The sequence below is a fragment of the Lonchura striata genome, chromosome 18 (assembly GCF_046129695.1).
Source record: "Lonchura striata isolate bLonStr1 chromosome 18, bLonStr1.mat, whole genome shotgun sequence".
Lineage (NCBI taxonomy): Eukaryota > Metazoa > Chordata > Aves > Passeriformes > Estrildidae > Lonchura > Lonchura striata.
The window spans coordinates 1311595-1379796 of NC_134620.1; the positions used below are offsets into that span (position 1 = coordinate 1311595).

Consider the following 68202-nt stretch of genomic DNA (forward strand, 5'->3'; position numbering starts at 1 on the left):
CAAACAGTCCCATTCGAAAACACTGGGCCACCCAGACACTAGAGGAGGGCCCACAGGTCATGATCAAAAACGAGCTAGGCGAATGGGAAAGGGGCTGGAGACTGGTACTTACGGGATGAGGGTACGCGGCAGTTAAAAAAGAGGGCAAAACCAAATGGTGTCCACTCAGGTCAATCAAACCTGACCTTCAGAATGAAACTAACGAAAAACTGTGAGTTTCTGTTTGCAGGACATGCTCGTGGACCGTCCCTGTGACGCGTACACCCCTGTTCCAGAGAGAGATGACGGACCACCAAGCCGCCAGACAAAACCCAAGAGTCCCGCACCGGTGAAACCCAGACATGCACAGTGTCTTTGTGCAATTTTGCTGTTGGGGCTCGTGGCCGGGGGGCAAGCCAACCCAGGCCACTACCCTCATCAGCCATTTAGGTGGGTCATGCAACATCTCTCAAGTGACAAGGTGTTCAAAGAGGTCACCACAGCGAACACAGTCAGTCGCAAAAGCCTTCGAAACTCACCTTGCGAGAATTACTCAGGTTTACCAAACCCCTTTTTTCCTCACCAAGTTACAAGTTTGTACCTCACTCCAGTGCCTATATCTACGACTACCTCATTTTATTTATGAAAAGGAGGGGGGAGATGTAGTAGATAGGGACAGGCGAATGGAAGATTTCGGGATGTGACAGAAAGAAAGATCCCCTTCCCCCTCTCCTCCTGCAGCACTCCAAAGAATGTAACCACACCTAACCCAGTAGTTTTCCACTCCTGACTAACCCTAGAGACCCTACCAACCCCCCCTGACGTAGCAAAGTCCCCTGAGACTATTTAAACCCATGAGATAAGATAATAAAGGCTTTTCAACCATCCACCACACTGGTGTCAGCGTGTGTTGTTAGCCCGAGTAGCCCGGGCGAGACCGGGCTGCCGTGCTGTTCCTTGCAACCAGGTCACCTTGCCTTCCCTGAAGGCAACACCTCTCCTATGCCGCATGGCTTCCCCTTCCCTGCCCAGCCTGAGAGGCCTGAACTATTCACTGAGTGGAACTAAAGAGACAGTTACCCTGGGTGTTCTCTGCTTTTAACCCCCTGTGTTCTCAGAGGCATGTCCATGTCTTCAGTGGTTACACCAGGTGTCAGTATTCAAATCTGACCACTGATTGGTTTGGCTATAACTTCATGAGAAAACTCACTTCCTTGTCAACCTATGACACTCCACCCCTAGAGAGTTCCCCTGGGAGTGCACTCACAGCCAAGTGAGGTTTCTCAGTGAAGTTAAAAGATGTATTTTCATGGGTGAACTGGCACTGCGCCAGAGCCAACTCATGACACCTTCTCTTCCCCTAGTATGGAGGCTGTACCAGGAATCCTCTCGGTGATTTCTTTTTCTGTGAACTGTTTTGGCTTTTGGAGTGTTCTTGATTTGCAGGGACAGAATTTGGCCTGCTATCCCTGCAAAAGTCAAGGGCAGTCCATGCAGCATTGGGGAACTCTCATTGATAATACCTGATTTTAAAACTTTAAAGGAACACACACATAGTGAAAAAAGATCCCTTGATCAATATAGTCCAAATTGTGATAATGATGTTTATACCTGGGATGTTGTGGGAATAACACGCTCCAGCACGGTGTGGGTGGAGGGAGGCAGAGATCTCTGAAGTTTGTTCTTGGGGAAAGAGGTTGATTGGGGGTGCAGGAGGGCCGTGCCTCGTGCTCCCAGGTGTAGCACGTGGCGGGCCCTGAGATGGTGGGGGAGTGGAGAGACAAAAGGAGGGTTTAGGTGAGGGGAGGAAGTTCCAGGAGGGGGGGAGAGGTTCCAAGAGGTTTATTGGGGGTGCAGGAGGGCCGTGCCTCGTGCTCCCAGGTATAGCACGTGGCGGGCCCTGAGAGGGTGGGGGAGGGGAGAGACAAAAGGAGGGTTTAGGAGAGGGGAAGCCCCAGGAGGGGAGGAAGTTTTAGGAGGGGGGGAGAGGTTCCAAGAGGGCGCGTGGCCCCTCGGAGCCCCCTTATCAGGGGCTCCTAGGTGGGTTGGGATACGGCATGGGCCAATGGGGTTACAGACACTAATGTTTTAGGGGAAGGTACAGAGGTGTGGGATGAGCCATACATCTTTTGAGGGGTGGGATGGAACAGTCCATTTCACCCCAGGACTCATCCGAGGGCAGTGGTGTCATCCGGCCAGCTGGGAGAGCTGTTCTCATCCTAGCTGTATTATTTATGAACAATCATATCTATCTATCATCTGCAACAGGACAAGGCTCGGAGAATTGCAGTAGCAATTTTCTCACCCCAAACAGCATCGGGGGTGGCCTTGACGCAACTGGACCACATAGCTTGCTGGTTGAGCAAACACAGTCGTGCCATTTCATCTGCACTGAGTGACATGTTAACAGGTATCAGCAGTGCAAGACAAGCAGTGCTTCAAAATAGGGTGGCAATTGATTATTTGCTGCTGTCACATGGGCACAGATGTGAAGAATTTGAGGGGATGTGCTGCATGAACCTGTCTGATCATTCAAAATCTATTCATGAAAACATAAAACAGACAGAAAGTAGTATCACCAAATTGAAAAAGGTAACAGGATCCTGGTGGGATGATTTCTTTAACCTTTTTGATCTCTCACCAGTGTGGAAAGAAATTTTTAAAAAAGCATTTTATATTCTTATAGGGCTTGTAGTTCTTCTGCTTGTTATGCCATGCATTTTCATGTGCATTCAAAGGGCCTTGAACAAAGTGGCAAAGCAAGTGTTTTTGGTTCAAACAGGGAGGGGAGATGTGGGAACTCAAAATGTCTCTCAAACATTTTTAGAGGTTCCAGGCCTTGGTCAGAAGCATTCTAGACCCCGGCAGGCAGCTGGAAACAGCTGTGATTTTGAGTTTGAGCCATGGAATGAGTTACCAACCTTGAAGGTGGAACAAGCAGTCACAAAGGGTTAGATAGCATAGTAAAAGTAGTTACAAAACAGAGGGGGAAAATTTTTAGTATTGTACAGGGGGGGTTTAGCACATGTACAGGAGGGTTTTTACTTTGTACATGGGGGTCAGAAGTTCTAAGATGGAGGAAAGTGGGCTGATCCTGTTCTTCCTCCTTCTTCTTCCTTACCTCCACGTTCTTGGTGATGCTAGCATTCACAGATTGGTTTAAAGTAGGAAAGCACTTGGTAATATAGGTAGTAGGTATTGCGGAATAACTGCAAACATGTTATATGTAATATATAATATAAAAGATAGCAGCAGCCCTGGGCGGGGAGAGAGAAGAAGACGACACCAGACAGTGAGGGTGTCAGGAGTGTGTGCATCTCTGCCTGGGCCGCTGATCAAACAGCCGCAGCCTGAGAACACAATCTGTTAGATAACTAGCAATAAACTGCCTTGAGACCGAACATCAAAAGACTGCGGAGTTTTTCTTTGAGAGCACGGGTTGGAGGAGAGACTTCACCACCACGTGAGACCCCAGACCAAGCCCAGGGTTCTCACACAATGGGTTCCCAGCTGCTGTGAACTCTTTTCTCCTCCCGTCCCCATAGACAAAGAAGGGTGGTTGCCATCTTTGCCTTGGCCATGTTTTGAGGTGGGGGTGTGGTGTAAGGTTTAAACTTTTGTTTTTCCTTTTCCTTTTTTTTGTTTTTCCTTGTTCTTTGTGGGCACCCTTATTGGGTTTTTTTTTCCTACTATTAATAATTTTCTTTTAAATTTTCACCCCCATGTATTGTGAAAAATGTTTTTGTGATTCGTGTCAACTGGCAATGGAATCAGTTGAAAGTGGATACGTTCCCTGGATAACGACAAACAACGGTTTTGAAACTTTCTGACCAAATAGCCAAATAAAGCATCAAACAAGAAAATAGAAGTAGTATAGTAAAGAGATGAGGTAGCAAAACCAACTAATGCTTAGAATAAAATAGAGGAAGTTGTAGTAAAGCTAAGGGATATTGCAACAAAGCAACTAAATGCTTATGTATAATAAAAAGCTTGAGGCACTAGTACCAGACAAAAATTATGTAGCAGACACGGGTGAAAGGCCTCCTTCCAGACAACCACAAGCAGGACAGGAAGCCAATGATCACCTGGAAAGATTATGAAATTGCTGATCCCAGCTTATTGATACTTTCTGATTCGGACTAACACAAGCACACTGGAAAATGCTTTGTAGGCTTAAAAGCAGTATATATACTCTGGTGAACTTGTAGTGGCGTGTGCCATTAGTGGAGCGGAGACTCCCTGGCCACCCAGCGCTGTTTGCTTGCTTTCTTTAAAATAAAATATATAAAAATACCATTCGGTTTGGCTGTCAAAATTTTATACCAGTATTCATTTCTCTCATTGGCAGAAGAAAGAGGAGTTATTGAAGCCCTCTCTCTTTGGAGAAAAACACTAATTTTAGAGTGTTTTTCTCCCAGAATTTGTCTCCAAACTGAGACTGGTACTCACAGGAGCTGCTCTGTGTGATGGCAATTGCTTGCATCTCTAATGGGGGAGTGTTTGGGTTTGGTGTTTTTTCTTTCTTTCTCTTATGGGATTTTGTCCCATTTGTCTCTAAGAAAATATAATGATTGGTACTTAAGAGAGACAAAAGAAGTTGCCAAGCTCAGGGGAGGAGGGCACCTGGCTGCACTTCTCTTACCCTCTACTCCAAGAGGGTTTCTCGGAGTAGAACCCACTCTCTAGTTTCTCAGAAACCACTCTGCTGCCTCCTACCTTTGAGTGGAGCTCTGCTCATAAGAGTGGCTGTTGCACTGAGGCCTTATTAGCACCCTTCCTCAGCAAACACAGAACCCTTCACCATCTGCTGAGGTGCCTCAGGGGAAACCCTGGGATCCCTGAGCCCCTTCCCTCAAGGGAGCCTCTCCCACCCCAGTTTGTGAGCCAGTCTGCTGCTCTCAGCCCCTGCTGTGCCTTGGCTACTGCTGCAGGGTGTTTTTGCAAGACAGTAACCTCACACCCCCTGCCTGCCAGGACACTCTGCAACTCCTGCTACAGCTGTTGAGTTTCTACTGCCTTGCTTGCTATCCTGAGTGAGCTCATTCCTGCTGTTTCAGCTTGCCAGTTCCAAGGTTCCTGCTGGGGCACTGGGATCGAATGCCCCTGGAGGTTTTTGGAACAAGCCCTTTCCCATCCCTTCCAGCAGTGTCTGCACCGTTACAATGGGAGTGAGACGGCTGAGCCCGCGCCACAGCGCCCCCCGCAGCCGCGGTAGCACCAGTGCATCCGCCCTGCCCGCCCGCAGCCACCAGCGCCCCTGCTGGCCATGCCCGGAACTGCACCCAGGGGAAATGGCTGGGACTGGGTCTCTGCATCTGTTTGTGGTTCATACCAGAGGTGTTGTTCGCTTGCCTTGGCATCCATGCTAGTAAAGAACTGCTGCTCCTTTGCCCATATCTTTGCCTGAAAGAACCTTAATTTCAAAATTAAAATAATTCAGAGGGAAGGGGGTAATAATCTCCATTCCAAGGGATGCTCCTGCCTTCCTTGGCAGACACCTGTCTTTCAAACCAAGTCAAGGTGAAAGCTCTGGTTGAGACATAAAAAGTGTTTCAATAAGTGCTCCAAAAAGACAGGAACCACACAGTCCTCCTCATTCCATTGATAAGAAGCAACTCTGGCCAATGAGGAACTCTCAGGGACAATGAACACCTCCAAAACTACATGCACACACCCCTCAGCGTTCTCCATCCAAACCAGATCAGTGTTACTTTACACCTCTGCAGAGCTGTGCACACAGGACATCCTCTCCATTTCCACAGCATTTTAGTCCACAGCAACTATCAAGAATTGGCAAATTTCCCAGACTCACTTGGTTTCTCCCAGAGTGACCCTCGCTGCCACACTGTCTTTACTTTCCCGCAGGCAAGAACGTCCATCATCTGCTGTTCCTGCTGCTCTTGGAAGCAGATGCAAAGGGAATGTGGCAGAGAGCTTGAAGGAAAAATGGAGCCTCACCAGAAGAAGTGTGCTGGCATGAATTACCCAGCTGAAAGCTCTGGGAGAAATTTCAAATATGCAATGCATAAAACAGGGATTAAGCTGGCCATAGAGAGGGGAAGAGTAATGTGCAAAATGAAACTTTCTGCTCGAAGAAACAGTTGAAAGTAAAGAGGAAGACTTAGGGGAACATCTGAGACATCAAGAGGCTTAAATGCAGGACGGAGGTGTCATGACAGGCTTACAGGCAGGGGACAGGTTCTTGATGGCAGCTAGAACGACCTTCAAGATTTGACAGAGACATCCCTTTGTGGTACAGAGGAAGAACACCCATGGGAGTGGTGTGTGGTGCAGAGCTGTGGGGTAGTCTCCACCCCTGACTTTAAGAGCTCAACAGGAAAATGCCCTGAACCACTTGATAAAGCTTTGGAGTATACCCCACTTGGAGCCAGGAGTTTGGATCCCCTCTGGAGGCATTCTGAGCCTGTGGGTTTTAGAGGTATTACTAAAACCTGATGTTACACACAGACTTGCTTAACAAATTTACAGAAACAAATTCAAGAAAAAAGCAGCTGCAGAGCATTGCCCGAAAAGAGTTTGAGAAGGAAAAACTTGTTTTACTGGTACTTAAAAGTTCTTGGCTTGCTGTTCCTAGCAAAAAACCTTGGTACAAGATAAAAAAAAAAATTAAATGCATTAAAAACAAGAGCTACAATTGGAAATGAGAAGTTGCACAGAACAGAGGAGAAAAAACCAAACCTCAAAACAATTGCACTTTCCTAACATGAGAGAAGTAGGGAATCAAACTGTGCCACGAAGCTGAGGAAGTATTTAAGAACAGTTAGCTCCATACCGGTGCCCTCAGGGTGTCAGAAATTAAAGTCTGTATGCAGCAGCAGCTCTGAACTGCAGTATAACAAAATCTCCTTCTTTAGAATATCTGCTGTCTTCTGGGAAGGACAAAGACTTCTTTCACCTCAATAAAAAATGCATCTTCTCCAGACAGATTATTTTCATCAGAAACTGCAGTGTATTATCACAACAAAAAAACCTCCAGTACGTATGAGGAAATGGAGACTGGTGGAGCCTGTTCCTTTGCTTAAGGAATGCTGCCCCTCTGTGCAGGAAGGTGTATGAGGATAGGGGAATACTCCTTACCTTTATTTATTGTGGAATGTCAGGCCCAGATTCTGGATGGAAGCAGTCAGTCTCACTGTGTGCTCTGCCAAGCGCCTGGAATCAGGTAATAAGCAAAAGCCTTTCCTCTCTTCTGTGGTGTGTAGAAACTTGGGAGTTCTTCAGGACTATGAACAATTAGTACCAAAGATTTTTGGTGCAACAGATATTTAATTTGGAAGGGTTTGCTGCAAAACATCTATTACACATCCAGGTATCAACCCCAAGGGTCCATTCCACCTGACCTCCCTGATAGTGGGTACCTCTTCCTTTACACCATATTTACAACCATCTGGTTTGCACGGGACTCCAGTTTCTGAACATGAGTCCACAGACACATTGTCCTCAATCAGGTCTGAGAAGCTGCTGACCAGCTGACAAACTCTGACTGAGTCCCCTTGGCCACAAGTGGCTTACCAGGAGCTGGCTGCAGCTGGAGGATAAGGGGCAGGTGTCTTCCTTGCTGCAGGCAGAGGGCAGATGCCAATCAGTGGTGTAGGGCCCCAAAGGCTCCAAATAGCCTCTTTTTAATAATTAGGAGTCTCTAATAATAAAATTACCTGGTAGAACAAATTGATCAAAGCAACACTGAGGGAGTGACAAAAGAACAGGGGTCACTTTATTGTCAGGCAGAGGAGGAGTCCTTCTGATGCTGTAATTATGTCTCAAAGAAACAGCAGCAAAAGTGAGTGATAAAGTGACTGCAAGCAGAGAACCCAAGTACCAACATTCTTCCTCTGATGCTCACAGCCCACTGTGAGCAGTTCAGAAGGTGATCCTATTCTAGAAGGACCCTCAGCCTCTTAGCTATTACCATGGAGGCAGTTTCACCCACTTGCAACAACCTCCTGTTCAGGAAGCTCACTGCAGGTGCCAGTCCCAAATTTCTGAGTTTCACTGAGGTTCCATCCCTCTACTCACACTCATACAAGGACATCTTCCATAGCTCCAATTCATGGCTTGGCTTTCTCGACCTCAAGTTCAGTATCTTCCACAAAAAATCCTGACCCCCCTCTGCCACAACTCAAGGCTTATTTTTTTAATTGCTACCAGGTTCTTGCTGGAGAACCAGTAAGCTAAGCTGGGTGGTCCAAGCTCCCGGGTTTAGCATATGAACATACTTGAGTTGCAAAAGGGTACTCACACTTCTACATCACTAAAAACACCCATTGTATCAGGCATGGTTCCCATTTCTTTTAAAAATAAATATTTATAAACAAAAGGAAGAGATTCAGAGAATTACAAAGTTAAAAATTTTCCTGCCAACAGCACAAATGCTTCTCATGTAAGTCAAAGGAACAAGTTGTACAACAACATGAGCACTGTCTAAGAAACTCTCTCCTCATCAGCTGCCCCATTCCACCTGCACAGAGATCCACATCTCCCTTTGCAGCAGCCAGCTCTTCTGCACTTCTCTAGGACTTGTATTGGAGCTGCTCAGTCTCCTTTCATGATCAAGTCTTCAATATATGCATCCAGTTCATCATCTGTATTAATATCAATGTCCTGAAACCAAAGAAACAAGGAATACCAGTGAGAAGTGAATAATGAGGAACATGGCAAGAAAAGAGGAGCCAGAGCAGCTTAGCACCTTCTGTTACATCTGGCCTGCACAACCTCTGTGCTCCAACATCCAGCACCCTCCAGCTGCTAACAGCTGTAGTGGCAGCACCCCTAACTTTCCCTGTCAGCATCCAAAAGACAACACAGGAAACCCATCAGCACCTCATGCTCAAACAATTCACTGAAGTGATGGATTTACTGTACTGATTCTGGTCAAGGCAGGTTTGGTTGGGGTTCTTTTAGATTTAGCACGTTTTCCTAACAGGGAAAAACTGCTTCCAGATGCTTTCAGTAACTTTTCCAGGTTGATCCTGATTTTATTTAAGTAGTTTTTTAGTTTAAAGTTAGTTTATTTATTTAAATGCTTTAATTATATATTTTCTATTTTAATTTCATAGTATAACTAATACATCAATTTTACCACAATACTTTTTTATATTGTTTGTTTAAAAGTTTGCATTTCTGTATGTGGAGTTCAGAATCTGCCCAAGAATGAGGCAAAAATTCCCTGATGTGCACTGCCTATGCCTGGGGAAATTCTCAAGCAGCCTCACAGCAGAGAACAAACAGAACCTGTGCATTACATCCACACAGTGAGAAATCATTATGTGAGAATTAACATACATCAGACTTCCAGGGCCTGGATCCCAAGTGTGGGCAGTGACAGCCCAAGCTGCTCCCAACTGAGGAAGCTGGAGCCCAGTGAGATGCTGGACTGAAACACTTGTAATGCCTGGAGGGAATGAGCCAGGTGGCTACTCTGATATAGCTCATGGTTTGCTGCTACTCCTCACCCACCTCCTGCACTTTCTGCAGAAGGGCCATGATATTAGTCCTCAGCTTCTGCAGTTTCTCTTCTGTTTCCCTCAGCTTCCTTTCTAAGTTCTGGAGGTTTTCCTCACAGGCTTTGGCCCGGGCATCGGCACGTGTCTGATATGAATTGCACAGATTCTGCAGACCCACCTCATACTGCTTAAAATATTCTTTCTGTAGTAGACAAAACACAACAGATGTCACATTAAGAGAAAGCATCAAGCATCACAAAAACATGAGCACTCACAGGCTATAGAAGATCCAAACTCCTGAACCCCATGATCAAATCCTTCCTGCAGTGTGTCCCTGCACACCCTGCCCATGCTCATATTTACATCTGATTTGCCTACACCAGCCAGCACAGAATTCACACAGCTTTTCACATTCTTCCAATACCAGAACTGCCCCCAAAGCTGACTGAATTTAGATTAAGGGTGCAGTGTACTTTAAAAAGCAAGAACCCACAGGTACGCTGCAGGCCTGATATCCCCTGTAAACTGTGAGTATCCTTGGTAGAGATCACCCAGACAACACAGCCTCCCAGGGCAAGGTAGGGACAGCTACACTCACCAAAAACCCCAGACACAACAAAGGTGTCCTATGGAAGAATCAGGAATGGTAACTCCAGCAAATGCCAGCAGATGCCTGAGTTAACAGAAGTGGAGGAGACAAGAGAGAGACTGCCAATACACACACTGCGAGTCTGGGAGTGCAAAACAGAACTGGCTTTGGTCATGTGCTCATCTGCAGGTGGCTTTTTAGATGTGCCTCCTTGGAAAGGTCTCTCTTGGTGGTATGTTGGAGAATAAAAAGTAAGAGAGGCCAGTTCCCTTGCCCTTCATTCCAGCCAGCACTGGTCCTCCCAGTACCAGGCTGCTGGTGGAAGCTCAGTCCCACCTGTCCTGTGCTCAAATAAACAGACATCGAAAGTCTTAAGGTGTGCAGCTGACTTGCTGGAAGTCAACCTGCTCTCCAGGGTAAGTGGGAAGGGGCTGGCTTCCATGTCCTCTCACACTAAAGTAAATGGCCAATAAAGGGATGGAATCCACACTAACGTTGTGGGTTCAAACCCTGTATGGGCCATTTACCTAAGAGTTGGACTCAATGACCCTTGTGGCTTCCTTCCAACTCAGAATATTGCATGAATCTGGGGATAATTATTTGTTGTTATTTATAATTTTTAAGATTGTCTCTAGTTAAATTATAAGGCTGGGAGCTCCTCCTACAAACCTGTAACCTGGTCTCTCTTTTTTAGAAGTTTAACAGCAATGGTTAAGAATTTAAGATAGTAGCAGCCAACAGCATTCCCACACACATGCATGTTAATTAGAAAAATCCTCAGACAACTCTTACAAGAATCAAGGCATCTCTCAGAGCTCTCATTCTTTTCCTCAGCTATGTTAGTCTGCCAAGGATTCAATGTATCTTTTCAAGAGTGCACTCCTGCACTAGCAAGATGCACATTTGCCATAAGAATGGAATATGTGTGGGGAAAACAGTTAAACTTACTTTTCTAGAAGTACTGAACTCACCAAGGGAAATGCCAACAACCCTTCTGAGCTCATGGAACTCAGCTCATTCTTGGAGATCGGAAAACTTGGAGGCAAGAAGTATCGCAAACAATTCCTGTGCAGGAAAAAAAAATGCAAAGCCAGAGTTGAGAGTTTAACAGACTGGAGCAATCAGACTGCAGAGCTCACAAGATCTGCAGTGAACCCACCGAAGGATCTGGACTAGCAAGTCAACTGTTTCTTGGCTGCTGCTGGGACCAGTGGTGTCAGGCTCGATTCTGACGCAATCTGAGGTAGAAGGTTCAGCCATGACCGCCTCCTCTTCCTGCTGTGTGTCTGGAGCCTGGTATTCAGGAGAGGGAGGCTTCATAAGCCTTACATCCTCACTGCCCTTCTCTACCCTGAAAAAAAGTATTAAGGGAATGTCAGGAATCTTTTTTCATATTGGACATACCTGAAACATGGTTAATAGTTTCATCAGAACCTGTACCCAAGTGTCACACAGACCTCTAGACACACATCAGCTGCCTCCAGGGCAGACATCAGTGACAGACTGATGGGAGTCTGTCATGTCCATTCCTTATGAAGCCATGGACAGTCCTGACCTCATATGTTTCCTGACATGACAACAGCATATTTGTCTTCAGCATCTATGGCAAAAAAACAGGCCCTTCCTCCCAAAAAAAACCCAAGCCTCCAAAATCCAAGATAGTTACCAGCGATCCCTTGGTGTGGTGTCTGTAGGGACATAATCAAACTTCACCTTCCACCGGATTGCATGCCTGACCCTTTCCACAGCCGTAACACGGCCTGTGAACCATTCCTTGTTCACACGCACTTCCACGTGCAGCCCCTTATCTGTGAGGGGGAAGCAAAGGTATTTGCAAACATTCAGCTGCTGGAAAGCACATTCTACAGGAGCTCTAGAGATTCAGGCACCTCAGCAGGGAGCATGCCTGAACCTGTGACAATGCCCTCAAACAGTACAGACACTATCAATACACAATGGGTACACAGGTCAGCTCCTGCTGAGAAACATGAAGATGCCTGGAAATGAGCTGGCAATTCCAGATAGAAGGTTTCTCTTGTACTCTAAGCTGTTTGACATTGGCTTTACAGTCTCAGTATGGACTCTAGGACAATTTGCTACATGTTCCTAGTGAGCCAGTTTCCAGACAGCTCTCTGGAAGCATGCTGAAAAGATGCCCTGCTCTGGCAGATTGTACACTACCACCCCAGCTATCACCTTTCCTGGGGTCTCCCAGTCTCTCTTCTCTCACAGCAGTGCAGCAGATACTGGATACAGTCCTGAGCATTTTGCAGCTGGCATGGCTGCATGATCCACTCATGATGGATGAACATGCCATCAGCTACACCCTGCAGCCCAGCCCCATCCCCATCCCTGACAACATGATACAATCATACATCACAGACCTTTCCACGCCACAATTGCCATTGGTCTAATCAAACGGTTCTCAGCCAAAATGTTTCATGCAAGTTAGAGTAATCTTGGGGTTTGGAATTCAAATTTACATTATTTTTAATTTAAAAATCTCATTCATTAAATCACACGTTTAACTGGTGCAACAGTTCTTTTCTATGTCAGATACTAGTGGCAGCCCAAGGGCCCATTTCTCACCTTTCTGTGCTTTCTTCAGTTCCAACAACTCTTCCTCGCCAGCACTGTCTGTGAGCTGGGAGCAGAGAGAGCTCTCATTAGTTGCCTCCCATCAAGATTATAAACACCTGACAAATACCTCCTGCTGGGGAAACCAGCACACTCTTACCTCCACCACCACCTCATTGGAATCTTTCTCTTCTTTCACTGCCGAAAATTTTCCTCGTTTTGTCCTCTCCTTTTTGGGCTCACCCTCCTCCTCAGACCCATCCTCTAGGATGTTCAAGGCCCTCTTTCGAGTGCTGGAGGCCTGAAGGAAGCAAACAAGCTCTAGCTATTAATTCCAGCCTGATTCCAAACAAAACCTTCTTGCAGTGTCATGATTTGACACTGGCACAATGCCAGCACCCCCATGAAAATGTAACCTATCAATTGAATGTTGTAAAATAAAATCTAGAACAGCAAAGCAGGCCAAACTTAATAACAAGGGGAAAACTTTGTTACACTACTACTACTACTACTACTACTACTACTACTACTACTATAAAGGGAAAAAAAACCACACAAAATTTGAAATGAAAACCTTTCAAAACATTCCTCCTCCCCCAACCCAACACCAATAAATCACAGAAAGACACATTTGGACCCTTAATCCAGTCTTCATCCTTCCACATAATCAATACTGAGTCCATCAGGGGAGAGAGGAGTCTCCCTTGCACCATAGACCCCCCAGGAAACAAGGCTGCCACCTCTTGTGTTTCCATGTCACACATGGCAGCGCCCAGAATCTGCCAGTGTGACACTCTCCTCTCCATGTCACAGTGCTCTCACCACCGTGCATGGACAGAGACTGCTTCAGAGACTGCTTATAGGGCTCCTTTAAGGATGCTTTGCCAAGGACCAACAGGAACAACAGTCCAGTGTCTCATTTTGGGACTACAGTCCCCCCCATTTTCCTGGGGCCGGGGATCCAAGAACAGAGATCGCCTTCTCTTCTTCTCTGAAGACGGAGGGCATCCTCACACCCTCCTCTGCTTTTCTCTGTTCATTCCTGAACTGGTAGTTGCTGAAGGAGTCTCTTGGCTCACCATTGCATCCCCCTAAAATGCAGTCTCTCTTGGAGGAGAAGTTGGTTCAGTCTATGGTTAACAAGAAGAGTCCAGCCAACAGCCACTCGATCATTTCCCCCCAACCTTCTTTCCCTAACAACTAAGGTCCCTGGCTGTCTCTCTTTCCTTCAAATTGAGGAGGAGCAATATTTCACAAAGCCTTCATTTCTCAGGAAAGGGTTAAAATTCCCAGACTCCCCGGACGGCTGAAATCTCTGGCCCAGGATGCTGTGCTGTCTCCCATGCTGGGCATCTCCCCCTGCCCCTCCCCTCCTTCTCCTCTGCCGGCAAACTCCCGGGTGTCTGCAGGCTCTCTCTTTTCCCCCTAGGTTGGGGGGGCAACAAAGACATCTCAGACGTTCTCCACCCTTCCATCTGCAGGAACTGGCCTAGCTCGGTTCCAGACCCTTCATCCCCTGGCCTACCTCTGCAGGCCACATGGCTTCCCCTTCCCCACCCAGCCTGTGGCTGGGCAGGGGAGGTCTGTACCCTCTGATGACCGGAACCAAAGAGAGCGAGTTCTCCTGGGAGTTCTGCTTTTAACCCCTCTGTGCTCTCAGAGATGTGTCCACCTTCAATTGGTCACTCCAAGTGTCAGTATCCAAACCTGACCCCTGATTGGAATGACCTCTTCCTTCCAAGAAAATTCTTTTCCCGCGTCAAACCACGACATGCAGCCAAGTTGAAAAAAAAAAAAAAAAAACAAACCACAAACCAAAAACAAACCCAACATCTAGTATTTAATTTGGTAGTTAATGAGCTTTTCTGGAAGGCTTTAGAGGTACTACATCATCATGCAAACACTCACCCCCCCACCACTCTGCACACTTTTTTCCCCCTGGGGGAACCATCTGGTCTAACAGGAAAGAGACGAGACCAGTCTTCTCAATGGGTGTAAATGGCACCCTAACCAAAGAGTAAAGTAGAAGTTCTCTTGTCCTGAGCAGTGCCCACAGTGCACGTATCACAAGACAGAACAGACAGGCTTACAGGACAGTGGGTGAGGAGCTGAGGGGTTTTATCCCATTGACTCTTACCTGTAAACATCTGCCAGAGGCAGATTTCCTTACTGTTGGCACCTTGACTACTTTTGGATTGGGTGTCTGACGTGAGCTTTTGGGGCTCTGCAGGCCAGAGAGCGACTTCATGCTTGTACTTTGTTTAGCAAGAGTTTTTAAAGTGCTGTTAGACTTTCCAGCTGTCACAGTGCGATGGTGTGTCCTGGAAGTGCTGGCCTCCTCCTTGAAGAGCATGCTGGCTAGCTTGGGGGAGCTGGTATTTGGACGATCTGAAGAGCTCTTTTTCAGCTGAGTGCAGGATTTGTGAGGAGGTGAAGATCCTGGTGGCCTGCTGGGAGCATTCTTGATTACATTAGGCAAAGGAGGAGATCGTGGGCGCTGAGTTCGGGTGTGCTGAAACAAAGGAGGGTAGAGAGAGAGGAAGGGTAGAAGAGAGGGGAACTGCTCTTCAGAACAGCAAAAGAAGTACAAAAAAGTAAAAAGCCTATAGCAGAACCCCATTTACCTCCCTTGAAGGCCGTGTAGTCACTTCCAGAGGCAGTTTCTTTAAGTCAGTCTGAGATAGAATTGGAGTGCTTTTCTACCCAAAAAAAAAAAAATAATAATAAAAAAAAAAAAAAAATATATATATATATATATTCAGAAAGTTCATGTTTACAAGCTGCCAGGGGCTGCCTGAACCCATTCCAGTAGTTTTCCAGGCTAAAACCAACAATTATATGGTGTGTTTTGTGTCCTTCAAGATACCTCCCTTCAGCTGTAATTTCCATTTTCCCAACAGAAAATTAAATACAAGTTGAGATGGTCCATTTCTGTTATTAGAACAGCCCCAGTCCCACGAAGGAGCATAGCTGATTTCAGAGTCAGCACTAGGAAATCCATCACACCTGCTCTGCTTAGCTGGAGACCTCCAGACTCACCTGCAGAGCTTCTAGCTTTTTCTGCTGCTGGAGTATTTTCTCTGTCAGTTGTTTCTGCTTTTCCTCATTTGATTTCAAGTCTTTTTTTAGAGTTCCCAGTGGTACCTTCTGCTTCTGCTCTGCAGCCTCACATCTAGCATGGAGGGAATGCAAGACAGCCTCAGGAAGGACAGCAGAACCTGTATAATGTCATGCACAATTATCCCAACATCCCATTCCAAATGCAGCAGGAAAGCCACTTGCTTTTCTGCAGTAGCCACATCTCAAAAGCAGTGGTTTTCATCTTGGAAAACAGATATGAATTAAGGATGAAAAGCATGGCTGCTAATAAAAAGGCATTTATGCTGGGAATCACCAATTCAGGGCCCAGGAACTGTGACAGTTTTTACAGCTTCTGTACTGCATCTGTATTCCAGATTTTTCAGCAATTTTCCTTCCTATCATCTTATTTCTTCACATCAGTTCTTCTTTCTACAAACTTCTTTCCCTTCATAAAGGAACGCACAGTACCAGAAACCCATGACTAAGATGTTACCACAAGCCTTCCAGTCTCAGATACCTTCTGCCTTGCCATTCAAGGCCAGACAGTGTCCTTTGCAATATCCTGTAGCTATTTGCCTCGTCCTTTGCTTTCCTGTAGCTGTTCAGCCTATGGCATACAACAGTGGTGAGCATCCTACTCTCCCAGGTCCTCTCAAGTGCAGAATCATAGAAGAGTCCTTGAGAAAGAAGGAAAATAGAGATAGGAAGTACTCTCTCAAATGGACTGGCATCACCTCTGAAGTGCTGGACGAGCAGCTAGCCCTCAGGAGCATTGCCAGAGGAGGAAGAGGGGACTGAGCCCAGGCTCATCTCCTATCACCAAACAGAATCATGGAAAGACAGACAAGGATCAGTGCTGCTGAGGTAAAGTCATGGAACAATGATTTGAGCCAGAAAGCAGCAGATAGCCCTTTTACAACACAAGAGATCCAGCAGATCTCACTCTGCACTGGAAACAAGCTGGTAACCTGCAGAATGTGAGTCTTACTAGTAAAGGGAGAACCCTGCTCTCACTGTAGAGCACTCAAAGCTCCAAGAAGCTGGAGAGAAATGATTCTAAAAAGATCTCTATCTAGATACACACTAATCAAGCTTTTTGAGTGAGAAGGAGCACAAGCAGCAGTTTCTCCATCAGCCTCTGCCCTGCTGAAGCACATTCCATAGAGTGGTTACTTCCTTGGCTAAGGAAGTGTGTGTCATCACTGCAAAATGACTGCCTGACACGAAAACTGCAGTTCCCAAAGATAAAGTTGAACAAGTGGCACCATAAACAGGCTTCCCAGCACAGAAATGCATCTTCCAGCTCGCAGCAAGGCTGTAAGCATTGCCAAGCTGTGTCTTACAGCACAGTAAAGAACAAAAGCACCTTGAGTTCTGAAGAAAAATTCATGGCATCCAAACCCAGAGACTGCATCACTGAAGGCAGCAAATCAGAACAAATGTATTATATTGGTAGTCACAATGGACTAAAACCAAGATTCTGATAGTGCTCAAGGAGCTTTGAGACACACAGTCATCTTCAGCTGGTGCTTCAGCCACCCATTCAAACAACATCTGGGATCCAACTGGGTATCAGATAGGAGAATGGAGGCAAGCAAGCCTGATGTTATTTCACAGTGTGAAACAGGGACACTGCCTTCTCTGTAACAAAGTGAGCGATGGTGGCACCTGGTGCTGACCTCAACACAGGCAGTGGCACTGGAGGGAGTGACTGCTTCCCATGATACAAACTGAGAAGGGCATTCAGTTCCCATGGAACACCATGCCATAAGCAGACACTGAAGTGTAGGTGGACAAACCAGAAAGGCGGGGAACAGCTCAGTGTCAATAGTAGACACTGTGCCAAGGCAGCCAAAACTATCATATGATCTCTGATGCCAGGAGAGTCTCAACACCTGATATTGCTCTGACATTGCTTTGTTTCCAATTTGGCTGGATGAGACTCTGCACAAAGCCTCACAGTACACAACCTTGAGGATGCCACCCATGTGCTTCTCAAATCCTGTCATCTTTCAGACACTACAAATACCTGTAAGGGTCACGACACAGATAGGAAGGTGTCCAAACTCTGCACGAGGACCCAGCAGTGAAGCACTTGGAATTTGCCCCAGCCAAAAGCCAGAGGAGTGCTGGAGAAACTTCTGCTTCATATAAATGACACAACTGCACTCGCTGCTGGAAAGCACATATAAGCCTACTTAATCAAAAAATGTCCTGGAGTTATTTATTCTCCCAGAGTAAGACTCCTGAGATCACTTTTGAAGCTAAAATGACCAGAAGTTTGGCTCACCAGTGCCAAGTGCCCCACCTGCCCTTTCCCAGCTTCCTGCATGGGGGATGTAGGATGGCACAGAATGCAGTGTGGAGGTACTCAGACCCACTCCAAACAACGCCTCAACATGTTCTCACATGAAAAGCAGCCACCTACCCCCAGTTATCAAGGTATTGCAAATAAAAAAATCTAAATTGTTTCATCAGGAAATCAAGTTGCTGCTAGGTAATACAATGAAGACTCCATCTGCAGACAGAAGTGCAGGAATATAATGGCAGGTGAAGAGCCCTGAATAATACCCTTCCATGGCTACCCTCAGGCCATCCCAGGAACTGCCATCCCAGAAGCTACCAGCCCATCTAGGGTCCATTTCCACAAGCCCAGAGGCCCAAAGGCAGCTAAGGGGATGTGAACTGGGCTTTTTGGGAATTGTGGAATGCAAATCTGTTCAGAGGAATAGAAACCCCTTTTGGGGTCCTGCCAAGACTGTCCTACAGCTGCCTCAGACCTGGTATCTGATCAATGGGGGCAGCCCTCTGAAACTTCTTTTGGACTAACACGAGGAACCAAAAGCAAAGTAAAGGAAAGGACTGAGATTATTTGGGAAGAATAAATAGGGGAAAAATAGACTATAACAAGGGTCAATTGTTCATAAACCTTTGGCTGGTCAGTACACCTCTGTGTACTAATCTCCACGTCTCCCCCTTTCCTAGGCAAGGGACTCTGTTCCGCATGCACACCTGTGTACTGGGGTGCAAGTGCCAGCAGCTGCAGCAGGACCACTGGTCCCACTGACCCTGTGTGACATTCACATTCTCTGGACAGAGAGACATAATTCCGTCTCTCAGAAAAAGCACAGAGAGAAGAAGAGAAAACAATCTTTATCTCTGCTCCTTTGTTTTTCCCATGTGGAATGTGGTATTGAGATTGTTTACCTGAAGTGATTGCTTGATTGGATTACAGTGAAGGTTGTTTGGGTTCCATGACCAATTGGATCCAGCTGTGTCTCGGACTCTCAGCAGAGAAGTCACGAGTTTTGGTAGTTAGGTAAGTAAGAAGTAAGAATGTAGAATAGTATAGTATCTCTTTAAATAGTATATTAATGTAATATAGTATAGTTTTAATAAAGCTATCCTTCAGCCTTGTGATCTGGAGCCAGACATCATCATTTCTTCCCTTTCCTGGGTCGCTGCATTTTTACAATACCCATGTGGCTCTGAGGTCTACCAGCTACTGTGACTACAGGCAAGTGAATGAACTGGGGTCTGGTTCCACCCTGCTCAGGCAGGGCCAGCCAGCACCAGAAGTCCAGGACCACGTCCTGGAATATCTCCAAGGATGGAGACTGAAAAATGTCCCTGAGAAACCTGGGCCAGGATTTGGTCACCCTCACAGGGAAAAAAGTATTTCTGATGTGCAGAGGGACCCTCTAGCATTCCAGTTTGTGCCCCTGGTGTCTTGTCCTGCCACTGGGCACCACTGGGAAGAGACAGGCTCTGACCTCTTTGCAGCTTGCCTTTATATGTTTGTATACACTGATGAGAACGCCCTGAGGCTGATCAGCTCTGGGATGGACAGCACACACCAGCGCTGGGGCCATCCTCCCCAAGGACAGGACTTCGCATTTTCCTGGTTGAATGTCAGGATAGGTTTCTGGTCGCTCATTTCTCCAGCCTGCAGGTCCCTCTGGAGGGATCTGTGACTGCCTGGTTTGTCAGCTGCTCCTCCCAGTTTGGTGTCACCTGTCACTTGCAGACACAATGTCCTCTGCAATTTGCACATTGCAAATTTGCACACCCACCCAATATTCTGCTCCCTATACAACTGCCATTGCTGCCTTTTCACAGATCGTGAGCACCACTTAAAGGTACAGAATCCCCCCAACTGTTTTCAAAGAACGACCAGAAGAAAGCTCCAAATGCGCAGATAAAGCATCTTGCAGAAAAGTCTTAATATTTACTGATTCTTACCTGTCTTGCTCAGGATCAGGGTTCATGGAGCACACCCAGTTGTCAGGGTAATTTTTCTCCACTGAGCTCAGCTGGAATGGGAGAGTCCGCCACTTCAGACAGACATCTGTCACACAGACACTTTGCAAGTCAGAAATACACAGCCTGAGACAAATAAGTTTTCCCATAGCCCGTGTTTTCCCATAGCCCATTTAAGCACCACACCGAAGTGTATCCAACAACAGTAAGACTAGTGGCCAAAAAAAAAAAAAAGTGAGACAGTAACAGAATATATTGCCAATTATTTCTTCATGCTCACAAAACACTTGAATGAAACCCTCAAAGACAACCCTAACAAGAATGGCTGGCTTTAACCAACACCAGAGCACCTCACACTCCTGCTGCAACTGTGACATATACAAACTGAATTAAACAGCCAGTCCAGACATCACAGCTCAGCCCAGCAGTCAGGCTGTCCTGTAATGATACCAAAGTAACACAAATCACAGACATATCCACTTAAAAAATATTCTATTAAATTTTTGATGAATCAGGAACACAAATTTGTCTTCCTGAGTATTGCTAGCCTACCAGGAAACCATCAGCTTCAAAAAATAAAGTTCTGCCAAGAAAATCCAAACGTCCTTAGATCAGGCTCTGGAAGGATATCAATAAGGGAAGACAAGAAGGAGAGCAAACCCCCTCCTCCTTCAGAAGAACCTTGAAAAGACTGAGACAACCATCAAGGCAGAAGAGCCTAACAAATAATTCCACAAGAATGGCCCTCACATTCCTTCCTACAACCACATCCTCAAGTCCCAGGGAGAAAATAAAGGAGTTTAGTGTCCCTCTACCAGGTGACAAAGTGATGGTGTGGAGCTTCCCATTACTCTAACAAGAGCTTAGCCAGAGCTGTTTAGAGGTGTACGGAAGAGAACTTGCATTAAATTCCAAGGTAATTGTAAAGGTTTCCCTCTGTGCTGTCATAGTGCAGGCCAGTGCATCAGGGTACAAATTACTTGGCCACTTCTCATTGCCTGTGAGGATGTTTCAGATCTTATTCTGGTGCTGGGATGGGTGCCTTTGGTAAGTTCCAGTTTGTATGACATTTTGAAGCCTGCTCTCAACACTGTTACTGTCTGGCACCTGAAGATAGTTTAGTAAACTGAGCATGAAAGGAGCCTTACACCAGGATGTCACAGAATATCACTGAGTGCAGACAAAGGCAAACTGCAGAGGAGACAGGCCCTAGGAAAGGATAATGATAGTCTATCCCAAATCTGTCCCCATCTGCAGCCAGGAGTGTCCCTCCCCTTCCCCAGAGAGAAGCAGCCAGATCAGACGCACCACACTGAATTGTGGTAGGGATCTCCATGGCTCTCCTACGCTTGTAGCGCAGATCACTAGACGGAGGCTGGTTCCAGTTTGCTGATAAATAACCAAATTCATCCCAGAACTTGATGATACCTCTCTGGGCTGGAAAACAAACCACATCCTGCTCAATACAGAGCTTTTATCACAAAATCACCATCTGCACTCTTGGCTGTCATGCAGACACCCAAATTTCTCCTTCCAGACCCTGGTAATTGTGAAGCTTCATTACCTATTGCAATATCCTTCCAATACTGAGCCAAATGCTCTCCCATGGCCTTCAGCAAATGTCGATACTCCTTGGCATCAGCAAAGTCTTGTTTATTATGGGTTGGCTCCAGAACCAAATAGGGCACATCCACCACTCCTACCACTCCTCCACATGCCCTGGAAGAGGGATACAGAGTGACACAGAGGGACACAGATTAAACTGACAGGCTGGAAACCTGAAGTGTCATGCAAAATGTAGGATGGGCTCAAATATTTGTACTTGCTGTCAAGATCTATTTTGCCTGTCTCTAGAATGAGGCACTAGTACTAGCAGCACTTATCAGCACCAAATGCCAAGCACCCCATACTGCTGCAGGGATGACTACAATTTGTGTAAAGAACTCTTTATCAAGAAACCAGTGAAATAGTAGGCAGTACTAAATATAATTTATTTGACAGAATACAAACTGAAGGATGAAAAAATGAGCAGGCCTCAGACTCACAAAGAATGGTTAATGCAAAACATGGTTATTGTACAGCCTAAGTCAGATACAGAAATGTGCCAAGCTTAAGCAAAAAGATTACAGAAAAATCTGCAGAACTCACATGCCGCCCTCCAGCTGTGGGCCCGCCTTCTCATACATCTTGATCAGCCGACTGCAGTTGTAAATGAACATGCCATCCAGGTTGCGTTGCTCAATGTTCACCCCAAAGATAAAATTCAGCTCCTTGGGTTCCTTCAGTGCCCTGCAGGGGACAAAGCAGAGCCTCTAGGGATGCTGAAAATAAAGCATACTATTTTCTACTGTTAAGAGAGAGGATATGGAAATCCAGCACTCTTGAGCATTAAATTAATCTGGTAAACTGCTACTTCTGAAAAATACAAAACATTTGCTGAAAGAGCATTACAACCGAATATGAACAAAATACAAAAACTTTGCAATACAGATACTAATTTAGGCTGGACAGATAATTTTTCATTTGTTCTCCTTCAGAACAGATTCTGGTTTTTACTTCTGATGTTTTTATTCAGTGAATTAGTTTTATGAGAGCACTGCTGCATCCAGACTGGTCCTTTCCCATGCTATTTTGGTTTGTATTTTCCAGCTATATATCCCTTTCTAGATAAAGCATGAAAATTCAGATTTCAATACAAAACTACAGTCTTGATATTCTGATTCTAGAAAGTTTTCCTAATTCCAAATTTCACAATGCTGCTCCTTAAGTTCAAAAGCTGGAGGATACAACATACAGCACAAGCAGAGCATTTTTTATTGGAATGTCAGGATATCAATTTGCATGATTTCTCCCTTATCTATGCATCAGATGACTCCAACAAAAGTTGGACTTGAGTATGTTTGTGAACCCATAGAGATTTCTCAATCTGAATCTCTGGTTACCAGGAATTTTATCTCCATGACAGCCAAAACCCGTGAGATTTTTATCACTTTGTGCTATAAATCAATCAAAATCCCTGTGTCTCACAAACAAGCCCTGCCCTTCAACATACTAAATTCATCAGGTTCCACAGCTTCTCTGATACCTGTGAGAACCCCGGCCTTGCTCTGGGGTCTCATATGGTGGTGAAATTCCTCCTCCAACCTGTGCTTCCAAAGAAAAACTCCACAGGCTTTAGCTGTTCGGTCTCAAGGCAGTTTATTGCTAGTTATCTAACAGATTATGTTCTTGGACTGCGGCTATTTGATCAGCGGCCTGGGTAGAGGCACACACACACCCTGACATCCTCTCTATCTGCTGTCTTCTTCGTCTCTCCCCCCGCCCAGGGCTGCTGCTATCTTTTATATGATATATTACGTATTACATGTTTACAATTATTCCCCAATACCTACTACCTACGTTGCCAAGTGTTTTTCTACTCTAAACCAATCTGTGAGTGCCAACATCACCAAGAACATGGAGGTAAGGAAAAAGAAGGAGGAAGAACAGGATCAGCCCACTTTCCTCCATCTTAGAACTTCTGACCCCCATGTACAAAGTGAAAAGCCCCCTGTACAATACTAAAAAAATTTCCCCTCTACTTTGTAACTACTTTTACTATACTATCTAACCTTTTGTGACTACTTGTTCCACCTCCAAAGTTGGCAATTCATTCCATGGCTCAAACTCAAAATCACAGCTGTTTCCAGCTCTTTGCCAGGGTCTAGAATGCCTCTGACCAAGGCCTGGAACCTCTAAAAATGTTTGAGAGACATTTTGAGTTCCCACAGATACCCTTGCTGAGTATTTTTCATAAGAATGATCCTCAGCCTCAGGATGAAGGTATCCTCAAATGTGAGGTCCAAACCAGTAACTACTGCAAGGCAGAGCCTATACCACGGTCCTGCCCACCCCTCTCAGTTTTGACCTGCTTTATATTCCCCACCTGCCCCCATAAGTCCTTTGCAGTAATGTACTTTATCTTAATGAGAAATCTGACTTCTGCTTAAATGGTTAGCTGAAGATAGTGGAATTCTTTAAAATGTTCTGTTGACTATCTACTAATATCAAATATTAGGAAGACCTGAGCCATGCGTGCATGAACCCTACACAATGATCACCTGCAAATATGAGATCTGAATCTATCTTAATAGTGAAACTTTGCAAAATAAATCCCATAAATAAATAAAATTCATATTAGTTTTTTCTTTAAGGCCATCTTTCCTCACACAGATGCAATGGTACCCTGTGACACAACTTCATTTAAAACAGTTGACTGTAATACATTCGTAGGAAAACATCTGAAATAGCAGCTTTTAGTAATTTTAAATCTAAACCTTTGCCAAGAGGGGTTTTGAACACTGCCAATTGCTGGGCTGAAATGTGACCATTTGGTCTCAGCTCACTGAGGTAGAAAACTGTGATTCAAGAACATGAGCAAGTGTGGCAAAACACCCATGTCAGGGATTAATTTTTTTTTCCTAACTTCTGGAAAAGAATGTAGAGCCTTACACTTCAAGTAACAGCATGTACTCACCTACAAAACAAAAAGGACAAGGACATATCCTCATTTTCATCAGAGAGGACAGGAAGTAAAATTATCATCTAAACCATAGAAAATTATGTGGTGGGTCAAAAGCCAGGGATTTAATTACTAGGAATTTAGTACCTGTCCTATTGTCTGGAATCAGATCCAACCTGATCTTACACAGCTTTTGGAAACCAGAAAGCACTTCTTTCATTGATGCACCCAGCATCAGGGAAACAGCAGAAAAACTGTCCTAGGACATCCTCTGTAACTCAAGAATTTTCCAAAAGACAACAGGGATTGGTTAGTACAGAAGCTATCCTATTATACACATCTTTCAGGATTTTTTTCAGTTTTCTGAATGAAATACAATTCTGTGGAAAAGCATGAACCTCTGAACTGCTGCTGATCACTAGTGATGAATGCAGGGACACACAGCAAGCCATGTACATGCCCAGAGCATTTTTTTGCTGGTCAGCTCAGTAACAGGAAGTATTTTGCCCATGGGCAGGAAGGGGAGAAGACTATTCACAAAATTTTTCATTGCACGCTAATGTCACCAAACCCAAGAATTAAAGAACAAAGGTGTAGATAGAAAAATATGTGGAAGCTGAAGGAAGGAGGTTCTCTCACAAGCTTCTGTATCATTCAGATCCTAGCTCTACCACTTTTAAATTAAAGCTGTATTTATTTATTTCTTTTCAGCATCTTAAGATGCATTAGATCTATCTCTGGCAACAAGTCTGGGATAGCTCTGACCTAGGACGCCATGTAAATGGGCATGCACACACATAGGTGGGAATGGAGATATTCTGTATCCAAATCCCCAGCTTCCTCAAACTCAGCATTTGTTTTAAGAGCATTTGTTCCTGGTTTTCACTTCATTTGAGAAACACAAAACAAACATATATGAAGAGTGAAGTATTCCTGTGAGTACATCAAAAACCAAAGTTAACTGCCACCAGAGCTAAGCTAGAAGAGTGCCTTGGGATTTCACAGCACTGACTACAACAAAACTCAGCCTGTTCTTAGAAAGCATCCCTAAAATTCCTAAAGCTGTTTCATTGTAACTTGCGAACATTTGTTCATCAGCCTGAATCTTATCTGCAGATGAAAAAGCAAGACTGAAAAAAACTGATGTGAAAACCAGGTAAGCATTTAGAGAAAAAAAACCCAGTCCAGAGATCTACGTCTTCCAGCAGGCAACAGGGGAATACCAGAGGTAACCAGAATAGTGTCCCAGCTGCTCAGTTTAAAGCCTGTCGTGGTTTGACATGGAAGAGAATTTTGTCGGAAAGAAGACGGTCAAGTCAGTCAGTGATTGGGGTTGGATATTGGCATTTGGGCTGACCAATTGAAGGTGGACACGCCTCTGAGAACACAGAGGGGTTAAAAGCCAGAGCTCCCAGGGGAACTCTCTCTCTTTGGCTCCGGTCAGGGTGCAGTGCAGACTCTCCCCTGCCCGGACCCTGGCTGGGTGAAGGAGGGGAAGTCCTGTGGCCTGACTGAGGTAAGGCTGAAGGGTGGAGGGAAATCCGGGATGTCTGCATTCCCCCCCAGAGAGGGAGAGAGGGAGAGAGGGAGAGAGAGAGAGAGAGTGAGAGAGAGAGAGAGAGAGAGAGAGAAGGTCTGTCAGCAATACACTTCAGGGAAGGAGAAGGGGGGGGGCGTGTCAAAGGAAGGTGCCCAGCTGTGGGAGCTAGAGTGGACTTTTAACCCCTTCTTGCATAATGAAAGCTTTGTGAAATATTACTCCTCTTTGATTTGAAAAAGAAGAGAGACAGAAGAAGGAGAAATTCTAGGTGGGAGGAGATGATGGAGTAGCTTTTGGCTGGACTTTTTCTTGTTAACCATAGACTGAACCAATTTTCTCCTCCTGTGGGATTCCTTAAAATCAGAGGGTTTTGAACTCATTGCAAAAGGCAGGCCTCAGAGACAGCAGGATGGTGATTAGAGCTAAGCAGTAGCTATTAGAGTTGTCAACAGAAAAATTATACAAGTAGAAAGAAAGGACAAATAGAACAGTGTATTAACGCTTGGATAGAACAACTTCCTAAGTTGCAGAAAAGTATCTCTGGTGAGATATTAGGAAGGTCTAAGCTTAATAATGGAGCTCTGTGCATTATATCCTGAGGCTTACAAGCAAGTACTGTATTTGAAATAAGCAAGTATTGTTTTAACCAAAGGTACATATGCTTATAGTGGTTGGATAGAACTACTGTCAATATGCTTTTGCTTTTTGTGATTGGTCAAAAAGTTTATAAAGTAAGTTGTAACATTAAGTTCTTGGTCTGTTGCCTGGATGTGAGGTGCTGGCATCTTCCCATTGTCATAATCATGTAATGAGACTGATGCTAAAAAATAAACAGCTCGAGATGCATTCCACAGCAGTCCTGTCCCCTTCGTGATTTGTACATAGCCCCCAGCTGGCGATACCTCCAAGAGAGACTGCATTTTAGGGGGATGTCTAGTGAGCCAAAAGACCTGTTTCAGTGACTACCAACACCAGAGTGGAGTGAACAAAGAGTTGAGGAGGGCGTGGTGATGCCTTCTGTCTTCAGAAAGAAGATGATCTCTGTTCTTGAGACCCATGAGAGGAAGAAAATGGGGGGGGTGGGACAGGACTGTGGTCCCAAAAATGAGAAACTGAACTATTGTTTTTCTTTGGTCCTTGGCAAAGCATCCTTGAAAAGAAAACCCCACCCTATGAGCAGTCTGTCCATCCATGCATTGGTGGTGAGAGCACTGTGCATGAAAAAGAGGTAGCCCCATGCCAAAGATTTTCTCTGGGCGGTGCTATGTGTGACATGGAAACACAAGAAGTGGCAGTTGTGTTTCTTGGGGGGTCTATAGCACAGGAGAGATTCCTCTCTCCCTTGATGGACTGTGTATTGATTATCTGAAGCACTCCCTGATTGGGGGTCCAAGTTGTGTCTCACTGCGGTTTTGGAATTGGGGGGAGGGAGGAGGAATGTTTTAGAAGGTTTTCATTTTTTTGGATTTTGTTTTTTTCCTTTCTTTTCCCTTTTATAGTAGTAGTAGTTTAATAAAGTTTCTCCTTTGTTATTAAGCTTGGGTCTGCTCTGCTCTGTTCCTGATCGTATTTCACAGCAAATTATTTGGGGGGTTGTATTTTCATGGGGGTGCTGGCATTGTGCCAGTGTCAAACCATGATAAAGCTCAAGCATATAAGATGCCCATGGATATTTACCCTTTGAGCTGAACTGAAAACATGCAAAACTGGAGAAAACAGCCTAGGTACCCCGGAGTTTGGAAGGCCCTGCACTCACCGCTGCTTTGCATCCTGAATCCTTTTCTTGACGTCAGCCTCCCGCCGCATAGTGATAGCTGAATTCTGGACCTGACGCAATGTCACCTGCAAACAGGCATTGCATAGTCAAGCTGGGAAATTCATAAAATTCACTCAATTTATGATTTTCTGCTCTTTCAGGAAGAACTGAGAAATGTTTTAAATGTAAACAAGTCACAACTGGTAGACAGTGACAGTGTGACTCCACATGTTGGGCAAACTTATGCTAAGTTGTTTAAGGATCTACACAGTTGCTTGGAGGAAAATGTCTACATGTAAAAAAAGGATTACAGAAATTGAAAACAGTGGCAATGGAGCACAAGAAAACATCCAGGGCACTTGGATACTATTGTTTCTGCGACATAACAATAGGAAGCTCAGTGATTTTAAACTGGTGTTACTTGCTGACCTTCCTGGTGTCCCTGCCAGCCCTCCTCTCAACTCCTGGAACCAGGGCTCAGCCTTGCCCCTCTCAAAGCCAAAGTCCTACTGGAAGGAAGCAAAGAGGCTCTCCCCAAAAGCCCCTGCCCAAATGCCACAGAGACAGCTGCATAGCCACTTCCACAGAGGCTGTCAGCAAACAGCACCTGGAATCTGGAGGTCACCGTCCCACGCAGGATATATTGGGGATGTAGGCAGGGGAATGTTAACACACTTCTCACTTGGGCTGCACACCACGTGAAGATGGTGAAATACATCAAGTGGTGATGAAGCCGTGGAGATGCCTAAATGTTGCTGGAAGTTCACTGCTGACTGGAGCCACCACCTGCTTAACTAGCATGCTGCCATGGGGTGCTGCATCACTCCACCACCAGTGCTACGAATATCCCTTGGTGCCCAAAACATGACATGCTGCCAAAAGCACAAGGCTCACCCTGGACTCCCGTGTGAGATCCCCTCCGAGGCGTAGCTCGAGGGCACGGGCTTTGCTCTCCGCTTCACGAGCCTTCTCTTCCGCTGAAACATACAGGGACAAGGATGCTGTCAGCCATTTGGTACAGACAGACATTGTCAGGCATTCACCCAAAGACAGCAATTCCAGAGAGCCTTTGCTGCACTGATGTGTACAAGGGTACAAAGGGGACACAAAAATGTACAAAAATCAAGCCTTACCTGAGACGGTGGTCCGACCGACATGGCATCTTAAACATGCTCAGAGGTCACAGTCAAAACTGGCACAATAGCAGGGATAAACTATGCAAAAGCACTTTTGAAGGAAGGATCTGTGAGGAAGTCAGCAAGGAACTGGAAAGTCTAAGGATGCTTGTGGCCCTACCTACTCTGCTTGGTAATGTGATTCAGAGAAAGGTTCTCACAAAACCAAGACTAAGTTCAGGCTTAAAAAGGAGTTCCAGAGAGGTAATTTTCTTGCAAAGACTAAGGGAAAGGACTACTCTCAGAAACGCTTTTATCTCTGATAATTGCTAAATTTTGCCTGGAAAAAAGACAATTCTGTGCTACACATTACATAGGACCCAGCATTTGGAAAACCTACCCTGCATGTGATCCTTGTATGCAAGAAACAACATAAAAGGAACTCCCCTTTTTGCCTCTCTCCTAGACAAACAGGAATGCTGATGAGAGGCACATACCACCTTAAGATTCATTCAATAAACCTCATTTTCTGCAAGGAGAATGGACTGAGAACAGTCTTGAGTAAGAAGAAATTGGGGGTGCTGATGGATGAGAGCTGGACCTGTCCCAGCTGTTTGCACTGGCCCCCAGAAACTTCACATGCCCTGGGCTGATCCCACAGCATGCACAGCAGGGGAGGGGGAGATGCTGCCCCTGTACCCCGCCCAGGTGAGACCCCACCTGCAGCGCAGCCTCTAGCCCTGGGGCCCAGCACAGAAAGGCTGTGGAGCTGCTGGAGAGTGTCTAGAGGAGGCCATGGAGATGCTCCAAGGGTTGGAGCAGACAGGATGTGAGAGCTGGGGTGCTTAGCCTGGAGAAGGCTTCAGATGAACTTTAAGATCCCTTCCAATAGAAGCCATCCTGTGATTCTGTCATTCGGCAATACAGTGGGTGTGTGCAGAGGGATGGCATAGCTCACACTAAAGCAAACAATGCCTGCACTCCCACACATGGGGGTGCAGCAGCCTGATTACAGCACACACAGAAGCCATCTCCTCCCTGCTCTCCTCACAGGGAGATAAACTGTGGCTGTGAGACACTCCAAACAAGGAAACACACCAGTGGAGGAGCGACCTTGCCTACAGTTCACATAGGACAAGGTAAGCAAGAAGATGACAGACTAGGGATTACTGGTATCTCTCCAAAAGGCAGCACTTGGATGCCAGTCAGACAGAATCTGGAGTTCTGTAGCCAGTCAGTTTACTTAGACAACTACAACACAAATCCCTTTTCCTTTCTACGCATTGTCCCATTGGAGTTTTGTTCACCTCATTCCCAGAGCAGCATTGTCTGGGATTCACAGCTGCTTACCAAGGACTGTGCTGTGTGATTAGCCATCATCAAGAGACAGTCTGGCTAAATCAAGCCAACAGGAGGCTGGAGGCTGCTTAAAGCATTTGGTCCACTTCAATCAGAGCTTGTAGGGAAGTTGCCGGTGGGCTAAACACACTTGTGGCTAGTGGAAAGAGCACAGTGGGAACCCAGAAGGGCAGGTAACCCAGGTCAAACATGCTCCACTAATGCAGTGACAACTGAGACAGCTGACAGGTACTGATACAGTCACAGGGGTGAGGCCCCGAGGCGTAAAGGTGCATGTCCTATGCAGGACAGTGAGCACACAGCAGCTGGAACCCATATACACATTCTCCCAGGGGACAACAGGCATGGTGTACCCATGGCACTGCCAAGCACGTCACTGGACACACCAAAATAATCTGAAAGAATATTATTAGATAATATTATCTAAATTATTATTATCTGATAATATAATAATTATCTGAATTATTCAGCTAATTAGCACAGAGCTGTTAGCTTTTAGTACTTGATATCTGCATAACTCCTCACCTCTTCCATTTGTTTGCCTTCCCAACTTTGGAAGGGGATTTCCAGAAGCGAGGCAATGGCAATGCCAAGGTGCCTCAGTGCAGTACTCAGTCTCGGTTCAGAAGAACACAGAAAGCAAGTGATGGTCTTTCACAGCCACCTTGCCCAGGAATGGTACTTTTCTCCTAGGTCTACTCACTCACTTAGGAATACGGATACTACAGCTTATTGCATGAGGAAAGAAGTTAAGTTTCTGGGGGCTTTTCCTCATCTTAAATATATGCATGTCTCCACTCCTGAACCATATCTCTTTTTAGATATGCCAAAGCCATGCCACCAACTGCCACCATGTCACATCTTCCCCATCCAGCTATTTTTTTGTAATCCTGTTTTGATTCCACAAGCTCATAAACTATATCCAGAGACTCAGCAATCTCTCAGTGTGACTGATTCCAACACATTCCTTGTAGGCAGGTATCTCTGGCATTCTGGAACTGCTGTTTGCTCAGCTGAGACCCACCATTTGTCACAATGTACTCCTGAGTTTAAAAGAGCAAACTGCAAATCATTCCTGGGTGATGATCCCTCTGGAGTACTGCAAACCATGAAGAATTAATAATTTCTACCAGCAGGAGAACAAAAAAGCTTGATGCTACAGATTAAATGTATTTTCCTACAAGTGAAGTAATGGGACATAGGCCCCTGAGGATAATGCCCCGAGCATGTTTTAGTCCTGGAGGCTCCATGTGTGCTGCAATCTTGCAGTGACAGTCTGAGGTCAGCTGGGAGTTTTTACCATAGTGTCCTAAGCCCTTTGCTCAACACCTTCTTTCTCCCAGTGTTGAGGATTTTTTGCAGGACAATGGACACATTCAGCAGATGCACAATCCAGCCTTCTGGTAACAAAGAAACTAGTTCAAGAAACTGGGGTCAGTGAATCCTTGATGACAGGAAAAAAGAAGAAGAGTCAGAGGAGTCAGCAAAAGTTGTCAGCAAAGTTCAAAACAGTAAAAAAGAGAACCTGGGATGGGCAGACGACCAAAGCAGAACACGTGAAGAATCAGGTGATCCAATCAGCATTTAATTTTAGACACATAACAGGATTAACCAATCATGTCTCAGCTAGAGACATGTGAACAGCAGAATTTATTATAAATACAGGCTTCTGTACAATAAAATTGGTTTCACTTGATCATATTGATCATGGCGTGATGTCCCATTTGTGATCCTCTGCACCGCACCCCAGAGGCACCAGGCCCATTCAGTGATCCCTGCACTGTCTGAAGCACTGGGTTGGTTTGGTGGTTCCTGTACACCAAAAGCACTGGGGCAGTTCATAGAATCACAGAATCAATTAGGTTGGAAAACACCTCTGAGATCATGGAGTCCAACCTGTGACCAACACCACCATGTCAACTGGACCACAGCACTAAGTGTCACATCCAGTCCTTCCTTAAACACCTCCAGGGATGGTGACTCCACCACCATTCCAATATCTAATGATCCCTTCTGTGAAGAAATTAATCCTAATGTCCAACGTAAACCTCTCCTGGTGCACTTTCAGACTATGTCTTCTCATCCTGTGACTATTTGCCTGGGAGCAGAGACCTGCCCCCACCTGGCTACAGCCTCCTTTCAGGTAGTTTTACATGCCTCCTTCTCTCTAAGCTAAACCACCCCAGCTCTCCTCATAGGACATGCACTCCAGACCTTTCACCAGCTCTGTTGCCCTTCTCTGGACTCACTCTTAACACCTCAATATCCTTCTTGAAATGAGGGGCCCAGAACTGGACACAGTACTTGAGTTGTTTCCTCAGCAGTGCTGAGCACCAGGCGGAGGGGAAGAATCACTTCCCTGGTCCTACTGGCCACACTATTTCTAGCACAGGCCAGGATGTCATTGGCCTCCTTGGCCCCCTGGGCACAAATCCCCAGGTTCAGTGATCCTTACACACCCAAAAGCATCAGGCTCGTTTGGTGATGGAAATGTGTGACATTTTAGTGTCAATGGGATCTGTTCTCAGCACTGGGACAACAATGGACACCATTTTTCAGTGCCATATACTAAACTTCACTTTTAAGTGCCATGAAAGCCTCATAGACTGCTTCAGGGAAGAAGTTTCTCTAAATCCTGCTCTTTGCATCTTCTTGAAAAGCAATGGGAGTGTGTGCTCAAGACCTGCCCTGGCTATAGGACTCAATGTAAAAATAAATTCACCTATGAGGATTGAGCCACACAATAAAATCTGCTTAAGCTTCATCTTACCGAGTCTATTTTGCCAGGCTGTACTTCCTAAAGGAGGAACAGGGAACATGGTAATTCACACCATTTCACTCTGCTGCTTTTCTTTGGGGCAGGGTCACAGTCACACTGCCCTCTGTGATGCTGTACAGGCTGAATGCGGCACCATGCCTTGTGTATATGACCTGCAGCCACATGCGAACATGCCTAAAGCAGCTCTGACACAGGGACAGAGGACACATGCCTCCAAGTGATTTATGTAACCTACCAGAAGATACAGGTCACATATAAATCACTTACAACTTCCAAGATTCTTCCTTCACTACAGTATTTTTGCATCAACGGTTAGGGAGGGACACTGATTTTTGTGTTAAATTTTTGGAGACTTAAGGCAGTTGTAATACAGTTTAATGGTGTATTTATATGCTTGTGTGATTTCTATATGCTGAATATCCAATTACAACAAACTGAGCTTTCCCTGAGGATTAAAAGACTTAACAGGAAAGGAAGATTAGATGAGCAAAAGGTATGCCTGGAAGAGTTAGAACCAAGCAAACCAGGGCTCCCTTGTACACCCAGACTAATCCCTTTACATAAGTGACAGAATAAAAATCTACTTTTTTAACTGCCTTAACAGGAAAGGTGCAGAACGAAAACACAACCAAAAGCTCATAATATCTTAAGGTGAGAGAAGAACTGCAGGATGACAGGGCTCAGCCAGGCTTCTGCTGGAGTGGGGGCAAACTACTGGGACTCCAAGGGTTATCCTGTACATCCGCTACTCAGATTAAATGGTCTCTGGGAACAATGTACATTCCTTCCATTGCATGAATGTAAGTCTGTGTCGTCTGTAGTTGCTGCAATAATTCCGTTCCTGAGCAATTCCAGTGATCCCAGAGGCAGGCAACCCCAGGTCACACCAAGGGTTTAGTCCTCCCCCTAGCAACAGATGAATGCATACCCTGACGACTCACCTATCCTTGCCATGTGCTCTGCTTTCTTCACCTCTTGCTCTGCACGGGTCTTGAAGCGGTTTGAAGTGTATTTGTACATCCTATGATGATCAAAATATATTAATCGGCAAACTCAGCAGTAAGGTCAAACCAAAATTTCATCACTACATGAGAGAACAAGGTCCCCACATACTACTCTACTACTCCCAATAGATTCAATAAGTCGAAGAGGTTTACATAGCATGAACTGGACATTTTTGGATGAAGCTAAACAAAATCTTTTTAAGTCAGAGATGTTTTAGTAGTAGCTCCAACCACAATATCCAGTGGGCATGAAATATATCCATATTCTTGTAGCAAACCTCAAGACTTAGAGAAATGTCTTCAGAAGGAAAAAGGAAGAGTGAATATATATGGAAAGTTTCTCAAAATCCTCCCACCACAGCTAAATAATCTTTCATGTGAACAGCTGTCCATGGGTGCAGTCTGATAGGTCCATCTCACACAGGGCTATCTCAAAGCAAAACAACAATTTGATCAGAACTTCAAGTTTCAGCACACTTCTGTGTGTTTCGTATCTGACTCACAACCTTGTAAATTGTGCTGGAGATGAAGCAGCTTGTTTCACCTTCCTTGTGTGCTAACATGCCAAATACAGATCCAAATTCACTGACTGCTGAAGAGCGAGAGATTGGTGTTTGTGAGGCAGAAGATCATGAATGTGCATCACCTCCAAGCACGTCACAAGGAAAGATGACACCTAGGACAAGCAGAGCCTGCAGGAACTCAGATCACCTTAAGACACAAGGTTTTGGATATACGAAGAGGAAAATCCCATCCCAAATGGATAGGATTAATTTTTCCAGTATTTAGGTAAAGCAAGAGCCACTAGAAATGCTGTTCTTATATAGAGGCAAAAACACATAGGGATGTAACACTTGACTGACCAATGGATTGGAATCATGCTTAGATCCTAATGAGAGACAAAATTCCCTCCAAATGGCAGATAAACTGTCAGGATTTGTGAGAAATAACCTTGTACTTATGAAAAGTTTTAGTTAGGTTTGTTTCTCTGGGTGAACACACATGGATGTTGGTGCTGACATCAGACATAGTCTCACCAACAGGAATCCCTTGCTCCCAAACCTAGAAAATTATTACCACAAGCACAGTTCCCGGAAATACATTTTGCTAAACTCTGCTATTTGTAAGGATTTCTTCCCTGGGGAAAAAGCAAGCAGGTGCTAAGACTTCCAGAAATAATGGTGATTTCATCATGTCAGGAGCTAAAGAGTCAGGATTTTGGTGGCGTCATCTCTAACCTATGTAAGGTTGATGAAAGCTATCTGGGGCCAAAAGACAATACACACTGAAAGCCAGGCTGCTTTCAATATGTTGGCATAACTACATTACTTCACCCACATCTGCCTGACTTCAAAGGGGAAAATAAAAACACTGAGAAGCAGAGTTAAGCTGAATTATCCCCCCCATGCCCAGCTCAGCAGGCAAGGGCAGCACTTGGGGGGGGACCATAGATTCAGCACTCCTTTGCTGTAGAGAGCACTGTAAGCAACTCTGGGGTGTCCCAGATGATGGCACTGTGAACCATCACAAGCTTCATGCTTCATTTCTACTGCCTTGGAGTGTCCTCACAGAGGCACAGGCCTTGCATGTGGCCTGGCTATTTCTACCTGCACAGCCCATATTGCTAAACAAGATCCAACAGATACCGGGGAAGAGATGGAAGCAATCCTTCAGGAGACACAGGCCACTCCCAGGGAAGCAGGGAATGTAGTAACACAACAGCAGAGGCTGGTGAAGGATCCCCACAAAACCAGCCAGCCCCTACCATAAGGACGTTATCAGCTCCAGAAAGGTGAGGAGAAGCCTCTCCCACAGAAACATGGATGGTGATGAACAGAAAACAAATATCCTGCTCAGGAAATGCACTGTTATTCCTGAAAAACAGTGCTAGGGCTGCAAAACCTTTTTTTCAGTAAGGGCACTTACATACCCTAAATCCACAGTTGATTTCCATTCATTGTCCACTAACACCAACACTGGAACCTGCAGACAAGCCACTGTACAGGCTTTTCCTTCAGAGATAAGGGCAACCTGACTGACAGCAGGAGGGAGTCCCCTCTGAAAGAGCCCTTCAGATGTCCCAGACAACCGGGCTGTACGGCAGCAGCACCTCCACTGTCTGCTCCCCATCCCTTTGCTTGACCAGGAAGGTTCAACATTTACCTGGCCCAGGCTAATGGGCCAGAAACACAGCCATCTTAAAGAACTGAGCATTGTCAGCTGACTCCATGGAGGTCCCTTCCCCTGTGCACTCACAAGCAAAACAGCACTGGCACAAATGCAAGGGATTAACCCAGTATTAACCTGCGGAGTACTCAACACCTAGTAGATAAATGGGGATGGTGAGCTCTGACTTCAGCTCTAAAGGGAAAGCGAGGGTTTAAGTGACCCTTTTCAGCAGGTTCAGGGAGAAAAATGTAGAACAACCCCACACCTATGGCAGTAAAAGCAAAATAACCACTTTTAGAATGGACTGATTTACTGATTTTCCCTTTGGAAAGAGCCACCCAAGGCAGATTTGAGCTCTCCTGAGGAAAAAGAGTTTCCTCAACCTGCCCAGAGGACAGCGTGGCATCTACCCCAAGAGCTGTTCTGGCTCTCAGAACCCACAGTGAAGGCTTTGATGGCTTGTCCTGATGGCCACACAGCTTCTGGAGCCCAAAGCTGGCATCGAGAAGCCCAGCCAAAAGGGAGCAGTCTGGACACTTGTCACCCTACTCTACAAAATTACTACTATTTGATTCAAATAAATTATGCCAGGATATCTAGAATGCAGACTGTGTGCTCCCAAAGAGAGTCTGCCTCAAGCAGACTGAAATACAGGTTTCCCTTTCCCCTCCCATACCAGTAACCTTTTCCAGTCTCTGTTCAGCCAACTGACAGCACACTCAACTCACTGTCACATTTTTTGTTAAAGAAGATTTAAAAGGAATATAGGGAAAGCTTTTTCTCAATTCTCTATTCAAACCTGGATTACCTACATATAAAAGCAACTGTTTCAAAGAGCTCAGTCTAGTTTCTTTTTGGAAATAAACCTAACACCCACCATATGTATTTCCTTCTTCTGCTCAAAAACAACAACACAGTTACCCAACAGTTTTGTGTGAATATGGCATTTCATACAACCAGGATCTCAATTTCTTTGTTTGCTCTGAAAGGGAGCCAAGTTGCACCAATGACTCATGCAATTTTCAAAGGCATTAGATTTTCCACTATGTATCTCTCTTCCCATAATGTCAACATCCCATGCCATTCTCTTATGGTCCGATTCTGTGGCACTAGGGTTAGAAATGGAATTATGCAGGATACACCTGGAGAGCAAAACACTACATCTTTTCTCTAACTCCAAATGGTCCCACACACCTGCAACACTAACCTTGGCTTGTAGAGGCAGCATGAGAGTCGTTTGGTTTGTACTTTGTGTCCATTGATGAAGATCCTCATCCTGGGATCAATATAAAGCACAGCAGCATAGGCACGGAAGGAGCGGCGCTCTGGCTTGCTGCAAGAGAGCCATGTATTTCAGAAAATGCCCAAGAGATACCCTGAGCAAAACAGACAGGTGAAAGGTCTTTCTGTTTTAATTATCATGAAGCTACATTAAGTAAAGCTTTTCTTTAATTCTTCTCCTACTTACGTCTTCTCCAGACTCTTTGTTGAGCTGTACATCATAACTACTGTTACAAGACACTGATACTCATGTTACTGCAGCCTGAAGAGGGAGTTTGAATACATCTGGATAATAATGGCCAAAGGTATAAACGGGACTATTTAAGACTAAAAGTGTGCTCACCTATCAGAGCATTTCCACCCTTCAGTGAGTTAGCAGTACACTGCCAAAGAATCTGCATTACTCACTGACACACACGGTACCACAACATCAGAAAGAAGAGGCAGTGATCAGTGGCAATCATGCCTGCCTTAAAAACAGGCATTAAAGATGCTGAGATCCCTTGGACGACCCCAAGAATTTGCTCAGTGACATCACTCTAATAAATAGACAGAGCTGCTTTACAGAGTCCGAAACTTCCTATGGAAAATTCAAGCACTGCAGGGAAGAAGCACGTAATCTCATCAAAAAGGTAAAGCTTGCTAGGTGTGCCCATGGAGCTCTGAGACCTAATCAAGCATTTGGCCCATTTCAGCTCAGTTTTTTTGTTTTCAGGCTACAAGTGATCAACTCTGCAAACACTCAGCTCTCTCTAAACACGGGCCTGTGCTCTTCCAGCTGCCCTCTGAGCACATTCTTCTTGACCCTCTGCAGGGAGAAGTGCTCCCTGCTCCCTGACAGATGTGATAATACACCCCACCTGCCTTCCATACCATCCACCCATAGAAGCTGACCTGAACAGCAATTTGGGAGTAGCACTGACTCACAACCAGCTCTCATTCTGATGAAAACATTGTTGGTAGGTGTAGAAAATGAAACATGAAGCTTAGGGCTCCTTTTTTTATGATGCCTACAGGACACTGAGTCTTCTGCTTTGGCTAAGCTAAGATCAGCCAGTGCAGGCATTTACCCCAAACACAGCCACAACACCCAGGGGCTGATGCATACATGAACCCCAAACTGCTTAAGAACAAACTACAGATCTTTTAAATTCTCTAATTCACTACAAAAAGAGAATTTAAAAAAAAAAACCCATGTACACAGTATATAACAAGCCCTACACCAAATTTGATCAGGGCCCGTTACACTAGTCACACTTACGTTCCCTCTGGGGGTGTTTCTGCCATCTGAATATCTTGAGGGTCAGAAGTCACATCCAGCTCTGGCTCTCCATTATCCATTAGTTTGAGGTTAAAGATGATCACCAGGGTGCCTGAGCAAGTAACAAGTCAACCAGGTGAATCCCAACAAAACCCCAAATACCTCACTTGTGACCTGCACCATCCACATGTACCTTTCTCGCCATGTATCTTACTGAACTGGTCCATCACTTCCCGTTCTGATTTGAAAGGGGAATACTTGTAAATGAGCTCCGTCTCGATAGCAAATTTCTCCATGTTGTCAGTCACAGGTTCACAGCTCCATGTATTCCAGGTGGGTAGAGGAACGATGACCTGTAAACCCCATTGTATTGAGAGTGACTCAGGCTCTCCCACTGCAGTCAGCCCCTCCTGCAGGTCATGGTCCAGTGACTTACTCCTTCTGACAGCCCCCTAAGTCATCATGAGAGCTCTTTCCAGCTCATTCAGTAGTTTGCATGTCTGTCAAATGCTCAGAGACCCTCTTTGCTAGCCTCTGAGTTGCCTTCTTAAAATATGTCTCAGAGTGAACCATTCCCAAGTCATGTGTATGGTACTGGCTACTCACACTCAATGGCTTTTTTCCCCTTCCCATGTAGCAACTTTCACAAAACTAAAAAAATCCCACTCTGGCTTAATTCTTCTCTTGAACTCAGATATCCTTCACTCATATTAATCCTGATGTCAGTCTTTGATTTTTTAAAGGACGCTAGCAAGGTGGTTTCTGCCATTTAGAGTAACAATATAGATAGAATTATAAACTGCAGCTGCACATCAAGGACACAAATCTCATTCCAGAACTGTGGTCAATCCAAAAACGTAGGCAGAGCTGCTGTGGGAATTAGACTTACTTTACTCTTCCCAACCTGCTTCAGTCATAGGCTGGCTACCAGCATGCACTACCCCTCCCCAGCTTCTCTGCACAGGTCCCTTCAATCCTTCCCTCATACTAGAAGATGCTTTCTGAGATACCACCCCAGTACAAATTTAAATTAGCAACCTTGCCTTGAACAACAATGCCTGTGTTAGCTATTAAAATATACAAGTTTTTCATAGGTAGAACTACACTGACTTTTTATTAAAAATCAAAAATATGTGTAAGAAGACACACCTGCAGTTAATGACCTGTGGGTAGCAACTTTGAACACCTTTAATTCTCTACACAAAATCAAATCAGAGCAGTAAAATTAAATATTTCTCAAACTCAAATTTCATGGGAAAAGGAAATGCAAGATGTCTGGGCATGTCCTGAACTTAGCATAAGGACATCTTTAAGTGACTGAAACAAGCCCTTCAAACTTGCTTCCTCTAGAGAGATTTCTCAATTAGAATTAAAACCAAAAGGAAAAAAAAATGTTGACTTTGCAGAAGCTCTACAGCATAATGCCAAAAGAAAACCATACACTGATCCCATCAGAGTCAGAACCAGCCCTGACAGACTTTTCTGTGAGAGCTGGGCAAATTCAGATGAGGCAGCATTCACTATATTAGTTCATTACAAGAAGTACATGCAAACCTCGTCGATGCCTTCTTCCTCATGGAATGTCCGTGATAAGAGGAGGCAAGTCATGGTGCTATCTTTCTTTGTGAACAGGATAAAATCCTTCCCAATCCGCATGGAACCCCTGTAGACAGAGATCAAACTGTGTGTTACACCTGATGTACCACACTGCTCAGAATGCAGGCCACATTACTGAGCTTTCTTCCCATTATGTTCAGTTCTGAGATGCCAAAACCAGAATTAGGCAGAAGGGCTGAAACAGCAACTACCATTTTTCTCTAAACATCTCATTCCTTTTAGAAGGCATATCAATCTGGGCATTTTCACAATGTTTCAAAACATTTAACACCAGTCACAATGAAAAGGTGCACACCATTGTAGACTCATGCTATGTAGAAAATTTAAACAAAAATATAAAAAAAAAATTAAAAGACAACTGAGGTGTGGCAATAACCTTCAAATCTCTGAGCAGAAATGTCAGTGCAAAAGCAAGCATATTCCTCATTTCACTGTACCCAGAATCAAGTGCAGTAGTCTGGAGACAGAAAATTAATTTCCTAACCTAACTAAAGCTTTACTGGCACTTCAGCTACGGCAGCTTAGCAGCTTGTTGTCACAAAAAGGGACAGTACCCTCCTCCTCCCCACTCTCCTATCCGAAATAGTGTCTTTGCCTCTTCTCTATCTTCTCTACCAAGTTATCCTGTTACCAAGCTCATTCAAAACACCTTAACAGGTAACAATTAACATTGCATCAAAAGAAGTATTGGTGTTACATCAGCACATTTCTCTTCAGACTGGCTTAGATCCATACCACAGTGATACCACAACCTACCTTTCACATGCTGGGGCTTCAGGCAGCATTTCTCAGACGTAATAAAGTCCACCTCTTGTTCAAGGTTAAGAAAGGACAGAGATCTGTCCTGGAAGCATACAGTCAGGATCTGGGATCTGTCCTGCACTGCAGTTGAACCAACAGTGTCTCAAGATCCCCTAATTTTTCCCCCGCAGGTTACAGGGTCCCACTGATTACCGAATAGGATGCATATAATCAAGCCACATGGGTGAGCACAAAACGGAACAGCTGGAGTAAGTCACAAAGCCCTGTAACTTTTCCAAAAACACAGCAAACTTCTTTCTCTTTCCTAGCAAATCCACTCCAACCAGTAGGATTCCTTTCCCACATGTGCTCCTCTGCACTTAATCCTACTTCTCATTGCTTCCATCATTCCCCTTCTCTCTGTATTTGTTTGGTTTAAGTCCATCTCCTTTGCACCAGACAACTTCCCTGTTGGGAGGCTGCAGCACTATTTTGCTCAAATTTTACTACCTGGCTGTAACAGGGAGATGACCATTTTGTTTCCAGCTCTTCCATTATTTTCCCCAAGCTCTTACCTGTACCCTCTGCCTTATGCAAACATAGTGCCAAATCACTATCATCAGCTGTAGAGAGCCTTCTTGGCCACTGGAAATCTACAGCAGATGTTGAGAGAGCTCCTGTCTACCAAACCAGGGGATCTTAAGAGTTCATCTTTTTTTTTTTTTTTTTTTCTGGGAAAAAAGCTACACACCTCTGAGCAAAAAGTACATCGATCACCTGGACTATGACCTCCCCAGTCTCAGGAGGCTGGCTCTTATTGTACGTACGATTTCAAGCCGTTCCCATACTGCCCGATTTGAGTGGACTCAGGTGATCGCTTGGCTGATTTACCAAACTGGATAACACTGGCAGCTTCATCTGCAACAAGAGACAGGGAACAAAAAAGGCTTATTTCAGTGTCCAGACACAAACAGACACATCTTTTAGATAGGGAAAGAAGATAACTCCTTCACCACTGGAAATAGGCCAGAAAACAGGCCAGAAGCCCAAGATGAAGCTGCATCCTGAAGCTGTACTACAGAGCCCTGTGAGATACATGCTGCTTGAAGGCACTGATATTACCAGAAGATTTGTACAGGTCCATGATGTTGACAGAAAGAGTTTTAGGTTTCAGCCTAGTTCACTGTCCCATCTGAACTGCATGAAGATGTTTCTTTTTGAAAATAAAAAAAAAAATCCATAAAAAAATGATCTATTGTGTCCACCACAGTTGTTAATTCTCATAAATTAAGACCCTAAGATGCAGTGGGTCTGTGGTATCCCATGTCCCACTGACACAACACACTTGAGAACACCAGAGCATAAGTCAGGACTATTAAAAAGGTCAGGAATCCAGAATAAACACTGCTATTTCTTCACAGTGCTGAACTGAACACTCTGGTTAATTAAAGCACTAGTAGGACACAAGCTAACTTTGGCAGCAGATTGCTGGAGCCCTGGCAGCAGGACACCTGGGGAGAAAGTCAACATAAGCAGGTCGTACAGCAAATAGCAGAGGATTTCATTAGCACAGGACAAAATGAAAGGACACAATGGCTTTACAGCTAAGAGGGTCTGTTATTTTTAGTTCCAGCCTTTCTATTGTTCAAGGGATAAAGCCTTTTAACATCACCACTAGGACAGAATGACTCCCCTCCCTTCCCCCAAGAGATAATCATTTCACCAGTTTACTGGGAGAAATAAAGTTTAATTCCAGAGACAAGGAACACAAAGTGCCTTAATATCAGGGGTAAAAACAAATGCATACACAAGCTATAAGGGAGCACAAGACATCACTCACCCCACAAGGCAACTCCAGGGAGGCTGAGCCCATGGACAAGCTAAATTTCAGCATGCAGGAGACTCACACAGGCCTATCGGCACTGACCAGTTTTACAGTAAAATATTCAGTACTAACACCATTGGTCTGACATGACATCACTGAGCTGGTATCAGAATGCCATTTTCAGTTGAAATTATATTCAGATTTAAAGACACAAATACAGGAGAACATCTGTGCAAACACCTCGCTGCCTCAATAGCAGTTGTTCTCAGTGGAGCTCCACAGCTATTCCAGAAACAGCTTTGGACTGGATAAGGGTACCTTTGCCTTCCCTGTAGCTTACTGTAGTATTTTCTAGCCAAAGAAAGATAACACTGGAATGTCTTGTATTTGAGATCTGGGTAAGGATGTCGGTGATAATGATCATCATCATCCAATTATTATTATTCTAACTACTATTACTATGTTGGTAAGGAAAGTAGATAGGGCATATTAAAAAGAGGACTATTGGAACCTTTTTGCTCTACAAGCATTTTTTCAGTAACTATTTTTAAGAAACTTTTAGGAAGCCTAAAAAGGCTAAAAAGTAATTATCCAAAGCACTTTCCCTCTCAGGAAAGGTGACCAGATGGTTTATCATTCAATGTTGGATATCTGAGACCACCCAATTATGACTCTTCTTTCAGGTCAGAGGGATGAAGGTGATGCTGAGCAGAGGGGAATGTGAGGTAGAACCTCTCTACAGGCTGTCTTTAGGAGAGATTTAATACTTATATCCCCCCAAGAATCAAGACACAATTTTTTTTTTCCCCAGCTCTTTATAGGCTCTGGAGGGTGTTTAAATTAAGGCTATTTTAGTCACACTGTTTTTGTTTTGTTGTATCTCAGAGTTACTGGATTTAAAAAAGCCAAATTCCCCAGCAATAAAAATAGGTGAGGGAGATCTATGCAAAACAAAGAAGAGAAAAAAACAAGCTGAAAAAATTCACTCAAAATGGCAGGATTTAATTCATTACCTGGGGGAAATTAGCCTAAAGTTAAGTTGACCTTTCCCGAGGAGAGGGGAACAAGGGAAATGCTGTGAGGTCTTTTGTCATTGTAACAAACACAGGACACCAACTCCACATTGGGTAATGACTGGAAACAGACAGTGACTGACAAATAGCTTTGACATATGTTCCTGTAATTTATGACATATGTTCCTGTAATTTATTTTTAAACTCTGTTAACTTTAGAGGAAATATCAATGTTTAGGTTAAACATTTAACCTTAAACAAGGTTAAAGAGACATTTTCTCTTGAGAATTGTGTAGACTGCTCCCCTGAAAGTGGCCCCCAAGAGTCACTGTCCACACACACAAGTGTGTACGCACTCTAAAAGTAGGAGTTGGTCTAAACTCCAACTAAAGTTGGAGTCTAAAGTTCCAGTTCCTCACCATTGTGAGCCTTGGATAAACAGTATTTTTAAAATACAAATAAAGCAACTGCTAAAATACTACATACTAAATACTAAAATACTAATAAAGCAACCAAGACACTACTACTTAATTAACTGCTTCCATTAAAACAAAAGCTTTTTTGAGTTTCCAAACTTCAAAAATTCAGTTGAAAAAAAGCAAGACCTGATATATTTGCTTCAATCTCTCAAAAAACAACAGAATAAGCCCTCTTAAAAAGTATCAGAAGCCAGACAAGGCAGGTGACTGGGTTAAGTCTGCAGAGGTTTACAAAGGTAAGTCACACCTGACTGATTTGGTCACCTTCTACAAGGCACCACTTTCTGTCCATATGGAGAGAGTAGTGGGTGTTGTTTGGATGGACTTCAAGAAAGTGTTGGACACAGTTTAACACAGCCTGCTCCTGGATAAACTGGGGTCAGACCGGGCAAGTGATATACAAAAAAAGTAGGGAACTAGCTCATGGTTCATGCTCAGAAGTGATCATCAATGGTTTTCACTCCAGCTGGCAGGCTGTCACAAGCAGAGACACCAGAGACTGACACTATGCCCCACACTGCTCAACATCTCCATACAGGTTCTGGACAGTGGGGCGCTTTTCAATCCTCACCAGTTTTGTTAATGGGGGTAAATTGGGCACATAAGGAATGCTTTCTTAAGACACCTGGACCAGCTGGAATAATGGGCAAGCAACATTGTGTCTGAAGTTCAAGGGAACTGCAAAGTCTTCCACCTGGGATTAAATAACCCAAGAGCCCAGCACAGACTGGAATCTGCAGGTTGGGAGGAACAGCCTTGCTGGAAGGACAACAAGCTGAGTATGATCCAGCAGTGTCCCACAACAGCCAGGATCCTGGACTGTATCCACAGGGACATTGCCAAAGAGATGGAAATGTGATTATCCCACTCAACTTCCTGTTTGTCAGGCCCTACATGCTGTACTGTGTACAGTTCTGTCTGCTCAATTCAGGAAAGATGCAGACAGACTGAACAGGGTGCAAAGGAGATTATCAGAGGGCTGCAGAAACTGTTCTATGAGAAGAACTAGGTCTCCTTCCTTGAGAAGAGGGGGCCCAGGGGGAATCCCATCATAGTATTTCAGCACTTAAAGGGTAGCTACAAAGGCTACCCTTCCCTAGGAGCCACATGAAAAAGAGGCAATAGATACAAGTTGGATTGGGAGAGGTTTTTTCTTAAAATAAGTAAGACATTTTTTAGAGATCAATCAGTCATTTAATCAATCACTAGAACAACATCACCAGGTATGTGGTGGAGTCCCCCACCACTGGAGAGACAGGGTGCTAAATCATCTCTTCCCTTTCCCAGGAAAGGCTGGAAGAAATTATCATTGGGGCACTTTCCAACCTGAGCACTTCTGTGACAAAAATGCCAGGCAGAGATTTATTTTCTTCAATTGCTTAAGAATAAAACTGCAGTCACTTCCTAAACTAGTTGTTATACTTTCTCAACCTACAAGTTGATTAATTGAATCATTCAACCTGTATTTTGATTCTTTAAATTCATGCAGCACTTCCAGAGCCAGGCATTAGGTAAAAATTCAAGCCTGAGTGGTGATTTCACTGATAGTATGAGAAATCTGATATGCTGTATGAGATCTATTGTTTGGTTTTCTATGGACTCCTATGTAGTTCCTTACAAAAGAGCCAAAGTTTTGGACTATTATTGTCTGTACTGGGGGCAGAGAGTATTTACTGGATAATAATATATTTACTAATACTGGAAATTAGAAAAAGGTTCTTCACCAAAAGGGTGGTCAGACATTGGAACAGGCTCCTCAGGGCAGTGATCATGGTCTCAAGCCTGACAGAACCCCAGGAGAATTTGGATAACTCTCTCAGGCAAAGGGTGGGATTTTGGGGTGTCCTCTGCAGGGCAAGAAGACAGACTCCATGATCCTTGTGGGTCCCTTCCAACTCAGAAGATTCTGTAACTCTGATATCTCTCTGCAGGACATGATGGTTCCTTTGAAAAGAGCTGTCCTGTAACATCACTGAATCCTTGGACCTTATGATAACTCATGAGATGTTTCCAGCTTGAGTACAAATGTATTTTGATTTTGAGACCACACAACCCAGAGTGATCATTAAGAGAACCAATGAAGTGAGTATTGAATGCAGCTGTAGCGGGAATCACTTGACAAACACCCCTAATTTTTTAGAAATGAGGAGTTGTCATTTGTCTTGCTAATCAGAAGCCATCAGACAGAGTAATCAAATCTGACCAACTGTCTCACTATATCCTTCTGTTTTCAGAGCCCACCAGACAAATCTGGAATTGCCCAAGACAGAACAAGACCAAAGAGAACATCAACAAGACAGAGTAACACAAAGAATGTGTTACTGGAACAATTAACTTGAGCCCTTTAGCTCTTCCCTCAGTTTAGAAGTGCCCAGATGCAACTGGGTTTATTCTCCCATCATCCCCAGATGGCACTATATGCAGCCTTCCAAGCCATCCTTCCAGTTGACTTGGGAAGATCCCATGCTAGCATGGGCTCCAACAGCACTACAGCAAGTCATAGAGGTATTCTTTTTAACATGTCAGCTTTGTGTATGATAAAAACAATTTTTAATTAAAGTTATCACGCACAAAAATAAAACACTCCCAAGATCCATGCTTTGTGTTGAAGCAAGGTCTGTATGGAGGGAGAAAAGTCCAAATAAAAGTTTTCTGCTGACATCTCTTAAAGTCATATAGGAGATCTTCAGGGTATCTTTAAAACTGGTAGACCCTGCATTATGAGAAATTAAAGCTCATACCTCTATAGCCAGGAATGGAACCAGAGAGCCCCATACAGCAAGTTTAAACGAAAGACTCTCCTTAGCTGCTTCTGTCCATGCTGACAGGCAAATGGTGCAGCACACAGAGCTTCCACCTGGCTGCCCTTGGTCAAGCATCAAGACAATCCAAGGACATGAATTACGTGGCATTTGCTATATACAATGCATAGCGCTGTGAAATACCCCTGCAACGCACAGTATCTACAAATCTTTACTGAGCATTTCAGGCTATCAGGATAAAATTCTTCAACATTTAGCTGAAAGATTAGTCTAAAGAAGCCACTTAATAGCTGTCCTGGGTAACCCAAGTATTATTGTATTTCATATCTATCTGTGCCCAAATTTGAAAGTCTCTTTAAGACCTGGTGGTGTGGCCAGAATCAGAATCACAGGATTCTGGGTGGGGGCAGGTGAGTGTCAAATTCTTTAAAGTCAAGGCATTCAGGCCGACCTTCTTCTCTCCCCTCATAGCTTTTGCTCAAGGCAGAGGCTCTGCTATGGGCATTTTTTTCCTCTGTTTCTCTCTGACCTCCAGAGGAGGTTTTTCAGGTAGGTTTTCTGTGCTCACAACAGTAGCAACTGTTGCTACAAAATGGGACACTATTTCACAGTTGAAAATTGTTTCAGAGTGAATTTTGCAACACCTGTCTGCAGCTGTAGCATGGTGCTAGGAGGAGTGAAGAGGCCCCAGTCCCTGCAGCTGCTACAGCTGCCAGCAGCACCCAGCTAATGCAAGAAGTCACAGAGTCTGAGTTGGCTGCCCTGCTATCCTCTGCCAAGACGAAGGTGAAGTCCTTCCACAGGTTCTAGTCCTTGATGGAGTACCAGCTGCCAGAGCGTGCCAGCTGTGTACACCAATCGAGCTGCTGCCCCAGAGATAAGAGGGAGGGCTGCTGCCATTTTCCCTTTGTCTTCCCGCACACGGTTGTCCACGGCAAGCATCATCTTGGGGAAAGATGTCACTCTGTCATTTTGAGTTTCTCTTTGTTCCCAGGGAGTCCATGACATTTAGCAGTTTTGTATCTAGTCATTATTTACTGTTAGTTTGTGCCTGTTGTTGTTTTGCTTGTTAGTAAACTGTTATTTTTTCATTTATTTCTACCCATTTATTTCCTGTGGAAAGGGATTGGTTAAAACTAAGGGGACATAACTCATTTCAGAGCATCCCCCTTAAATTGTCTTAAACCAAGACAATAGTCAATACTTAAATCCCATTTTGTCACAACACCAGCACTACAGAAGCAATAACTGTATAAAAGCTGCCATGAAATTCTGTGGTATTAGAACAGACATCTGGCACATTCCAGTTTTCAACACAGACAGAGAAGGTTGTATTTTCCTCTGCCTGATTCTAAGGGTTATCAGAAGGCCACACTTCAATCTCATAGCTTTTTTTTATGGATGGGGCTTTACTGTTTCCTTCAGTTAAACCGGTGGCAGAAAAGTACTCTTGGGAGACCCATTTAGCATCCTTAATTGTATTCCAAAGAATATACAGAAAGTACCTAGATTTCAAACCAAATTCCTTAATGGAAGTCACAAATCTGTGGATTAAAGCACATATTAAATTGAATGAAATGCTCATATCTATATGGGTTTGGGCTGGGACAGAGTTCAATCTCTCCATGCTAATTTGCATGGGACTGTATTTTAGAGAAGAGTGTTGCTAATACAGGGTTTTCATTAGTGAACACAGCTTACACAGCATAAATGTCTTTTCTGCTTCTCAAACTGCACCACCAGCAAGCAGGCTAGGTTGCACAAGAAGTTGGGAGGGGACAAGTTTGGGATAGCTGATCCCAACTGACCCAAGGGATACCAAACAGTATCATAAAATCCCAGAATGGTTTGGATTAGAACAGGCCTTGAAGACCATCTGGTTCCACACCCTGACATGGGCAAGGATTCCTTCCACTAGACCACATTGCTCCAAGCTCCATGCAACTTGATGTAGTGCTCACCAGATAAAGCTGGGGAAGTAGGAGCAAGAGGGGCACATGTGGCCTTACAGTATTCGCCTTCCCAAGTCACTGTTCCACATGATGGAGGCCTGCTCTCCTGGGGGTGGCTGAACACTTGCCTGCCCATAGGAAGTGGGGAATGAATTCCTTGGTTTGCGGTGCTTGCATACACAGCTTTTGTTTTCCCTACTGAACTGTCTTTACTTCAACCCATTAAGTTTTCACATTTTACCCCCTTCTGATTCTCTCCACCGTCCCAGTGGAGATGGAGTAAGCACCTGTGTATGGCTGAGTTGCTAGCTGGGATTGAACTATGAAAATATCACAACAGGAACTTAAAAGTACTGAGGAATCAGTGCAAAAACGTTAGTTGTTGCTTATTTACCCATTTCCTTTGTCTTCTACAAATTCACCTCCCAATTTCACCTAATTTTTCTGCCCTGTACGGAGCTCCTCACAGGATGACTTACCAGTCCTCAAGACTCAAAGGTGGGTTGACGGTGCTCATTGATGCTAAAGTAAAGCAGAAAAGCTTTTAGCTTTCTCCTGCTAGATACAACACTAATTTACAGCAATACTTACAAGGCAGAAATACATTTGCTATATTCTCATATTACTGAGGTTTTATATTGTCCAGTATTGATCTCAGACACAATGTCCATGATGAAATAATGGCAAACTGTTTTCAAAGCAGAACCTTAATTTCTGCCATAGCACACCTTCTGGTTAGAGTTGAGATACATCAATCATCTGGCAGCCACATGGGGAAAAAGCTTATGCCATCAAACCTTGTACTTGTTCCCCCTTCTTGCTCCACAATTCTCCCTTCAGGCCCAAGACCAACTTCAGTGTACTGGGAAACTTCAAGCCAGGCTGACCCAACTCTATAATGCAGCAAAACAATTTTCTTTTGACCAGATTAGTTTACTGCAATGGAAGAGGTAAATGGTTTGATATGTATATATGGTGTGAAAGAGCAAGTGGAGAGGCTGAAACATGTATACAGGCATGGAACATGTCCTTTTCAATGAAATTAAGCTGTTAATTCAACTTAAACCACAACATGAAACCTCAGCTTGCAAATGCAGGTATAACTTTCTGTCACTTACTTGAATCCATTCCTGTTCCATCATCCAAAAAACATAATATGAATCCACCTCGTAGGTCCTCTCGTCGCTCTGCATGAGAAGTAGTCACAGCTCCCATAAGCAGAAGTTAAAAATACCATAAAATGGGATTGGTGTTAACAACAAAAGTAACACAACAAATAGGACTTTTAAACCTGCAATATGGCTAAGCTGTAAGAAAGAGCACCAGATTTTTGTTACAGGATGACTAAGAACTTCTTCACTACAAAACTGCACTATAAAACTGTATTGTGTCAGTGGAGTTTTTTAGCATCCACTACAAAGAGCAACTCGCTTCACCTGACCTCAGATGAAGGTTGACTTAATTGCTTCCCCAAGATATTTGTAAAGGCATTCCTTTTTGAAAGACAACAGGTACTATGGCACAGAAGAAATGGTAGAACAATAGAATTATTCATGTTGGAAAAGACCCTTAAGATCATCAAGTCCAATCACAAATGTAACACAGCTGAGTTCACTAAACCATGCCCCTAAACACCAGATCTACATATTTTTAAAATATGGGTAGGTAGTGACTCCCCCACTGCCCTGGGCAGCCTGTTCCAGTGTCTGACTACACTTTCAGCGAAGAAATTTTCCCTAATATCCAATCTAAACTTCTTCTGCCACAATTTGTGGCTATCTTCTCTTGTTCCTGTCACTTGTTACCTGGGAGAAGAGCCAACCCCTACCTGGCTGCACTCTCCTGTCACGGATTTGTAGGAGCAAGAAGGGCCCCCACAAACATCCTTTTCTTCAGGCTGAGCCCCCCAGCTTCCTTAGCTACTTCTCATCAGACTTGTGCTTCAGGCCCTTGTTCAGCTCCCTTACCCTTCTCTGGACATGCTCCAGCCACTCAATATCTTTCTTGTCTGGAGGGGCCCAGTACTGACCCCAGGATTGGGAATAAGCACTCTCACTCTTATTCAATACAGGACAAATACATATGTAGCCTAAATCTAAGTTAACTACTGACTTAACTGCAGACATGCAAGGAAGCAGCATTCGTGACTTACCAGTATAAATGTCTATTCTCGTGGCATCTGCATCTCTGCAGAGAAATAAAAGCACAATTGATATCCAAACGTTAAAACAGAAATGAAGCTAAAAATTCAGGCATACACAAGCATTTCCAAAATAATTGGCCGTACAGATCAAAGTCCTCAGAGGCCCCACAGTCATCACTGACAGAAAACATTGTTCTACATTTGGCTATTTGAACCTAAACTCCTGCATTAAGACAATGCTAGCACACAAACAGTTCTGGTGACAGGAAGTACCACTGGCATTCTAACAAAAGTCATTCTGGGGCTGGGAATCAAATGAATACATACTTCTGAGCTCCCTCCTGTACAAAACAAACAACACCTATAGTTTTTCTGTCAAGCTGTCTACAAAAGGTTTAGTAACTCCACATAAAGCTTCATTCCAATACATTCAAGATTGTTACAGGAAACTGTCATTACAAGATCACTGAAGTGAGTCCCTTCACACACTGCATCCTCCTCTGTATTTGAAAGAACAGCATGTAGAGCACTACTTCCTTCTTCCCTCTTTGTTTGCTGAGTTATAGAGCTGTAACAAAGCCCCACCTGACAAATGCCATAGCCACTTTGTTTCAATTTTGCACCTCTAGCCCAGCCTAGCTACTTCTTCCCAAAAGACAACCTCTCCATAGCCAGAGGGGAATTAAGAGGTGAAGGGGAAACCACCCCCGAAGACCCTACATTTTCCTACGTTGTTGCAACCCTGAACACAGCACCAGCTCACATGCGAGTGCACACACACACACACAGAGCTGATTCCTTAAATAGAAGCTTTCCAACTCAAAAATGCCCCAGTTTCAGCTCCTTAAATGACAAATGCACACCGTGACAAACCACATTTGAGAGAAAACAATCCCAAAATACTTTTGTAGTGCTCCATGACAGTACTTCCTCTAGCTCAAGAGAAAAGCACACAAGACTTGGGAGGTCGCTATAGCAGGGATTCCTCCCACACACAGGTGAGACAGGTGGCCCAACACCTGCAATTTCCAAAGACCATATCTCTTGAAGTGTCAAAATTCCTTCAGCAGTTCTTGCTCTATTTTTCAGCATCCCACTTCTGATTTGATTTTCATTGTCATGTTTGATATTATGATTTTTAGATATCAGAAGAGTCACAGGTCCTGCAATATTTATTTTAGCAATTTCTTTACACAAAAAGGCAGACTAGTTTTTTCTTCAAATCTGTCTTGTGTCTGCTATCAATTTCCTTTCCAATACGAGTTGTTCCAGGATTCATTCAAACATGTCTTTCCAGGAATACATTTTTTTTAGGGGGTTGATGTGGCAATATAAGAGGAGCAAGTGGAATACTCATACTTAATTGCAGCAATGTCTTCTATTTTCTTGTAAAGTCTACTAGAAGTGAAAATTGCTTAAGATCAACTAATACATTAGTGAATTAAATCTTAACCAAAGTTATCTTAGAAATTAGGCAGTCTCAGGTACATACCTGGCGTTATCTACAAGTTCAGCAAGGGCTCCAAACAAGAACTCATGGGTAGTTCTGCAATGAAACAGAAACCAGCAGAGTTACACCAACACTTAAAAAAGAGACCTTTAAACAAACAAGAATCTCAACTATATTTTAAACAAATCCAGTCAAACGGGTACAACACTGTGATATGGCTCACAGCAGACTAGGAACAAGTGATTTACTGTCTGCCAGAGGCAGCCATGCAGCAGCCAGTCTGCCCCAAATTGCAGCTCACTATGGTCTCAAACATATTGCAGCTACACAGATATGATAAAGAACACGATGATTTGATGAACCACCCTACAACCTAGTCAACAGTTCATGGAAGTCTTTATACAGCACAATAACAGGTCTTTTCACAGCAACTAAATACTGCCTGTAAGTAAATATGGCCAGATAAGGATTATCATAGAATAACAGAACAGTCTGAGTTGGAACGGACCTTAAAGCTAACTTCTTTCCAATCCTCCTGTCATGGGTAAGGACACCTTGCTCCAAGCCCTGTCCAATCTGGCCTTGAACACTTTCCAGGGATGTGGTAGCCACAACCACTCTGGGCAACAAAATATTAACAACATTATGAACAAAGTGAGTCTCCCCCTGCACACAGTTAGTTGCAGAAGTTATTTGTGACAGAAAAATGCTTCCAGATCCTGGTTAACATCCAGCAGGTGCAACTGCTACTAATCCAGAGAAAGAGTCTTCTGACACCACTGTACCACATCACTTTCTCAACTTCACACTAAAATAATGAACTCAGCTACCACTTCAGCACAATCTCAAGAGACATGTTTAGTTTCCAGCCTCACAACTGCCACCTCTTTTAAGCACCTCCCATTTGGAAGCCATTAGTTATATGCCTCAATAATTGAAATAATACAAAAAGTGAGAAAAACTTAAGCAGCTAATAAAAATCATTATAATATATTGTCTGTTGACATAAAAGCCATATCTCCACTTCATGGCCAAGCTGGCAACCTAACTTCAAAATCTAACAATTTTTTCAAACATAGATGAGCCACATCCACCATAAGGTTAACAGCAAAGACATGGAGAAACAGTTGATGGGATTTGTTACTCCTCTAGGTTATTCAATGAAGAGACCAAGACCTCAGAAACCAGTTTTATCAACATTTCAGTTTGTACAAAACCTTCAGATACAGACAACAGGTGACCAAAAAGAAGGTATTTCTTCAAATTTTCAGCCTTCCAAGAACAGACACATAGGTACTTCCCACACATAAAATATATAGCTGTCCACACTGTTAATAACCATAAAAAAAACCTTTCATATTCATCTTCAGGTTTATCTCATTGAACCCACCAACCCAAGCTCCATTCAGAGCAAAATACATCAGGCTTTAAACTTATCACTAAAACCATGGGAACAGAGATTTCCCTATCTCCATTCTCCTGTAGAGACAAGACCAATGGGAACAGTGTTTAGAAGACTATCTACCCAATCAAAAAGCTTCCATAGGAATACAATCTTGGTGTTCCTTCCTTTGAACAAGATTACCTGCTGTCCTGGTTTCAGCAGGGATAGAGTTAATTTTCTTCTCAGCAGGTGTTAGTTGTGTTTTGGATTTAGTGTGAGAATCTTGATAACACACCAAAGTCTGGTGCCAAGTCATGCATACCTAAGTCAAGGACTTTTCACAGTCCTGTGCTAGTCAGCTGTACAAGAAGCTGGAGGGGAGCATGGTCAGGGCAGCTGATCCAAACCAGTCAGAGGAATATTCTGTACCACAGAATGTTCTGCTCAGTCTACAAACCGGGGAAGCTGGCCAAGAAGGGCCAATCACTCTTGGGGGACAGGCAGGGCATGGGTCAGTAGGTGCTGAGCAATTGTATTGAGCATCACTTGATTTTTCAGATTTATTCCTCTCTTTTTCCTATTATTATCATATGCTTCTTCACTCCAATATTTGAATTGTTCTTTTCTCAGCCCATGGGTTTTAGTCTTGTAGCATTCACCTCCCCATTCCACTGCGGAGGTGAGTAAGCAGATATGTAAGATGATTACAGATTTCAAGTGTTCTCTTGAGTTTACAAGTGTCTATTCAGTTCCACAGATCAACATCACAGAATTTTATTTAGGAAGTAACCCATAAGCAAATGGATGCTTTAGCACTAGTAACTATGCTTTATGAGCACCTTTTACTCCACAATTTTAGGAATACTTCAAAGAAAATATGCAAATAAGATACAAACAAGGATTTCCAAAGAAAGATGATAGAACAAAATAATTGATAGCATAGCTACAGATAGTAAGAAATGCAAAACAAATTATCTCCACATAGCCTGACACTATTGATCTTGGTCATCTCCCAAAACTGCAACCTCTTGTGCTGACACAAGCAAAGGGAAACCTTGCTGGAAACCCTGCTACAAGCCAGTGAAATTCACCCCAGCTATTTATCACTAACAGAAATGAATATATACTATAAAAGTCATCTATTCAATTTATGAATTTGAATACACTTGTCAATATCTAACTTAAATCAGATTAAGTGCTTTGGTGTGATTTATTTAGCTCATCTCAAACAAACCCATGGTCATCTTGCCTCACAGTCAAAAGTGCCTGAAATATTTCACACCCATCATGATTAACCAGCGAACATTTCTCACACCTCCTCAAAAAAGTTTGGGATTATTTTACTTGCAACACAACTTCAAAAAAACAAGACAAACTGTTGGCAAAATGAAGCCTTTCAGAATTTGCAAGTAACCTGCAAACACGGTGAGTTTATTTTAGATAGACATCATCAGAGGCAACAACAACATGCATTAGAGTATCCAAAATACAACTATTACTGCCATACAAGGGGTGAAACAACATATAGAAGGGAGTAAAGTAGTATCAAAATCCATAGTGTCAACAACAGCTCATCTGAGTAGACAAAGACTGGCCTGGATCATCCCACAGTGTGCATGTCCCATTTAAGCCAGCTCCATGCAGAACTGGAGGCCTGACAAGGAATCTAAAAAGGGAGTCCAACACTGGCAATTTATTGAAATATAGGTGACAAAAGATCAAGTTAGATGGCTCTAAAACACGACCAACTTCAAAGAGCTCTACAAAAAATAATTTGGAATAACGTCCCAAGGGAAGAAAAACTTGCTTTGTGAGAAGTTACTACAGGAATCTCCTGCTTGAACCTAGTTGGACTCCCCTCTGCAGACAAGTACCTAATTAGTAATGAGAGAATTAGGACTTCACTTTTCTTCTGAAGGAGGGCACATCTGGGAAAATGTTTTATTTTGGCACATGCACCAGGAACAACAGCCATTCTCTAAGTAATGCACTCTGTTTTGGTCCAAAACAGACAAAAAGCACAAGAAGGGGGAATTTCAGGGGAGTAGGGAAATATTGTTGGTCTGATATTACTAGTTTTCTTCAAGTCCATAATTTAGTCATCTTGAAGTCTATTTGAGTGACCTTCTTCCACTCCAACTGTATTCACCGGGACAATTCTAGTTACACAACAATACATAAGTTGCAAGCTAAAGGCTTATCCTCAACTTTTAACAAAATCATTCTAGTTTTTATTATAAATATTCAAAATATGCAAACTGGCTGGTCTCTGTTATATTTTTGGCATCATCTCAATGAGTAACTTTAGAAGCATCTTAATGTTACAGCATTTGTTAAGGAAAACCATTGGAAAGGTAAGCAGGTGATGCCAGAAAGTCATAAAACAACGCACATGTAATTTTCATGTGCTTATGCACACTGATTTTCATTCTAGGATTTAAAAGTACTTCAACATAGAAACGTAAGGGTTGAAAAAAAAACCTTTAAAGGTCATCTAAATGTCATCTCCAGCCATGGGCAGGAATACCTTCCACAAGGCCAGGTTCCTCCAAGCCCCATCCAACCTGACGTTAGATACTTTGAGGGATGGGGCAGCCACAGCTTCTCTGGGCACCCTGTGCCAGGGCCTCACTCACTCACACAGGGAAGAACATCTTCCTCCTACTGAGTGTGAATCTACACTCTTAGGTTAAAGCCATTGCCCTCTGTCTCACCACTACAGAACTTAATAAAAAGTCTGTCTCCACTATTCGTCAAGTAATGTACTTGGAAAAGCACAGCAATATTTCTACTTTTAACAAATAGTGCAACTTATTCGACTCATGTAGATGCTGTTAGATGCTCTGGCTCCACGTGCCATCAGACATGTAAGCATTAAGCTGCCATTAGAAAGATCTGTTGCAGGTCCTCAAGCTCAGGGACCTGATCAACTGTCTCCCGTAAAGCACTCCAGACTGAGTGCTCTGAGTTAGACGTATGGAAACTTTTCTGAAAGGTCTTAAGAAAGGAGGGGGGGGGGGAGAGCATAATTTTCTTCTGCACCCTAGCAGCCAGATGGTTGGTCTTTCACTGTAATTTAAAGAACTTCCACCTCCTTGACTATGAGAACACACTCAGCACTGAACTAGAATTTATCCAAGATAGGATGATCTTCCTCAGCAAGAGAGCAGTCCAGAGGAGACAAGTCTCCTGTATCAAAATCCCTATACTGGCCTTGGGTTGATTTGGAGATTGGCTCTTTTTCTTTTTGCTCATTTTTTTTACTGGAGGAGCAGGAGAGGTTGTTTGTTATGGGTTAGTTTGGTACTTTCTTTCTTTTTATAATGACTTCCATTACTCCCATTGCCATTCTTCAGGAAGCATTTCACTTATGCACTTATTTCCATAACCTCAAGAGGCTCTTTGCTCATGACCGACAAGGAGCCCCGGCTTTGGCTTATCCAAGCACTGGCTTCCAACTCTTTCCAAGAATTCAGTAATGCAGGTATTACTGCACACATGCAGCACACCACAAGCAGACAGCAGCGTAAGCACAATGACAACATGAAGTAGCTTTAATATACATGAGAGCAGTAGCAACAACAACTCAGTCTTTAGCACAGGCTTTATCTTCTTATGAAGGCAGACAGAATTCTGGAGTTTTGCAGGCAAACACAAGCTGCTGACAGAGCACTGCCATCATCTGCACGGTCTTCTTATCCATAAAAAAATATTGTCTTCTGGAGCTGGACATGAGAATTTCACAAATCAACAACAGCACCATAACATGACTCAGTATTGTCCATCTTCAGGCACCAGATTGTTCAATCCATATACAACTGCTACCAGCCAAACTAAAGAGCGGACCCAAATGTGACATGGAGCCATTACTAGGTTTATTTCCCTGCTCAAAGCCCATTACTTTCCTGATTCTGAAAATTAATGGATTGTAATGGTCTTCACATATGTGAGATTAGTCTTAACTGCTCTTGCATTGCTCCTGCAGATGTATCTCATTACCAACAAAACCAGACAAAAATCCTTTGAAATCAAGTTGCCCGTGCTTCTGTGCCTTCTTTAGACTGCGGTAGACCACTGTGATCCTTCACATATTGAAAAGGTAAACAAAAAGATAAATCTGCACTTTATTTATTCTTCTATTGGTGGATAACCGTAAATCAACTCTTCCACAGAACATCATCAGATAATCTTATGCCCATGACCAGCTGATCAAAATGAAGCAAATGCTAAGTGGTTCCACAGAGTTCTTCCAGTTCGGGCAGAATGAGCTCTTCCATCTCTTCTATACATGCCATTACAAGGCTTAGGAGCAGCAGACAGGTGTTGATGGGCGCCTGAGCCCGCTTAAGCGCTGCTCCCTGATGGTGCTTTTCATTTTCTAGACATGCGCCCACAAGAAACTCATCTTAAATAATGGCTTTGCCTCTTCTCAAGAGGTGTTATTTTGGGGGATTCGCTGGCGACATGCAAATACCTGACTGGAAAAAGAGTATCATAATCCTGTTAAAAATAAACCTGCAAAACACTCAGTCACGCACAAAGCCAGATGCTGCAGAGGGATGGCGGCCAGCATGACAGCGCATACCCACTGTTGCGCAGAAGTCCGGCCGTGCGGGCTTGGTTGCCCATGGGGCCTCCCCGTTCCTCCTGGGGCCGTTTGTCCCCACACAACGGCTCTCCGTGACCCACGGACCTGCCCGAGGTACAACAGCCGGTTCCCGGAAGGACCACGAAGCGTCCGGCCGGGGGCAGGGGCCCGCTCAGGCCCACCGGCCCGCGTGGCTTCGGCCAGGCCTATCGCACTGAGCTGGGGCTCCGGGCAGACCGGGTGCCGCGGGCCCGCCTCACCCCAGCCGGTACTCACGAGTTGGTGTGCAGGTATTCGAAGGTAAGCTGGGCCCGGTTCAGGCTGCTGTAATTGCCCAGGGACATGGCGGCAGAGGCCGCCATCGGGCCTGCGCCCGCGCCGCATGCACCGCCGGCCGTGCACGCCTCAAGCCCGCCCCGCCCCCTGCAGGGCACGGCCCCCGCCGGGTGAGCAGCCGGCGCTGCGCCGCGCTTTGTAATGCCGCGCCCCGCCGCCCCCGTGTGGTACGGTACGGTGCTGTGCGCTGTGCGGTGTGCGGTGTGCGGTGAGGGGTGCAGTGTGCGGTGTGCGGTGTGCGGTGAGGGGTGCGGGGTGCGGTGTGCGGTGTGCGGTGTGCGGTGTGCGGTGAGGGGTGCGGTGTGCGGTGTGCGGTGTGCGGTGTGCGGTGTGCGGTGAGGGGTGAGGGGTGAGGGGTGCGGTGCAGTGCGGGCCTACTTTGTCTCCCCGCGCTAGGATCGCACCCCGGCGCTGCAACTGCCTCCGCAGGGCGGAGCCACGGGGCTGCCCCCCATTGGTCAAGAAGAGGCACGTGACGCAAGTGCCTCGGCGCGGCCAATGTGGGCTCTGCGCCGCCGCGTGACGGGCGCGCGCGGGCGCGGCGGCGGTTGGTGAGTGCGGTGCGCGCGGCCGCGCCGGGGCCCTTCGCGGGCTCCTCTTTCTTCCCCGGGCTCCGTCCCGGCGGCAGCCCGAGCGCCGGAGCGCTGCGGGAGCGGCCGCCGCGGCCTCTCAGGGCGGGGTAGCGGCTATAGTGAGGCCGGGCTCCGCGGTGAGTTGGCCTGGGAGTGGGAGACCCCTTTGACCCTGGGCGAACTGGCCGGAGCCGGGGTCCCCGTCGCCGCGGTGCCGGCGGCGTGCACGGAGAGCACCGGCTGGCGGTGACTGCCTGCTGCCAGGTTGGAGTGGGTGAGGCCCGCCGGTCCCGAACGCCGGGAGTGGCTCCAGGACCCATTTGGATGGAAAGATCCCGCCGCTCGTTTCTTGAGGAGGCTCCGCGCGGATTTCGGCGGATGTCAGTCCTGCTCCGCTGATGAAGACTCTGCAGAGTGACCGAGGAGTGACTCCTGAAAGTGCCCGTACTTGCAAAAAAAAAATTAATGTAAGGGGTATAAAAATTCATAAATATTCTTGCTTCGACTCTGTGCTTTTGGTTCATCTTGAAATGTGAAGGGATTGAGCTCGGGGGCTCTTACCTGTCCTGAACTGATCATTTCCCTCCATCCCCCCGCAAAATGCAGCCTGAAAATGGGAACCCTGATGGCCAGGAATACTTGTCTGACCACCTAACCTGTCCGGTGGAAAAACACACCCAGTCGTTCTTCTGAATTGGACACTGAAACAGCATGGTTATGTCTTAGTTAATAGGAATCTGAACTTAATATCCAAAATCTGAAGGAATTCAGTCTGTGCAGAAATTATTGTGACATATTGCTTCTTGAACAATGTCCAGCAAGAATGAAACATGTAAGATTGCAGATTTTAAAAGGATAAACATTATTTGATACTTTATTTATAGGGTACTAAAGGGAAAAGGTAATGGTTTTGTTAAGAAAAAGACATTTGTCTGATCATTTTCCATCAATAAAATTTTAATATCCTCTAATTCATTAGAGGGGGAAAAAAAAGGCTATAGGAGTTGGGATTATTCAGCCTGGGGAAGAGAAGCATCCAGGGTGACCTTTCTACAGCCTTTCAGTAGCTCAGGGGGCTCCAAGGGAGCTGGAGAGGGATTTTGGACAAGGGGTAATGGCTTCCCACTGCCAGAGGGCAGGGTTGTTGGAATACTGAGAAAAGCTTCCATGGGAGAGTGGCAAGGCCTTGGCACAGGGTGCCCAGAGAAACTGTGTGCTTCTTCCCTCAAAAGTGTGCAAGGCCAGGTTGGACAGGACTTTTGAAGCAACCTGGCCTAGTAGAATGTGTCCCTTCTACAGGGACACCTGTAGGTGGGTATATACACCTGGCAGGAGGTATAACAAGGTAAGTTTTAAGATCCTTTCCAACCCAAACCATTTCATGATTCTGTGATTCTATGGTATGCAAGACATATGGTGAAAAGTTAAATTTAAATCTGTTACTTGTGATTGGTAAATGGCTAAAAACTGAGTTTCATATTTGAGTTGTTTGACCCACATCCCCAGTTGTGTATGAGCCTGAGCTAACAAGTCTGCAACTTTGGCCTGAGAACTTCATTTCCCAGAACAGCATTTAGCTCTGTTTACCCTGTTTGGCCTATTCAGGCCAGCAAGTTGTATCATTCCTCCTGACAGGGATTTCTCTGTGTGTTATTGTGAGGGTATCAAAAAATCACTTTGCATATGTGTGCAGTGGCTCTTTTTGGCCTTATGTCTGAAAGCTGAGCACAGCAGATGATGCTACAATCTGTAATAGACTCATTGATTGTCATAAACCTAATACACCAAAACACAGTTCTCAACAGTAATTTTCTTAATTCTTTCACACAGTTCAATGTCCTGCTTTTGTCACATTGTTGTCAATGTCAGCAGCAGATGTTCAAAAGCAATATAAATCCTATCAGTGTAAGGGCAAGGTAATTACCCAAATACGTGTTCCTGAGGAACGTGAGCCTGAGCTTATGCATCATGTCAACCTTGTCCTCTTAGGTAATCATAGTATCTCTGTGTCTACCAGGAACTTTGTCTTGTCATCTTACCTTCAGGGAGGAACCAGTGTTTTTTTTCTGGTGTTGGAGAGGTTGACAACATTATCTGAGTACTGCAGCGCTGTGGACAGAGCAGCTGAACACCTTCCTGTTGCTCCTATGGGATCTGACCTGTTTTGCAGATGGACTGGTTGTATGCCAGTCCTTTTCATCTGGCCCTTGTATGATGCAGTTCTATTTCATTTGGCCAGCCCAGGCAGGAAACTGTTCATTACCATCTCACCATTTGGTGGTGATCAATTTGACAAAAGTGAAGTGAGAATTGAATTCTTACACTTTCCCTAGCTGTTCTGCAGCAGGTTTCAGACATGTTATTGACTTCCATTCTTTGGTCTCTCTTGCCCAAGTCGTGAAAATTTTATACCTTCATTGGCTGACTATCTGAGCTGCCAGACATTGGCCCAAGATGTAATGAAATGAATTCACCTTTTGCAAAGCAGCATTTAGATTACATCACAGCTCTGCCTTGGCCACGGCAGAGCCATGCTTTGATAGGAACCTCTCTGTCCATGCATGGAGACAGAATAGGTTTGTTTGGCCTGTGTCCCACTGCTACAAACTGCTGAATTTCTCAGTACTTTAGAGATTAAAGTCTTCCCACTGGAATTTCACCTTTATCCTCCTTTGGGGCAGCTGTTTTTTCTTGGAAACTCTCTTCCTAAACTTTGTTTAAATAGTTCTAGATATTTCAGTTATACTGGTTGTGACAGACAACCTCCCTTTTTGTTTTCTTTTTCTCTTACCAGCACTATTTCCCTGAGTTTCTGTTCAGTCCCAGGATCTCTGCATCTTACAATGAGAGAAACAAGTCTGGCTACTCAGGTATCAGAGGCAGTACCCCCTCATTTTTGAAGTCTCCAGTGCAGTAGAAGGCAGCAGTTTGCTCTGGTGCACATAACTTTCCTCAAAAATTACCTGTGAGTTGGTGGTTTGTCCAGTGGAGGTTGGGGCAAACTGTACTGCTCTTCTTTAACCCTAAGGCTGAGTTTCTTACTCTGAAATAATCCCCAAGTCCCCTTGTAAAACTAGTCTTTTGGTTCCACACTGTTCAAAATCTCTGTTTCTAGGCTGTGGTGTGACTTCCCATGCTGTCCCATGTGCTGTTTGCTGAGTTACTTTGCATGTGCTTACTCTGGCATAGCATTTTGTTCAGCCGCTTTCCATTGGAGTCCAGGCCATAGCCTGAGGTCATTGAAGAATTTTTTAATGTGGCCATTGTTCTGCAAGTTGAAGGTAACTGCTTCTACACCTGTGTGGGCCTTGAGTCAACAATTGTTCTTTTCTCCCTATTTTTTAAGGAGCTAGCCTGCTAAGCCCGTACTTAATGCAAGAGTCATCAAAGTGGTAAGTACTAGATTCTGAACCAACAAATGCCATGAGTGCAGCAAAGTGTCTTTTTCAAATGCCTGTAAGGTCTCACAGGTTAACTGTTTGTAGTTTTATTCTGTGTTTATGTACATGAAGAAATGTAAACCTTTGCATTGTAGAAATGAGGTTTTCAGTATCAGAGTGAAATAAGCAGGCAGTGAAAAATAAATCTGAGACATTACTAGTAATCTCCAGGTGTTTACTGGTCCTGCATTTATGCTTTGTTTTTCTGGAAGGAAAAAATGGTATTGCCTTTGGATGCATGGTCCTCTGTCTACCTCATGAAGGAAACTGCTGAAGTTCTAGGTCAGTGCTGTTCTACTGAGCATTCACCTTGATACTTCTAAGAAGATTGGGTGCAGTTACAAGCCCCAGTAACCAGATTGGTATGGATCTCTTTTCCATTGTCCTGAGTTTGTAGAAAGAATTTCAAAACAGCTTCCTTTTATGGGCTTGAAGTCATGTTTCTTCACAGCTTTTTGGTTCATTTTCATGTCATGCCATATGCTGCCTCTGCTGTACGATGAGTTCTCATTGTCTCCCAGTACAGAATGGGAGCTTCTGCCATGAGTACAGAATACTGCTGCCTCCAATGTGGGGTGTTCTCCTTTAGACAGAGCATGCCAGTCTCACTCACAGAGAAGAGCTATGTCAAAAAGCATCAGAAGCATTCCTTTTCTTTTGGCATGAGTTATATCTTCATGTCGATTCAATATAATCCAAGAACAGAACCCTGAAGTCAAACATTTAGAAGGAAGCGTTTTCCTCCTGGCTTCTCCTAGTAAGGAGTTATTCCCTGTATGACATGGGGCAGCCCTGTTTCTTGTGTTCATAGGCATGTCTGCCCAGCTTCTCCATCATTCAGATCAAGTAGCAGAGCAATTTGCTGACTAAGTGCAAGTATCATGAAGTTGGACCTCTCTTCATAGAAGTGTCTTTTTCTCCTATGTTGGGAAGCCTAAATCCTGCAGTTCTTCTCTGGAACAGTAGTTTTATGAACATTCTGTGTATCAGTCCTTACAAGACATGAAGAGCAAGATGTTCAAAGATGAGTGCCTAAACATCCAGCTCAGAGTGTCTGTTCAACCCAGCCTGATGGATGTGTTCCTGACATGGGTAGTTCAGGTAATTTCAGTCTGGCAACTTGAAAGCAACCAGAAACATACTTTTACAATGAAAAGCTTATGGAAATCTCTTGGGTGTCTCATGGTAGCAGTATGCAAGTAGATTGAGCTGTGGTACCAATGAAGAGATGAACAGATACATCACCACATCTGGTACAGAACATGCATGGGAATGCTATGGAGAGAGCAGGACTTTGCCAGTCATTCCCATAAAAGGATCTCTAAGTGATGACTAGATAACTGCTCCTCTAGCATGTGCTGGGAATGCCACCTTGGATCAAATGTCTTTTGTCATCTCTGAAAGCATTCATCTCCCCTAGCTTTAGCTCTAGACAAGTGCAAGGTGCATGAGAACCCTGGGCTGCCCTTCTGCCTTATAGGAATCTGACATCAACATGAAGGGCTGACTGCCTTGGTGGGAGAGAATGAGGGGAACTTCACAGATGTGTAATATATTCCCTGGAATGTTATGGTTTGTGGGAAGCTGGTCAATCTGGCAGTCAATAGATGGTGTGAGGAGCAGAAGTACTGTAGGAAAAAGCTGTCAGTACTCTGTTAGTACACAGCTCTGGAGACTGTCCCTAGCCTGAGCTAGGACTATCAGGAAGCTGGGAAGTTCTTGGGAGGCCAAAAAAGAAGAATGTGTGATGTAGTATCATTTTTTCAGAAACTTCACCCTGAAATTATTTTCACTCAGGTCTTCCATCCAAACCTAGTTATTTTCTTTAAGAGAAACAAACTCAGGAAATGTTTTATCAGCACAGTTGGATCACCTCATAATGGTTTGACCAGTCCTCATCAATCCTATAATCCCATCAATTTGCCGGATATGTGATACAATCTTGCTTGTTCAATACATCCTAAGCCCTGCTTTGTCCTGCATTGGTGATCTGCATAATACATAATCCACATAATATTTTGAAAAGACAAAGAATTTTGTTTTGTGAAAGTGGTTTTGCCTGTGTGCCTCTCCCAAACTCCTTCTCTAATCCTACCCCACCTACTATAAGGAAGAGCAGAGTATCTATAGGCTTGCAGGAGTGTCATGGTGGCTTGTTTCCTAATGGCATGTGGGATAATGGGTTATGTGAAAGCAAATGAAGAGACTCCAGCCTGTGTTGAAAGTCAGTTTTGTTGTTGCATCAGGTGGCACTGGCTGGAATGTAGGAAAATACCAGCATTAATGACAGTAGTGCAAAATATGAAATAAGTGTCTGGCTCTGGGCTGAGGTTAAATGAAGAGGTGACTGCTAGGCCAAAGAGATGCCAGCCCTGTCCAAAGTCTGAGCAAAAAGCAAGAAATAGCCAGACAAAGCGGTGAGAGTATCAGCAGTGCTGCCTGACTTAGGCTACAATCACTGAACAAGGGTACAAAATCAGCAAAAATTGAGCCAGGGAGAGAAAGAACTGGGCTGGGTTGTTCAAATGGTGGGGGGAAATGGGGGCAAAATGGAAGGGAAAGCATGTGATGGGGCTGTTTGGGGCCAGGGTGAGCATGAGCGTGACACCAAATCTGCTAGGGTTCTGTGGGTGAGTTTGCCTTGCTTCTGCAGCCATGGTAATGGGATGTAAACCCCAGCATCACTGAACAAGTCCCCTGACATGGCAGCAGTGAGTGTGACTTAAATTAGCAGCTCAGTTAATCAGAATCTCAATAAAGGCCGTTTAAGGAATCTCATTTGTGTCCACATCCCTGTGCAGCCCTCCAGACAGGACTGAAAGACAGAGGAAGGTCATAAACTGCCCTCCCATTTCCCCAGAAGAGCTCTGGCAGGGTCTTTGAAGTCGACAGCACGTCTGACACTCCAGCATACCCCACACTCCAGCACACCCAGCTGTTTGGTTCAAACTGGGAGATGACCCTTGCCAGGAGGGATTCAGCATTTCCAGGCCACAGGGATACATGCCATCAGACCTGTCAGTGCAACTCAGTCCCACTCGAAGTCCCAACTCCAAACACTAAATGGGAAAGCTGCCTGAAAAATGAGAGAACACTTTTGCATCAGGAATTAGTGAAGGCTTTGGTATATAGTGTTCTTATTAATGTTCTGTTTGAAGAAAAATATTGTAATTAGCCAATATTCCACAGAATCTAAGTATTTTGCTCTGAGACAGTACTTCCTTTTCCCACCTCATAGAGATTTAATTATGTGCTGATTATATGGCTTAGGTTCTGACCATGATTAGGGCTTCCCTCCTCTGTTCACATGTAGCTAAGGTCTCCATCCAGCCACTGTCATAGCAAGGGAGAGAAAATAATTTATCCTTAGTTAATCCTGGGAAAAGTTTTTCATCTGACAGACTTATGCACTTCGAATGAGGAGTATGAAAGAACGCACATCAGAAGAGGATGGGACAACTGGGGGACAGAAAACAGGCCTCCCTGCCCCCCTGAATCAGCTGTGCAGGGAAGGGGTCACTTGCCAGGAATGGGGGGCCCTTGAGGTTGTGAGATCCCTGGAGCTCACAGCATGGTGGAGAGTAGGCAGTGTGGGTCAAGTGGCACAACTGGAATTTGTCCCTGCCAGCTCCTCCCTGAGTTTCTCCAAAGCCTTTGCTCGTTGAGGGGCTTGCCTTCCCACTGGATGGCAAAGGTGCTGCCCAGTTTCATAGTGTGGAAAGGGTTTTAGGCACACCACATGGTCCCTGCTGTGGAGAAACATGCTGCCCTGCACCCAGGCTCTGCAGTGTTCACAAATGTCTGCTGGATTCATGGTCTGGAGATGCACCAGGCAGAGAGGAGTGTGAGCCTGCACTGAGGGTTGGACTGCCATCAGAGCACACAAGTAGTTGGCCATGCTCTCCCCTCTCCTAAGTTTGTGGCTGAGCTGAGGTCAGGCTGCTGGGCTGTAGCTGTTGGAACAAGCAGGCACCAGCTTCTAGCTATGCAGATGGATGAACTTCCTTTTGGGATGCCAGTAACTGATAGGAGCTGGGTGTCTCTTGAGCAAGTGCTTCCCTGAAACAAGGAGAAAGATGAGAGGACTGGAGGCCAAAGCATTCAAGTGAATAAGTAACACCATGCAGCATGTTGGTGCAAGTTCTGCCCAGCACAGGGAAGCACATTCAGCTGGGAGGCCACCACCCCAGCTTCACGTTGAGGTGTAGCTGATGGGTTTTGGACCAGGTGGAGGCTCCTGCTTCCACTGAGGCTGAGCCACAAGGCTAGGCATAGGATGCGGGTTCAAGGAAACCTGGAGCAATGGTGTCTGTCACACATGGTAGGTGGTGGGACAAGCTGCCTGCTCTTTCTGCTTTTGGTGGGAATTTTGGCAGTTACAATGTATGTTCTTTGGTGTTTCCTCAATGACCAGTCTGTCAGTACCTGCTGTGTTTCCATGGGATGGTTTGAGAAGTCCACTGTAGGAGCATCTTAAGAATTGTGAGGAATTTTTGTGACATCGGATGGAGACTTTGATCCATTTTATGATCTTGGTGGATGGTTCACTTTACCATGTGTACCTGCGGCCAGGAACATCTTAACAGGTAATGGGAGAAGAGAAGGAGCTTTGAAACACCACCTGCTGATATGCAGGATGTTAAAGGCGTGTGGGCGTTAAGAATAAAACATAAATGCTGCGAGGTGTCTGGGAGAAGCTTTGCTTTGTGACAGCTGTTTTTTGTGTCCTGCATCACAGCTGCTGCAGTGGGGACAGGAATTGGGCATGGTTTGGGTGGTAGGCAGAGCAGCTTCTTGAGAGACCAAACACAGCATAGGGGACATTGAAATGCAGGCACAACTTGCGAGGAATGGCAGAGTTTTTGTGAGTTTTTACTATAGCTAGGAAAGTATCTGATGTTTTGCACACAGAAGGTGCAGCATTACCAAAAAATATCTCCTCATCATGATCTCACAAAACTCGGGTAGTGCAAGAGGACACGGCATGGAGCTGAGGGAAAGGAGAAGGATGGTCCTGGAGAGGAGCAGACTTGAAGAGTATAGTCAGGAATATTTTTCTAAGTCTTCTTAATTCCTTGTGACAGTCCCAGGAAGAATCAAGTGTCTATAAGGAGAAAATATGTTCAGAAAAGAGTCTGGTCTTGAAACAGTTTACATGTAAATGAGACAGAAGGGCCTCTGCCTG

At 44.6% G+C, this 68202-nt stretch overlaps 1 protein-coding gene and 1 long non-coding RNA gene across 8 annotated transcripts; one reads left to right on the forward strand and one right to left on the reverse strand.

The window, feature by feature from the left end:
* Window positions 1-7688: 7688 nt before the first annotated feature.
* On the reverse strand, window positions 7689-59423 carry MORC2 (MORC family CW-type zinc finger 2). Of its 7 annotated transcripts, none has more exons than XM_021536776.3 (26): window positions 59384-59423; window positions 52740-52793; window positions 51257-51291; window positions 50223-50291; window positions 41901-41991; window positions 40270-40378; window positions 38909-39068; window positions 38716-38827; window positions 37381-37506; window positions 33942-34021; window positions 28642-28724; window positions 27748-27833; window positions 22099-22239; window positions 21515-21669; window positions 21259-21387; window positions 19933-20038; window positions 15649-15781; window positions 15234-15308; window positions 14747-15121; window positions 12770-12910; window positions 12622-12676; window positions 11699-11840; window positions 11192-11383; window positions 11004-11097; window positions 9457-9645; window positions 7689-8601 (listed from the first exon to the last, which is right to left on the reverse strand). In XM_021536776.3, the coding sequence occupies exons 4-26, from the start codon at window positions 50230-50232 to the stop codon at window positions 8533-8535; spliced, it is 2853 nt and encodes a 950-aa protein (XP_021392451.1). In that variant the 5' UTR covers window positions 50233-50291; window positions 51257-51291; window positions 52740-52793; window positions 59384-59423; the 3' UTR covers window positions 7689-8532. The 7 variants fall into 7 exon arrangements, with proteins under 7 accessions (XP_021392451.1, XP_021392447.1, XP_021392448.1 ...); XM_021536772.3 differs by lacking the exon at window positions 59384-59423 and adding an exon at window positions 58946-59109; XM_021536773.3 differs by lacking the exon at window positions 59384-59423 and adding an exon at window positions 58667-58903.
* Window positions 59424-59502: 79 nt separating this feature from the next.
* LOC116184196 (uncharacterized) lies at window positions 59503-60573 on the forward strand. Its single transcript, XR_004148952.2, has 2 exons — window positions 59503-59556; window positions 59842-60573. It is a non-coding gene; the product is annotated as an uncharacterized LOC116184196 (long non-coding RNA).
* The last annotated feature ends 7629 nt before the right edge of the window (window positions 60574-68202 follow it).

Excerpts from the sequence above, each read along its gene's own strand:
- MORC2 (XM_021536772.3), bottom strand. The coding sequence starts at position 59,031 with ATGGCGGCCTCTGCCGCCATGTCCCTGGGCAATTACAGCAGCCTGAAC. Across the intron at positions 20,039-21,258 it reads CCCTACCACAATTCAGTGTG|ATGTCTGTCTGAAGTGGCGG; the intron begins GTGCGTCTGATC and ends TCTGTGTGACAG. Across the intron at positions 11,384-11,698 it reads ACCACACCAAGGGATCGCTG|GGTAGAGAAGGGCAGTGAGG; the intron begins GTAACTATCTTG and ends ACTTTTTTTCAG.